General features: G+C 42.6%; 3 protein-coding genes across 3 annotated transcripts in view; 2 read left to right on the top strand and 1 right to left on the bottom strand.

The window, feature by feature from the left end:
• Nucleotides 1-9,091, top strand: part of vps35 (VPS35 retromer complex component) — a gene marked incomplete at its 3' end in the record, with an annotated part of 18,372 nt that extends 9,281 nt beyond the window's left edge. Inside the window, exons 8-17 of the mRNA XM_080530398.1 lie at nucleotides 1,791-1,900; nucleotides 2,011-2,107; nucleotides 2,315-2,463; nucleotides 3,696-3,903; nucleotides 5,255-5,410; nucleotides 5,869-5,991; nucleotides 6,510-6,689; nucleotides 7,997-8,236; nucleotides 8,414-8,557; nucleotides 8,912-9,091. Of these exons, the coding sequence (XP_080386524.1) occupies nucleotides 1,791-1,900; nucleotides 2,011-2,107; nucleotides 2,315-2,463; nucleotides 3,696-3,903; nucleotides 5,255-5,410; nucleotides 5,869-5,991; nucleotides 6,510-6,689; nucleotides 7,997-8,236; nucleotides 8,414-8,557; nucleotides 8,912-9,091 (1,587 nt within the window). The remainder of the gene's footprint in view (nucleotides 1-1,790; nucleotides 1,901-2,010; nucleotides 2,108-2,314; nucleotides 2,464-3,695; nucleotides 3,904-5,254; nucleotides 5,411-5,868; nucleotides 5,992-6,509; nucleotides 6,690-7,996; nucleotides 8,237-8,413; nucleotides 8,558-8,911) is intronic.
• Nucleotides 9,092-12,545: 3,454 nt separating this feature from the next.
• hrh3 (histamine receptor H3) lies at nucleotides 12,546-16,998 on the bottom strand (the record flags this gene model as incomplete). The annotated part of the gene is made up of 3 exons (XM_080527984.1): nucleotides 12,546-13,472; nucleotides 16,140-16,306; nucleotides 16,707-16,998. Coding segments are annotated over 3 exons (1,386 nt in total), but the record flags the coding sequence as incomplete, so codon positions are not given.
• A 4,826-nt stretch (nucleotides 16,999-21,824) lies between these two features.
• Nucleotides 21,825-38,105, top strand: shcbp1 (SHC SH2-domain binding protein 1; the record flags this gene model as incomplete). Its single annotated transcript, XM_080528126.1, has 13 exons — nucleotides 21,825-21,873; nucleotides 22,760-22,945; nucleotides 23,198-23,313; nucleotides 24,389-24,597; nucleotides 25,227-25,322; nucleotides 28,268-28,498; nucleotides 30,710-30,887; nucleotides 31,707-31,827; nucleotides 34,153-34,284; nucleotides 34,614-34,732; nucleotides 35,148-35,234; nucleotides 35,997-36,138; nucleotides 37,738-38,105. The coding sequence occupies 13 exons, from the start codon at nucleotides 21,825-21,827 to the stop codon at nucleotides 38,103-38,105; spliced, it is 2,034 nt and encodes a 677-aa protein (XP_080384252.1).
• Nucleotides 38,106-72,089: the final 33,984 nt, after the last annotated feature.

Raw genomic sequence — 72,089 nt, 5'->3', positions numbered from 1 at the left:
CCAAACAAAATAAGTGTCTGTCCTGATTATTATTTTATTTTTTCCCTTATCTTACCCCCCCCCCCCCCCCCCCCCCATGGCGATAACATCCCTTCCACCCCCACCCCCCATAGTTCTTCATTACACTATATTTGGAATATCATAAAATCATAATAATACAACAATTACAGACCCATTCTAATCCTAACCCCCTGTGTCTTGTGTCTTGACTGATTCTACAGGTAGAGGTGATAGACAGATCACATAATGCATGTTGTTTCTTCTGCCGAGTCATTCACTGGCCATGACCCAATTCTTCTAGATCCTTTTCTTCCTCCCTTTCCTCTACAACCACTAATGTAGCTAAAAGCTCTTAACAGGTGGACAGGATATACAAATACAGTGCAACAATAATAAATACATAAACAAATACAGTGCAACAATAATAAATACATAAACATATACAGTGCAACAATAAAAACACAATAAGAGCAATAACAATTCAACAAGGATCAAACAAAGCAGGTACAAACATATACAATACACAATGGTCCCTAGTCATTACCTTAAATTGACTAATAAATGGGAGAGAGTCTATCTTAAAAGTGCTTTGTAGCAGGTTCCAGGAGTGTGGAGCAGCAAATATTGCATGTTGGAGTGAAAACAGAACTTGTTCCTGTAATGGCTTTTACGTCAGAGTCAAAAGAAAACGCTGATGTGAAAATATTCACATATTATCGATTCTCATCTTAAATGGAGAGTTTACTGTCTAGTACGTCATCATTGTCACCTCTAGCATGTTATTTTACCTGCATATGTACATGTTTTTTTAAGCCATTGATCTAAATAAAGTACTACGATTTGTCAAAAGAAATGCACTTATAAAACCAAGTGACACAGCCGCACCAATGAACAAAGAAACTGTAAGGAGAGAAATTGGAACAGAATTTGACAAATGACTTGGCTGTTGGAGAAACAGGTGGGATTAATGTGTTGCCTTATATGGTCTGTTGGAGCTGTTTCTGTTGCACAGGCATAGAGATTTAGAACATGGTATTTATCAACCTTGATTTTCCCACCACTGCATACTGCAGTCCTACGCTATGTTTGATAAATCACACCGTTCTTTTGCGTACAGACATTCAAAATGTTGTTTTTTAGAATCATGATAAATAAGGACACAGGTCACTCTTGAAAAGGATGTTTTATCTCAATGAGACCAAGCTGGATAAATAATGGTTAAATGTACAAGTTCAACAGTAAAGATCTAGGTCTATCCTAACCCCGTTGAGACTAGGCTATTCTAGTTCAGAAAGCCAGGGGCAGTCTTTACAGAAAGTAGCCACAAAGGGATGGTAGCCATTTGAAATGAATGACCCCTCGTTAAACGTTAAGCATTAAACCAATCAGTTACCTTGCTTGGGCAGAGCTAAAAAAAAACTGACTTCAGTTTTTCCTTCAGGTTATCTTCCATTTTCTTCAAGGTTGCTAGCGTAGGCTAGCATAGGCATCAACTCTAAAAAAAGACTGCAGAATAGACCTACTTAGTTGGAAAAGACACTTGGAATGTAACGTCCAATGAAATTGCGAGCACATTCTCCCGTCGTGCCACATTTGCTAGACTTCCCAAGGAGGCGTGAGAACAACGTGATTTGGAGACAAGTTCTGTTCCAACCTTCCACTCATGAGTTGTTATGAAGGAAAGGAGCTAGGAAAAAGAAGCTGAGACAAGCTGTGGCATACTCTCTTGACCTCTCCTCCCCTCTCTCTGTCTGTCTGTTTGTTTGTTTCTTTCTTCTTCTGAATCCTAGGTTTTCCCTGATGAGTTTCACCTGCAGACACTGAACCCGTTCCTCCGCTCCTGTGCCGAGTTGCATCAGCATGTCAATGTCAAAAACATCATCATCGCTCTCATTGACAGGTGCGCTAGTACACCTTAATCACAACGGCCACATTTGATTCTAGCAGCACAATTTCGTACATTTTCTTTGCTATTGAAAGTATAACATCATTTGTTTTCACCCTTTTTAGACTGGCGTTGTTTGCTCACAGAGAAGATGGACCTGGAATCCCTGCAGAGATTAAACTATTTGATATATTCTCTCAACAAGTAGCCACGGTCATCCAGGTAAACAATGCACCATAGAGCTTCACAGCTCTCCTCGTCTTCGCTAACACACATCCTGCCTGTCCCTTTCTTCTCCTCTCCTCTCTCCTTTTATCTCATTGATAAAGAACAACATGTTTGATTAGGAAAATGGGATTCCAATCTTTTTTTAAAGGAAAGCAAAGTTACAATGTGCCCATCTTGTCATGTCTTCCCTTCCCTCTCCAGTCCCGCCAGGACATGCCCTCGGAAGATGTGGTCTCCCTACAGGTGTCCCTCATCAACCTGGCCATGAAGTGTTACCCTGACCGGGTGGACTACGTGGACAAGGTCCTGGAGAGCACGGTGGAGATCTTCAACAAGCTCAACCTGGAACAGTAAGTTCTGTCCTCTGTCCAGTGTTTCTGTCTTGTCCCCAGAGTCTGGTAAGCTAGGGGGTAGTGGTGGTCTAGTGGATAGTGAGTTGAACTGGTGATTGTGAGTTCAAATCCCGCCTGAAAACACCACCACTAGTGTGCATTTGAGTAAGGCACTTAGCCCTCAATTACTCCAGGGGGAATGCCCCTGTAATCTGTAATTGTAAATCGCTTTGGATTAAGCTGTGGTCGTTCCTCGAACGATTGTTCTCCATCCTTTAGGGCTCTGCACACAGCGTGCGATTTCTGTTGCGCGTCAACATTCCATTTTGAAGTTTGAATGGAAGTCTATGAGAACATCGCATCTCAACACACACGGCCCCGATTTTAATCGCACGGCGAACATTCGATTCCATTCATTTTGAATGGGACAAAGCACACGGCGTGCGAGTTTTGTCGCACTGTCAAATTGTGTGCTTTGTCCCATTCAAAATGAATGGAATCGAATGTTCGCCGTGCGATTAAAATCGGGGCCGTGTGTGTTGAGATGCGATGTTCTCATAGACTTCCATTCAAACTTCAAAATGGAATGTTGACGCGCAACAGAAATCGCACGCTGTGTGCAGAGCCCTTTTATCTCTTAACCGGGATGATAAAATATTCTTAAAGAAAGTGTGTATATGACTGCCTTTTTGTACAGTGCATTTGAACAAAGTGCCTACTGTATTTTTGTTTGAAACAGTCATGAATTTGGGTGTCTGAAAATTGAGTAGTTCATTGAGCCCATTTTCTCAGAAAGGAACATGCAACATGGGAAAAGAAGAATATATAAACCTCCAATCTCTAATAATTTCACATATTTTAGCCTCATTAGCAAGTGTCTTGTTAAAATGGTACAAAATGCTGCACAGGTTACATTGGTCAAGGCACTTTTACATTAGCTTTTTGCTAAATAAAAGATAATGGTTAAGATAAGTGTTTTTTCATTCATCATATGATGGCTGGAAATGATTAGATTTCAGTTTAATAATTACCTGAGCTTGGTAATAAAGGAAACACTCTTTTAGAAATGCAACAAATACATTGTTACTATAATTCTGAAGGTCCCTTATGCTCTTTGGTGTTTTCCAACCTATTGATGAAAGTTAGTGTGTACAAGAAATTACAAGAAATGTAATTGGCTATGTGGACTATCTGTACCCTTTTTCTGGACTTCATTTTCACTCGTTTCCTTTGTCTATTTCCTTCCTAAGCATTGCAACCAGTAGTGCCGTCTCAAAAGAGTTGACCAGACTTTTGAAGATCCCGGTGGACACCTACAACAACATCCTGACTGTCCTGCAGCTCAAGCATTTCCCCCCTCTCTTTGAATACTTTGATTACGAGTCACGCAAAACCATGAGCTGTTATGTGCTAACCAACACTCTGGAGTACAATACCACCATCATAGCCCAGGAGCAGGTCAGAACCAACACACACACACACACACACACACACACAAGCTTCTTATTCCTCTCTCGTTATTAACTACCACACAACCAATGTTGGCATTTTCCACACACATTATTTGCGTATACGCTTGGGACTGTGGTGATGCTGTGCTCTAACCCGTGGCATTCATTTATCAGGAGCAATTAAAAGATGATTACCTTCGCTCTACCTGTCAGTTCAGTTTAGCTTCAGTGCAAATGATCTATTTTTCTTCCCTCCACAACTCTCCCCTCAAAGTTGTTGACTGTGTTCAACATTCTTTCCAGCTTTTCAGCTTTTGAACTGAAGGTGAACCATGACTCTTAGAGCTTGTGGTATTTTCCAACAGAGCCTTTGCCAGAGGAGAACCCAGAAAATTTGTCTAGTAGTACTATTACAGCAATGGCCTTTTAAATGTCAGTCACCCCAAGACACTCTCTAAAGGTCTTCCTACAAAACATCCACTTATTGAGCTATCCCCATGTCTTTTTCAGCATGATATAACCTCAATTCTAGTATATCAAACTACAATACATTCAGAGCATAAGTAAAGCCATGCAATTACATTTGTCTCTCTCTAATATACCCTTGGAACATGGTCAGCTTAAGACTGGATTGGAGATACATTTGATCATAGATACAGATTTTGAGCTGTCATGTATTGGCGTACATGAATTTAATGCTATTTTTCCACATCAACTCATCAACTCTTGCAACATAATTTTGATCTTGTTAGTCATTATTACTTATCAACTAGCTGTATCACTATTGAAGCAACTCTCACACTCCCTGATATAAGATGATTTCCTGATGATGGGTGGTGGCCGAGATAGTTGATAGTGGTACCCAAAGTAATTAGAGATTTCTCACGGTAGACAATTAAGATACAAGTTTATTCACGACGTCGGGTGTGCTCAGTCACAGGCAGACAGAACGCACACAGTATGTTGTTCACAGTGGCTTCTTATAGGCGATAGTTGATGATCAAGCAAACACACAACTCATGACCCCTGACAAGGCTCCGTTGAGTCTACCTTGACTTGTTGACTCTGCCCCCATCCCATAAGGAGTTGGTTGTCATGGCAACAAAGTCACCCGAGTCTGGTCAGTCCCAAGTATACTCAATGACCTCTTGACCCATGCTCTATACTGGTCAAGGTAGATGGCAGATCATGAGACAGGGAGGGTGAACTCGTGTTTGGCTGAGTTGTCAACAGCTTAGATGTTACAACCTGATTATGATTACTGATGAGTTTATACAGAGTATTTAAAGTTTCCAAGTGTACAATGAAAAACGCATCCTATCACTCCCCCTCTCCCCCACCCTTCTCCTCCTCCCCAGGTGGATGCCATCCTGAGCCTGACGTCGACTCTGATCCAGGATCAGCCAGACCAGCCGGCTGAAGATCCCGACCCAGAGGACTTTGCTGAGGAGCAGAGCCTCGTAGGGCGTTTCATCCACCTGCTCCATTCCGACGACCCGGACCAACAGTATCTGGTACGCATGCAACCTTTCCTATACAGATCCGTTTTATTATCAACATTTTCTTCAAATAAAGTTCCTAAGTTAAATACAGTCATTTTAAAGTATTCTTACCTGTGAGTATTCTTACCTGTGAGATTCAGCCATTGTTGGAGGACGATATGAACTTGACATAATGGAATGAAAGTAGCTCCTTTATTGTTAATACAAATGGTGGGGGGTTTCTGGTTTATCCTTACCTATGCATTCATAGTATCCCCCTGGTCAGTTAAGCTCTGATACAACTGGTGAATCAATGTACAGTAAACACCAGACCACTGTGATTGTGTTAATGTTAATGTTAATGTTAATTTTATTTATAATGCGCCCCCCATCCAACTTTTACATCGGCCCGGGGCGCAGATGTGTAAGATGTGTTCATGTTGTTGAAGTGGTTCATGGATGAATATAGCTCTGCCCTTAATTCCTCTCAGATCCTGAACACGGCCAGGAAGCACTTTGGTGCGGGAGGGAACCAGAGGATCCGCTACACTCTACCACCCCTGGTGTTCGCTGCCTACCAGCTGGCCTTCCGCTACAAAGAGAACTCCTCCTCAGTATGTGTCACCTTCCACTGTAGCCAAGTCAACACTCACTTGCCTCCCCTCAAATAGGCAGTTTGGGAGTTAAATAGTGGGGAGCAAGATACTTTTTTTGTCTGTAGTTCGGTCTCCACACTCCCTCTACCCCAGAGTCTGTCAAACATAGCTTGTTCAATGGGAGGGGTGGTCAGACGTGGGTGGGCTGTTAATGTTCAAAAATGTAGTTACTGACAGGTCACACAACACTAATCATATATCAAGAGGATGCATATGCTGTATTGAAATTCGATGGCACCCCGTGAACCCGGCTTCATGAAGCTCATTAGAATTTGGTCCACAGTGTTTTGAATCGGATCCAACTACATTGGATTATTTATTTGGGGTTTAACTGCCGTCGTGTGTGGAGAATACAGAGGCTGTGAGAAGAAACTAAAGTGCCAGTGAATCCTGTGAAAGTCATGTACCTGGTGTCATTTCTGTACCTCTAAGAATATCTTATATTCCTTGTCTGTGTTGATGAAAACCTCCTACAGGATGACAAATGGGAGAAGAAGTGCCAGAAGATCTTCTCATTTGCCCACCAGACCATCAGTGCTCTGATCAAGGCAGAGCTGGCCGAATTGCCTCTCAGACTCTTCCTCCAGGGGGCGCTGGCGGCCGGGGAGATCGGCTTTGAGAACCATGAGACTGTGGCGTATGAGTTCATGTCGCAGGTAAAGAAAGGAGTTTTTAAGGAGTTGATGATGGGGTAAAAATATTTAGATATGTCACTGCTCCGCTTTGCTTCGTGTTGATTCATGCCCTCTGTTGGCAACAGACTTGGGGTCAAAATAGAATTGGATAGCAACTATTGGATAGCATTTTGTTCCAGCTGGCAGCATAAGAAAGTAAGTAGCCTGGAGAACGGAGGGTTCTCGAGCCTAATGGCCCATAGGAGCAGGAGCCTATCTCCTGTTTCAGTAGCGTGAGGCGACTTGATGGACAAGTACACCCCCTGGACATGGTGCTGGTATGTCGCAGGGTCTTACCCCCAATCCAACCCTTAATGCTGAGTGCCAAGCAGGAAGGCATCGGGTACCATGTTTTAATAGTCTTTGGTATGACTCGGCCGGGGATCAAACTCACAACCGCCCAATCCAGGGTTCCCACGGTCCTTGAAATCCTTGAAAATGTGTGAATTTGAGAAAAAGAAATCAACGTCTTAAAAGTTTTTGAAAATAGACATGGATCATTGAAAGTGCTTGAATTCCCCTCTCTCTCTCTCTCTCTAGACTGTTTTGTTTAGACAGGCTTTTGTATAGCCCCAAGGGCTTGTCTTTCTGTGTCTGGTTGAAGCTGTTGTACACCTGTTGTCTGTTACTTGTTTTTATTTTCACTTGTTTTGCCTGTTTTAACCTGCTGTGGCTTTCGCTCTTGTATTATGTGTTATTGTGTTTTTTCCTTGTTATGTAAAGCACTTTGTGACCCTTAGTCTGCGAAAGGTGCTCTATACATTTTACTTACTTACTTACTTTACGACTCTACAACCAGGCCCTGCAGGGTGGGGGAGACCTGGAGCTGAGAGGCCGTTAAGACTGCTACTTGGACTATACATGCACTTGAGCACTTTATCTTGCACTGTTTACTTATTGAGCCTGCACTGTTTTATTTATTTATTTATTGAATGTTTTCTGTCTGCCCTAACTAAGCTGTTTGACAACAACATTTCCCCATTGGGGACAATAAAGGTTTTCATTCATTCATTCATACTTACTTACTCTAAAATATATATATATTCAACAATGTTTTTTGTCAACTAGTTCAGTCTCAAACTATGCCGTGTTGGGTCCTTAAATTTGAGGGAATTAAGTCTTGAAAGTCCTTGAAAGGTGCTTGAAAGGTGCTTGAATTTGATGTTTCACAAGGTGTGGGAACCCTGCCAATCTCATGGCGGACACTCTAACCGCAATGCCGCTGAGCTAGCAGCATGGATCCCCTAATATCCTAACATTTGACTCCCCTATCCCCCCCCCACCCCTAGGCTTTCTCCCTGTACGAGGATGAGATCAGCGACTCCAAGGCCCAGCTAGCGGCCATCACGCTGATCATCGGCACATTCGAGAGGACCCGCTGCTTCAGCGAGGAGAACCACGAGCCCCTGAGGACGCAGTGTGCGCTCGCTGCCTCCAAGCTGCTCAAGAAACCCGACCAATGTCGCGCGGTCAGCATCTGCGCACATCTCTTCTGGTCCGGACGCAACACAGACAAGAACGGAGACGAGGTGTGTGTGTGTCCATGCATGCATGCATACTTCCGTGCATGCTTTCTTTAGGCATTAAGAGGAGTGTGTGGGTGGTGGGTGGTGAAATGTTATACTTCAACAAACGCTGGCTTTCTTAATTCAACAGTGGTGGACACTTTTCGTAATTGTGTATGTGGTACATTGTTCTGTTCTCAGATCCGCGATGGCAAGAGGGTGATGGAGTGCTTAAAGAAGGCTCTGAAGATCGCCAACCAGTGCATGGACCCCTCATTGCAAGTGCAACTCTTCATCGAGATCCTCAACCGATACGTCTGTTTTTACGAACGAGAGAATGATGCGGTACGAGTCCTCCGTCCTCCTGCCTTTGTTTCTTTGATTCTCTCCCTTTTTTTCCCCTCCCTCTCATTCTTACTATTCATTCTGTACCAGTTGTGCATTATAAAACAACGCTTTTTCCCCTCAACCAAGTCATTGGAGGTGTACAGACACATGGAGTTGTCAGAAGTGAAATCCACCATTCATATTGGAATTGAGTTTGAACTTGCAGAAAAGCAGGGGGAAGCATGGTTATTAGCGGCACAGCTGGAAAGATAGAGAGAAAGTGAACTGATCATACACACACACACACACACACACACACTATTGTGTTGCTTTTTTAGTACTAACAACTATACTTCTTCCTCCCCTCCCTAGGTAACAGTGCAGGTCCTGAACCAGCTGATCCAGAAGATCCGGGAAGACTTGCCCAACTTGGAGGCCAGCGAGGAGACGGAGCAGATCAACAAACACTTCCACAACACACTGGAGCACCTGCGCCTGCAGAGAGAGTCGCCAGAGGCCGAGGGCCCCGCGTACGAGGGCCTGGTGCTGTAGGGAGGCGGTGGCGGGGGTTTGGGGTGGGGGGGGGGGGGTTGATGGGGTCGCTACATTTATAAATACCTATATATATTATATTTACACCCACACACACACTTACAGATATACACACGTACACTCACACCAGGGTATTCCATCCAGTAAAAAAAGAAAAAGAAGAAGAAAAAAAAGAAAAGAAAAAAGCCAACCTCACTGAAATTGACAACACCTCCCTTTCAATCTGCCCTTCCTCTCTTTCTTTCTCTCCCTCCCTCTCCCCTTTTGTTCTCCATCACCCCTTTTCCATAACCTACCCCCCCCACCCCCAGGTGTTGCATTTAAGGTGTTGCTCCTGAGAATACATGGTGATGTGTAGGCTGCACTTACTTTTGCCTTGCACTTCCAGCGTGTCAGCATTCCTTCATATTTGACCAGTTAATGTCGTCAGAGTCGTCATCCTCAGAAGGCAGAGAGTAGCCGGCCAAAGCTCATGTTTTAAATTGTACCCCCCTCTACTACTCACACTCCCTCCTGTGCGTCCTCCTTGTGGTTTTTCTTGCAGAAGAGTGGAAGAATGCCTGCTTTGATATGAGCTGTATGTGGCGTTGCCTTTTAGGTCTTACTGAGGGATGTGTATCCCAACGACCCTACGCTGTGACCCTCCAACCCCCCATCCTCCTCCACAGACTCACACCCGGGCAGCCACTGTAGTTTTTTTTCTTTTTCTTTTTCTCTCTCTCTCTCTCTCGCTCTCTCTCTTTCTCGCTCTCTCTCTCTTACTGCTTCTCTTGTTTAGCTTTTTTAATTATTATTATTTCTGGTAACAGCTGTTCCTCCCGTGGCTGACACCAATTGTAGAGAGTTAAAGCGGAGTAATTCAGTGCATGCTTTTTACATAGACCTGGGTAGGAGGAGCTGATGATGTGTATGATATACCCCCCCCCCCCCTCCCCCTCTGTCACTGGAGCTACGTCACAGTGTCGGCTAACCCTTAATTTCTTAGATGTCCACATTGATTATGAAAAGACCTCTGTTTTGGGGGCGGGTTCTGTTCATCTCATTCTCTTCTGGATTTTGATTGAACCCTATGTATTGTATGTATAACCTACTTGTAAATCAGCAAAACAGAATAAATATCATCAATATCATGTCATTTGCACAAATAAACAAATTGATATTAACCCTTACATGTCTGTTGCTTAATTACTGTACATTTCATAAAAGTCTGGAAAAAAAAGTTTTAGAATAAAAGTCCGGAAAGAAAACGTTTCAGAATAAAAGTCAGAAAAAAAGTTTCAGAATAAAAGTCCCCCCCCAATAAAGTTTCAGAATAAAAATCCCCCCCAATAAAGTTTCAGAATAAAAGTCCCCCCCAATAAAGTTTCAGAATAAAGGTCCCCCCCCAATAAAGTTTCAGAATAAAAGTCCCCCCCAATAAAGTTTCAGAATAAAAAAAAAGTCTGGGAAAAACAAGTTTCAGAATAAAAGTCCCCCCCAAAAAAGTTTCAGAATGAAAGTCCGGGGAAAAAAGTTAAACTTTTATCCTGAAACTTTTTTTTTCCGAATGCTTTTAATCGTTAACTATCTGTATTGTTGTCTTTACTGACTGTGATTGATAGTTACACTTTTTATTTATCTATCTATTATTGTTCTGTCCATGAAGTGTATTGTCTTTGAGTGCAAAAGCATTCTACTAAATAAATTCATTATTATTTGTAGCTGCCCTCGATACTTTCGTTAATAAACATTATTTGGAGAGTCTCTGACGGGTGCTTTTATTGCTGCATCTTTCCACGTAGTAGCAATAGACTCATCGAACTCTAAAAACTACAAAGCAGTACAATAATACAATTAGGCTACTTCATAGCTTCACAAATATTATACATGGAAAGGCACACTTCAAGGTTACACCGTACATCAAAATACATGGAACACATACATCACATGAAACACATAAATACATTTACAACACTTAACATACCTCACTCCAGCTAACATATTCTACAATATTTACAAGATTTCCACAAATATAACATATCTTCTGTTTCAATAATCAATGTGACACTGACTCATCTCTAATTGTCGTTAGTAACTGTTGTTTAACTGTCATTTTAAAAAATTCCCTGAATTCCAATATCAAATACATTTGTTTACATTCAAAATGAAAGTAATAATACGGCATACAGGTCATTTACATTATTATTATTATTATTCACACCAATCTAACTTTAAAAGACGTCTAACTTTAGACTTGTATTAAACTTTTTCAAAGTCATTATACATTTTAAACTATACAATTTTAACATGAAGGTCTATGGAAATCAAAAGGCTACGGACATTTTCTTAAAACATCTCAAGCTACTCACAATCCAACTATAAAATGTACCAAGAGCTCCAAATTATCAACCCTGATAAAAGCTTGTCTGATATATATTAAACACTATTCAGCTTTTTGTATCTCCAACTCCAACTCTCACCCATTAACATGGTGGAATGTTTTAGACCATCTAAAGGCCATTTTATTTTTGAGAGCACCATGTTACTGCAACTAGCATGGAACTCTTGAATAAAAACAGCAGCAGACTGCAGAAAACATTCTTAGAATGATTACACAACAAAACTTAATGCAAGGTATTCAAATTCCTTGGGTACAGTTGTCAAATTTAAAACTGACATGGTAAAACACATTACAAACATCACAACATGTTCTTAACCTATCACATCTAAATATATTGTAGACAGCATTATTATGTGTTTAGCCAGGACGTGTTCAAAGGCAAGGACTGTGTGATCATCTAATTATGTGTAGTTATGTGTTTTTAGCATGTTGATGTTCTATCAGCATGTTGTGATGTGCTAAACATGCAGTTAGATGTTCATAGTGATATTATTTTCTCTTAGCTGCTAACTAGCTACCAACGCAATGGTAGCAAACACATTTGTTTTGATTCAGAGCGACTTTCTCCAGTATTTGGTTTAAGGGGTACCAACATTCAAATAAGCATATCTTCTTCAATTGTTTTTCAATGTATGACACATCATTTTGAAAGCTTACAATCTGCACTTTCATCAGTAAAAAATAAATAAAAATGACCTTGCCCTACTTGGGGACTTTTTCACCAGACCCTGTCACAAATGTCTCTGTAAAATAAAAACAACCGGGTTTGCCTGGATCCAAATGTTAATGAACTCCATTTTAGAGAAGGGCACCTATATTTAAGTGCAACACTCCGAGCCCATGTTGTGTCTTGTGATCAGATGGAGTCTCCTAGGCTGGTAACTCCCTATTAGCAGTTGTTTACTGCTCTGTTGTTGAGCTGTGCTTACTGTGAAGGACAAGCTTCAATCAAAACTTTGGTTCTGTTAGTTACAGTGCCCAGATAAGGGTGGATTGAAGTCTGTCCTTGTCCATAGACTCCTTTCAGGATAAGGAACAAAATATGCAATTTTGTAATTTGGGTGAACTATCCCTTTAATATTTTTGTGACATGTACTGTGGTTGAATTTTGATCTGGGTGGGACAGAGCAGTTTTGTAAAAGCCCTTTTGAAGCTGGTATGGCACAGGGGATAAAGCACAGGGTTGATGGAGGAATTTATCCACAGGAGCCAGAAGGAGATCTCATACAGGTAATGCTGGACACATTGGGCGTGGCACGCAGCGCGAATGATCATCAGCAGAGTGTAGGGCATCCAGCACAGACCGAAGACGCACACGATCACCGCCAGTGACTTGGCCACCTTCTTGTCCCGGGTGAGACGGAAACGGCTGGTGGCCATGTCAGAGCGGCTGCGCTGCTGCTGGGGACCGAACGAATGTTCCATGGGATGGAACTGCGTCTCCCTAGAATGCTGGACCACCATATCACCCATCTGTAGGCCCAAAGGTGGAAGGTCCAGCACTACCGCACTATGCTTATTCCTCACGTGATTGCTGCTATTACCCGCTGCTGAGACTTTGGCGGTGGGTAACATGAAAGGCTGTGCCATCGCGTGTGTGTGGTCTGGGCTCCTCCGTGCTTCAGCTTCCACTGGTCTGACGTAGAACACCTGCTGCACCCCGCCGGCTTTGAGCTCCTCCATCTCACATTTCCCAGAGCCTTCGGAAACGAGCTGCTCATCTCTCATGAGATTCCGCCTCCTTAAGTTGATATAGATGCTCATGTTGAAGTACATGACAGTGACGAACGGAGTAAAGAATTCAAAAGTGGAGGCCGTTATCAGAAAATACCAGTTGAAGTAGAACTCGGCGTGGCATTGATTGTCGGGCACTTCGCTCCTACCGGTGGCATACTCCCAGCTGATGATAGCCGGGCCATAAAGTAAGAAAGCAGACAGCCAGACGCTCATCATCTTCAGCACAGTGCCCTGAGTTACTCCTTTCTGACACCTGTAGCTCACCTGGCATGGGAAGAGAAGACATTTTGGGTGTCATTGAAAAAAATGGAAGAATTACCCTGAATGCCAAATCAATTCCTAACGTCTACCCTATTTAAGCACTTCTGTGGAAAGTTGTAAGCCTTAGCCTACCTATACCTACCTTCTCTCATATCGACACAGGATTGGATAGGTATGACAATAACTCCACCTGGTCTATCAGGGGACTATAGAGCATTACCACACCTATCCAATCATCTCTAGCTAGGTTGATAACAACACATCAATCTTCACATCAATGAAGGGTAATACACTTTTTATTTTATTAGGATCCCCATTAGTTTATGCAAAGCATCAGCTACTCTTCCTGGGTCCACACGAAACATATACAAGAAGTCATCACAAAAACATATAGCAAAGAATCAACATACATAACATCACAAAACATAACAAAAGAGCGGAACAAAGTATCAACATCCATAACAACAAATAACAACAAATAATAAAATAAATAAAAGTCAGCAATGCTCATGGCCTCAGATGTTGGTGAGCATCACAAAAACACATAACCAAGAAGGATCATCCACACACAACGATAGATAGAAATAGACAGAAATACAATTACAACTCAGTCAGTTAGGAGTACTGGTGGTAACTACACAAGTCTAGTGCATATGATGTGTTGCTTCACTTTTTTTTTTTTTTAACTGATTTTATTCTGGGTTTTTGAGATATGACCTGGCTGGTAGGGAGTTCCATTCAGCCATAGCTCTATAGCCTATAGCACGTTGTTTCAATGTTGTTTTAGTTTTTGGAATTGTGTAGTTACCACTGGTGGCATGTTTGCCACCAGTGGTAAGGGGTAACAAACCCAACGTATTTGGGTTTGTTACCCCTTTACTGGACACTCTCCCATCACTTTAGATGACATTGAAACGATGTATTGAGACATTAGAATTATAAGGTTCTATCTCCATTTTTGTCAAAATTGAGTTTTTTACATAATCTGATCCATTAGGTGTTTATTAATGCCTGTGTGGTGTTATTTTTAAAATGTTTACATTTTTGAGTTAGTAATTCATAAAATACAAAGGTTCCATCTCACAAAACATAATGGAATGTAAAAACTTTGAACTTTGTTTCATACGTCTCCCATCACAACGTATTACTGGACACTCTCCCATCACTCAATGATTTTAAGAACTTGGTTTTTCCCCTCTGTCACTTCTTGTAACTGAGTTTGTCTCAGAGATCCTGAAAAATGAAAATGTTGTTTGTCTGCTGGTGAGGGAACACAGCGCTGTCATGATTAAGATCCACTGGTGTTTCTGCAGTAGTGTGCAGCGTGTATGCATCATTCTCAATGTCATCTAATGTCATCTACTGTACTCTACTGTCATCTACTGTCATCTACTGTCATCTACTGTCATCTACTGTCTTTATTCAGACAGACAGACAGACAGACAGACAGACAGGTACCTGCCACGCAGCCAGAGACGATGGTGGCCATCAGGGGGGTCAGACAGACAGACAGGCAGACAGACAGACAGACAGACAGACAGACAGACAGACAGACAGACAGACAGGCAGGTACCTGCCACGCAGCCAGAGACGACGGTGGCCATCAGGGGGGTCTTGGTACACAAATACGTGGGGTATGTGTGTGCATCAGAGCTAAGTCGTGAGCTTAGAATGATAAGGTTCTATCTCCGTTTAGGGTAGTTCAGAGATATTGAGCGTCAAAGTTTTTACATTCCATTATGTTTTGTGAGATGGAACCTTTGTATTTTATGAATTACTAACTCAAAAATGTAAACATTTTAAAAATAACACCACACAGGCATTAATAAACACCTAATGGATCAGATTATGTAAAAAACTCAATTTTGACAAAAATGGAGATAGAACCTTATAATTCTAACGTCACGAAGTTTTTTTTTTCTTTTTTTTTCTTGGGGGTAGTGGTGGTCTAGTGGATAGTGAGTTGGATTTTATTTTTATTTTTTTACAAATGAAAGAAGTGATGCTTGTAACCTCTCATCAACTTTAAGCCATAACAGTCGGTCATACATTTGCTCATTGGCTGGACATCTCTCGCAGCCCGCCGAGATTATCACTGGTATCAATTCATATTTAAGGGGATTTCAGGCAAACTCCCCCCCTATATCACTTCCCTGTTGGACTGGAATGTTTCTTCCTATCAAACACGCTCCAGCGAGTGGTTGGTTTGTACGGTCCCTCAAATGTCTACTAAGCTGGGTAGGACAGCCTACTCTTATGATGCTGCTAATACTTGGAACTCTATTCAGAATTCTCTGAAACTGGACACTCTCCCATCACTCAATGATTTTAAGAACTTGGTTTTTCCCCTCTGTCACTTCTTGTAACTGTTTTTAAATGATGTTGTACATTTCTTAGTAATATTTTTTGTTTGTTTTATATTTTGTTTTAATTACTATTCTGTTTATGACTTGTATTGTTGGTTCTCTTTTATTCACTCGTTGCTACTGTAAATGAGGGCAACCTCAGTAACTTACGAGTTTAAATAAAGGTTTGAATGAAAAAACTGTGCACTGCAGGGGAGGCTGAGCTGCTCTGTCCTGAACCCGTTGTAGGTTCCCTAGATGTGTTTTTACAGTGCCTGACCAGACCATCGGTGTGCGTAATTTGCGTAAACGCTGTTAGTGTTACCGCTCTGGTGACGGACAGGAACCGATCGAAGCTGATCAGAACGATGTTGAACACTGACGCGGTGCACAGCGTGTAGTCCACCACCAGCCACAGCTTACACAGACCTCTGCCCAGTCTCCACTCGCCCGTCAGAACATACGGGATGTAGACCGGAATGCAAAAGCCTCCTGCAGATTGAACGCAAACATCACATTATTACTGGTACAGGTCTATAGGCACCCAAGCTGTTATTAAATGCATTTTACTAGCGATAGATTTGGAAGCTCTTTGCGTCTATCAATCACGACACAACGTGACGTTAGAATTCGGTGTCGAAGGTCCTATCTCTATTTTTGGCAAAATTGAGTTTTTTACATAAGCTGATCCATTAGGTGTTTATTAATGCCTGTGTGGTGTTATTTTTTAAATGTTGACATTTTTGAGTTAGTAATTAATAAAATACAAAGGTTCCATCTCACAAAACATAATAATGGAATGTAAAAACGAACGCTCAATATCTCTGAACTGCCCTGAACGGAGATAGAACCTTATAATTCTAAGCTCACGATACAATACATTCACACTCACCGACGAGAAAGTCCGCTATGGCCAAATTCAAAAAGAAAAAGTTGCCTGGCGTGCGCAAACTTTTCTCCACCACGAAAGCCAATATGACCAGGGCATTGCCCAGCACCGTGGCCACGACCAGGAGCGTCATGAGCACCGCCAGAAACACCGAGGCGGACGGAGAGAACTGGCCGTATTTCGCGCGCGGGTTCCCGCCGGGCATCTCCATCTCCATCAGTGATGTTGCGTTTTCTTGGGGAGCCAAAGAGTAATTGAGCATATCCTCAGATTTCCATTTCGAAGTCACGGACATTGAGGATCGAAAACCACGAAATAAAGATGGAAATTAGGACTGCATGCATGGTAGCCTATAGTTTCCAAATGGTCCAACCAAATCGAAATATCCTTCCTGACCATCCAACCCCGAGCAAAGTGTTGTGTAGTGAGGGTCGCCAGCTGTCGGAGAGATTCGGATGCTGATGAGACCAGAGGAGGACGATTCGCACTTTTTACATCACTCACACAATAGAGCCCCGTGTTTATTGGTTGTTCGTGACGTTAGAATTATATGGTTCTATCTCCATTTTTGGTCAAAATTGAGTTTTTTACATAATCTGATCCATTAGGTGTTTATTAATGCCTGTGCGGTGTTATTTTTTTAAAATGTTGACATTTTTGAGTTAGTAATTAATAAAATACAAAGGTCCATCTCACAGAACATAATGGAATGTAAAAACTTTGACGCTCAATATCTCTGAACTACCCTAAACGGAGATAGAACCTTATCATTCTAAGCTCACGTGTTTTGAAATACATGCTGAATACGTGAACGATCCACTGATGTGCCTTATTGTCTGTGTCCATTTGTCTACCTTTGGTAAATGTTTTGAATTTTAAAATACCTTGAATTCGAATGTGTGTGAGATAATTTTTAAAATAATTTTACAAATGTGTTTAGTTAGATGAGTTAGATGTCATTGCCAGTTAGGCTAGCTTTCCTGTAATCAAACAAACCTGGTCCTGTTGCATGAGTTCAGAAAGATCACTCTTAAAGCTGCAAGGAAATTGTATGTGATTGGGATCGCAAACAGAAAGACTAAAAATAAATAAATATTGTGTGATATTGTTTCAATTTCATCAGATTTCAAGGGTTTTATTTGGTCACAGCACCTGGTTTTGCAGAGCTGGGCTAATGCTTATTATGTTGATTTGTGATTTAAGCGTTCCTTGGGAACAGAATAGAGGCTTGACTACACATTTTTACCACCACAGAATATAATGCCATAACACTACTCTGCACCATGCTGTCATGAGGATGCTGAAATAACAGAATCTGATATATAGGAGCTGGGAAGGAAATAACAGTGAACACAGCTAGCAAGCTTGTGGTGGACCATGAACGGCCCATCAATCAGCAGTATGTTGAAATGTTCTGGAGGTCCTTGTTGTGACTGATAATCTGTCTCCTACTTTGCAGAAGGGATTGCAAAAAGGATTTAAAAAGGGATCCGGCTTGTTTCAAACAGGACATATGTTTTATCAGAAAATTAGGGATCATACTTAAAAAACCCTGTGATTGCGTCCGTTTGATGTGCTGAATGTAGCACTTCATGTATTTATAAGCTGTACTGAGTCATCCAACCTAATGAATAGGCTTGATTAGACATAAAGGCTTGGATCGGGTTGTTTAAATGGCACCACAGCAAATTACAGTGGGATGCAAAAATGTGGGCACCCCTAGTCAAAATGCCTTTTACAATTAATATCTAAGTGAAAAGAAGCTAACCTAACTTCTAAATGGTACAAAGTTAAACATGACACATTTCATCACATTTTAAAGCAAGCCTTTTTACAGTTTCTCAAGGTTTTCTTTTGCATACTTCAGACTCTTAATTTTGTGTTGAGGTCGTAGGAAAGGCTTCTTTCTGGCAATTCTGCCATGTAGGTCTTTGTTATTTAAGGTACGCTGTATTGTTGTCCTGTGAACAACTAGACCGGTGTCTGCTACTCTTTTGCAGCTCTTTTGCAGTGATGTGTGGGTTCTTCTGAGCATTTCTCATCAGATCTCGGGCCATTCTATCTGAAATTGCTCTTGGTCTTCCAGATCTTGCCTTGACTTCAATTGTTCCATTTCTTTTCCATTTTCTGAATATGTTTCTGACTGTGGAAATGGGTAGTTTGAAACGTTGCTAGTGTTTTTTGTAGCCTTCTCCTTGATGGGAGTGAACTATGGGAGTGATTCTGGAATCCATGGACAACTGTTTAGAGGAACCCAAGGTTTTTAACACCAGGGTTAACTCATTGAAGCTATAACAAGTAAATCACCTTGGTCTGGGCCTTAGTAATCATCTTCTCAAAAGGTAACAAAGAATAATCCAAAAGGGTTCCCAAACTTTTGCACAGGGCCCTTTTCCTTTTTTATCATTTAAAAATTCTGAAAAATGAAAATAAAAAGAAACCTTGCTTTACAATTTGCAGAAAGGTGTCATGTTTACCTATGTAACATTTAGTGTTCAGGTTTGCTTTCAATCACTTGGAGATTAATTGTAACAGACATTTAAACCAGGGGTGCCCACATGTTTGCGCCCCACTGTACATGCTCATGTCAAGGGCCGTTGCTTTTGTAGTTCCTCCACAGTGATGGAGAGTAAGAGAAAAAGATATTAGCCAACCATTATATGAATAATGTTCCCATACATTATGGAAACCAAACTGCAGTAATTCTATCATTAGATATGTATTGTAGGGCATTCAGTATTTTCTAAGGACATTGTTATGATGTGAATTTGCTGGACCACTGATTGTGCAACATGGAAGGATTAGAATAAGAACATAATGTGATTGCACCCCACAGAGCTCTATAATACTCCCCCCCCCCCCCACACACACACACCTTGATCAGACATTATTGCACTAGTACTATTGTCACTTTATTGTCACTTTTTATTACTTATTATATTGTATATTGATTATTGCTGACTGCTGTTGTTAAGCGTGGAGCAAGATCCCAACGCATGTCAATTATAACTGTATGCGATATACAGTACGTGACATAACATTTGATTTGAGATGTACACAAAGGCCTCTTCACAAGAGTACAACATACTATAACAACTTGAGTGCTTTAACCACCTGGGCATCTTTTGAGCTCTAGTATACAAGGTAAAACAAGCAAGTTATGAAAGGTACATTTTGACAGCTGACAGTCAGAGGAGCATGTTTGGGCATGCTTACAGAGCACCAGAGTGGGCACAGTGACAGTCCATCTGTCGACGCCCACTCAACATTTGTTCCTCACACACAACAGGTCTCAGAGCTCTCAGAGTTCTAATCAATTGGTGTAGTCTCACTAGTCTCAAGTCTGGGGTAATATCAGAGAACATTAGCTCTGATTCTCAGAGCAAGAAATCAATCTGCTCTTGTCTTTTAACTCAGTCTGCAACACTACCAATGTGGGAAATGGGGAAATATTTAGTTTACAACACATTTTCAATCATGTTTATTTCTCCCCATGTAAAACCAGAAGAAAATCAATAATTGGTGTCATTTTTTCAATAGGAATTAATATCGTAATTTGTCATTCATTCACATATTTCATACTTTAGATATTACAATAAATAAATAAATAACCACAGTATTCTCCTTAATAAAGAAGGCAATATGATCTGAAAATGACTAATATGAAAATGATCATGGGTTTCTCAAACAATAATATGCAGTTTGAAAATGTTAACAGACATGGATACTCACATTTGATGTGGCATCCTATAGATTGCTTTTATTTTTATATGACAGCTACATTTCAGATGTTATCATCTGTGATCAAAACACATCAACTGAAGACCCCTGCAACTGTCGATGATATCATCAAGCTCATTACATTAAGGCTGTGCCATCATTTATCACAGCTATCAATGTTGATCCAGTTCTCTGCCCTCCCTGTTGTGTTTACCTTACCAGAGTTTGTAGTTTTGGCTAGATACAAGTCCAAATGTTGATATGTTGGTCACATATTATGCTAGAAGACAGTCTCAATAACACTCATCGGTTTGTTGGGAATATTTAATTGGACATATCCTTCAACAAACTCAGCTCTAAAAGCTTATGCTGACATCTACTGGAAAATGAGATGAACAGCTGGCTATTACTGTCCCCCAAAGGAGAGGATAGAAAGCGATTGAGACTATTGAGATGCAATGTTTACTAAATCCGTCCTCCTCCTCCACGGTGTAATGGTTGCTGAACTGTCATGGGTTTAACGATAAAGACAGCATTGCATTCCTTCACATATTTATGCGATACAGTAGCAGCATGCTTAATCATGTTGGGTTAATCACCAAGACAACAATGGCAAGACTGCTACATTGTATCCTTTCATTGATGTGAATATGAGGGACAGTGATGTTATGGACAATTATGACTTCCTCTTGAAGACATCCTACTGTGTTATGTTTTATACTGTATATTTCTATGTATTTTGAATTTTTTGTAACTGTTTTTAAATGTGTTGTTGTACGGCGACCTTGAGTGCCATGAAAGGCGCCTTATAAAATAAATGCATTATTATTATTATTATTATTATTATTATTATTATTATTATCATCATAAACTAAAAATATCAATTTGCCCTACTTCCATGTGGAGATTCTACGGAATAGGAACCGCCCCATATATCTGCCAGGGTTGCCAGATGGGCTACTTTTGATCACACTGGGCCGGGGAAAAAAGCATTTGGGCGGTTGGGCTGGATAAATAGCATTTAGGCCGTATCAAAATGTCAGTGCCTGAAAGTTACAAAATACGTTAAGTTAAAACACACACACAATGTGCAGGTTTTTATTTTATTTTATTTTACAACATCATTGGCAACCGACTGGTCTTTGGTGGATTTAGCGGTTTTTAGACTGTGGTTAGGCTGGAATTTATCAATCCCATCTGGCAACCCTGGTCTCTGAGAGCTCATTGGCTGAGTTATAACCGGGGGATTTTGAAATTCGATTTGTGTTTTCCTGAAAGTGTTTGTCAATAATTTCCAACGCAAAGCAAGACAAGGCAGGGCTGGGTTGACAAGCTCCCGCATTATTGACTCAGTGTTTTTTTAATATCCTAGCTTCATATTAGGCTAAAAGTTGTATAATAATGGCTGAAGAAGTAGTTTGTTCATCTATGGAGCCACAGGAAGAAGGAGGTATGGAAGCCAACGCACTGATGTCGACAGTTGTTTCTACAAACAAAGAGAGAAGTGGACAAGACAAAGCAGACTTGGAATCAAACTTGGAGATCGGAGAGGAAGTCAGATTACATTTAGATCTGCAACAAGTGGTGGTCAGTGTCAAACAAGGTTGGTTGTCTCCTAAGTAATCCTTCCTGGGACTTCCTGGTCTGTCATTATGTATGTGAGCTACATTAGCTAACAGTTAGCTGCCTTAAACAAACATGTTTGCAATACTATACTAATAACTAATCATTTTTAAAGTTGTTTATTTTGTGCCAGGCATTAGTAGTAGTCAGTAAGTGCTACCCAACCGACGACCGAGCTAGTTTCCGAAGAAAATGCAATGTTTTTATTTTATATTTCTATTAATGTTTTGTTATTATTGGTTGCTATCTTTGCTGTCTCTCTCTCTCTGTCTCTCTCTCTGTCTCTCTCTGTCTCTCTCTCTCTCTCTGTCTCTGTCTCTCTCTCTCTCTCTCTCTCTCTCTCTCTGTCTCTCTCTCTCTCTCTCTCTCTCTCTCTCTCTCTCTCTCTGTCTCTCTCTCTCTGTCTCTGTCTCTCTCTCTCTCTGTCTCTCTCTCTCTCTCTCTCTCTGTCTCTCTCTCTCTCTCTGTCTCTCTCTCTCTCTCTGTCTCTCTCTCTCTGTCTCTGTCTCTCTCTCTCTGTCTCTCTCTGTCTCTCTCTCTCTGTCTCTCTGTCTCTCTCTCTCTCTGTCTCTCTCTCTCTGTCTCTCTCTCTCTCTGTCTCTCTCTGTCTCTCTCTGTCTCTGTCTCTGTCTCTCTCTCTCTCTCTCTCTCTCTCTCTCTCTCTCTCTCTCTCTCTCTCTCTCTCTCTCTCTCTCTCTCTGTCTCTCTTCTAGGACTTTTTCAAAACGAGGAGCCGGACGATGATGACAGTGGCACAGACTACTTCGACACTGACCCTGGTGGGACTCACCTGCAACGTGCTGAACGCACAGGGGGGGCTGCATCCCTGCCCGACACCTTTCAGACCAATCAACTGCTCTATTATGAGAGGTTCAAAGCCTATCAAGACTACATGCTTGGTGTGTTTAACATCACCAACATCTCACATCAGTTTCCTAGCAAAAACAGAGTTCTCCAAACAGTATCTGACTGATCTAGTGATGCTTGTAGGATTATGTGCGTGATGGCCTATTAGTCTGTTGAGAAGTCGATTCCCAGTGATCAGGGAATATTCCATCCACATTCCTGCTGAAAATTAAATGATTAGGCCTACATCAAACATTGACTTGTCCCTTGAATTGAATTGAGACTGTCTGTTATGTGTGAAACAGGTGATTGTAAAACATCAGAGGCGAAGGCCTTCACAGCTGACTACCTGGAGAAGATTCTGGAGCCCTGTGACTGGCAGGCACTGTGGTGCACGGATGTGTTTGATGTGTTGGTAGAGGTGAGTGTCTTTTATTTATTTATTTATTGCTTGAAAGCTCTCCAAACAAAATAGAGAGGTCCAAAAATAGCTGTGTTATGTACTCAGCATGTGTTGGAACCTTTGAACTGTGCATGTGCAGCAAGCTTATTCGGAATCTGAGCCTGGAGTGATTGTAAATGCACATTTACTGTCTTTTGCATGTTCTTTGCACAGTGGCATGTTGAATAGACACTGAAAATATATAATGTATGTTCTGTGTCATTTTACAAAGCTTAAGTTTGGAAAACCCACTCCTTTTTTCAAGCTGTTTCTTGAAGGTGTGGTATTGGCCCCTGTTTTGATGTCAGCAATTGAGATGGACTTCATTTGAATAGCCCGTAGTCCTAAGGCTGTAGCAATGGGGATGATTAATGCAGTAAAAGTAAATGTGCATCCTACATGATTCATCGTTTTGAAGTAGCCTCGTTAGCTAGCAAGCAAGCTGATTATCGAATCATAAATTGATTTCAAAGCAGACATCTGCAAGCTCGCAGATCTTTTTGAAAAAGCCATTTCAACCGTTCAGACACATGCAGGGCTTGCTCTGTTGCAGTGGTTTAGCATTTCCGTGGTCTTCCCATTCAGGTTCAGACTCGGTGGTTCATTCACTGCTCGAAATCTCTGGCTGGCTTTGCGCCTGTGGGGCTTGTTTTGGTTCTCTTGAAAGGCTGAGCCAGACGAACATGACTATTAATGACTTATGGAAACTCCCACAGCGCCAGACTGTATCTCCAAGAGAAAAAGAGGCTCTAGGAAATAAATAATTAAAAGTAGTTCTTCACATTTATTTTTTGAAATTAATGAGAACAAAAATCACACATTGGTGCTTATGAATGATACTAAATTGAAATATTTCTGCTATAATAAGGATAGTCATGATTGCCTTTTATAGTGTTCTTGTAAGTGGTCATGTTTTACATTACATAGGGGTTGGGGGGGACTTACCTTATCCACCAATGCATTGAACACGTTTCAGAGAAAGGCCTCCCATTAAATGGTTTTAGAATAGGCTGATTTCACCTTCAAACCTATCCGTGTGTCTATATGATTGCAGGTGGAGGATGTGGAGTACAAGGAGCTGAAAGCCAAAGTTAAGCTGGTTGTGCCACTGCAGTGTGAGACGAGAGGCTGCGAGTTGACAGAAGATGCCATGAAGGTGCTCCTCGAGGCCACACTGCACAAAGTGCCGCTGCTGGAGCTTCACACTGTGTTCGACGAGTCTGGAGACTTTGACCAGTCTGCTCTCGCCTTGGAGCACCTCAGGTATAAGAAACTAGGACGGAGATAAATATTTTAAGCCAAACGGCGGTGTCTTTCCTCCAAAGAAGCGCCAAAGAAAAGTCTGAAAAACTGGTTTGGATGCCCCCACTCCCCCATAAAACGAATCAAAACAGGCCGAATTGTAATGAGAATAGAAGCGGGCCTTACATAATTTGGGTGTGCCTGCCTGAGCCTATCATTGACTCGCTAACGCCTCATAGGGCCGGTTTCACTAAGCTTCAGCGGTTTCACTAAGCTTAGCCTAAGCTTAGTCCTGGACTAAAGCCCACTTTTTAAATGTAAAATCTCCATCGAAGATACTTTTTAGCCTGGGAATATGCTTAAGGCATGTCTGTGAAAACGGCCCTTAGTGTTTGCCCTTTTTTTATTTCATACATTTTTTAAAATACATTTTAGTTTTTGGGTTGAATTGAAATCAACTGGTTCTCATAGTATACAGAGATAGCCTAGTAAGAGATAAGAGGAAGGAGTATGTTCAAATGTCATGGTGTGACTCAGGGAGGTACCCTGAGGATGTAGGCTAGGCCGATATTCTGGTGCAACCGGTTCTTCTGCTACTCTGTACGTCTTTGTGGTCTGCTGATCTCTCTTTTCCCTCCCTTCATCTTTAGGTTTTTCTACAAGCACATCTGGAGAAAGTGGGACGAGGAGGATGAGGATGACGACTTTGACTACTTTGTCAGATGCGTCGAGCCTCGCCTTAGGCTGTACGTATGCAAGAGGGCGATAGTGGGTTTGGAAGGGAAGGGGCAGGAAGTGGGAGTAGGTGAGTGGGCTAGATTGGCATTTTCTCATCTTAGCTGGTATTCGTTGAGATCTGCCAATGACACGGGTAGGTTGAACCCCATTCTTTTAAGCTGCTATCAGGACATCCATATGGCATAGAAACCTGTGGAGCATTGCACATCAGTGCGGCTCAGGCACACAGGAGCGAGCTCCCTATCTAATGGCTGATGTGCTCAAGGCGGTTGTAGTTGAAGGGTACAGACTACTTCTTGGCCACTAGATGGCACTATGCACCAGAGGACTGAGTGTGCTGCTGTTCTCCCACTGTTGATCGGTGTACAGGTGCATCTCAAACAATTGGAATATCGCGGAAAAGTTCATTATTTTCCGTAATTTAATTCAAAAAGTGAAACTTTCATTCTGCATTCATTATACATAAAGTGAGATACTTCGAGCCTTTTTTGTTTTAATGTCGATGATTACGGCTTACAGCTCGTGAAAATCCAAAATCCAGTATCTCAAAATATTAGAATATCATGGAAAAGTTCAATATTTCAGTGAAGTCACACCGTCCTGAAAAGAGCTCTAAGCAGCTAATTAACTCAAAACACCTGCAAAGGTTTCCTGAGCCTTAAATCTCTCAGTCTGGTTCAGTACACACAATCACAATCATGGGGAAGACTGCTGACTAGACAGTTGTCCAAAAGACACTCATTGACACCCTCCATAAGGAGGGTAAGCCACAGAAGGTCATTGCTGAAAGGTCTGGCTGTTCGCAGAGTGCTGTATCAAAGCATATCCACGGACAGTTGACTGGAAGGGAAAAGTGTGGTAGGAAAAGGTGCACAAGCAACAGGGATGACCGCAGCCTTGAGAGGGTTGACAAGCAAGGCCGATTCAAGAACTTGGGGGAGCTTCACAGGGAGTGGACTGAGGCTGGAGTCAGCGTATAAAGAGCCACCACGCACAGACGTACCCAGGAACTGGGCTACAAGTGTCGCATTCCTAGTGTCAAGCCACTCCTGAACCAGAGACAACGTCAGAAGCGTCTTACCTGGGAGAAAAGGAACTGGACCGTTGGTCAGTGGTCCAAAGTCCTTTCTTCAGATGAAAGTAAATGTTGCATTTTGTTTGGAAATCAAGATCCCAGAGTCTGGAGGAAGAGTGGAGAGGCACAGACTCCAAGTTGCTTGAAGTCGAGTGTGAAGTTTCCACAGTCAGTGATGATTTGGGGCGTCATCTGCTGGTGTTGGTTCACTGTGTTTTATCAAGCCCAGAGTCAACGCAGCCGTCTACCAGGAGATTTTAGAGCACTTCATGCTTCTGTCTGCTGACGAGCTTTATGGAGATGCTGATTTTATTTTCCAGCAGGACTTGGCACCTGCCCACAGTGCCAAAACAACTAGTAACTGGTTTAATTACCATGGCATTACTGTGCTTGATTGGCCATCCAACTCACCTGACCTGAACCCCAATAGAGAATCTATGGGGTATTGTCAAGAGGAAGATGAGACCAAAAAATGCAGACGAGCTCAAGGCTGCTAATCAAAGCAACCTGGGCTTCCATAACACATCAGCAGTGCCACAGGCTGATTGCCTCCATGCCACGCCACATTGATGCAGTAATTTGTGCAAAAGGAGCCACGACCAAGTATTGAGTGCATAAATTAACATACTTTTCAGAAGGTTGACATTTCTGTTTTATAAATCCCTTTTTTGATTGGTCTTATGTAATATCCTAATATTTTGAGATACTGGATTTTTGATTTTCATGAGCTGTAAGCTGTAATCTTCAACATTTAAAACAAAAAAGGCTTGAAATATTTCACTTTGTGTAATGAATCTAGAATATATGAAAAGTTCACTTTTGGAATTAAATTACAGAAAATAATGAACTTTTCCACAATATTCTATGGAGATATTATACACAACTTTGAATGGGTGTCAAATGTGGATAAGGCAAAACCAGACACAGGAGAGTTATATTATGTTTGCAAGCAGAAAGCGCCCTCCTTTAATCCCTGCTAAAGTCCAATCAGATGCTAGTTTCTACCATAAATGTGTTCATTACGGTTTCTACATGCATGTCCGTGCACAACAGATGTAGTATAATCCTTAATTTTTAAGTAATAATCAAGCCGTTCTGGACGTTATTGTTTATTCTTATGCAGGGATGCAAACTTGTCACCTTTCTGCTAAATTAGCCGTTTTTACTTTAAAATAGGTCATCCACGTGAATCGTGTAGATCAGCAAAAAAAATATTTGGGGAGGGGGTACGTTTCATCGAAGTCACATGATGACTATTCTTCCTGTCTGCTATACGCCGCTGCTGTTGAAATAACTTTTTGTTTCATGCAGCTAGCTACAATTCTAGACAGTGTGGAGGACACAGTCACACAGTAAGCAACCTGTTTTCAACATAATTATGCGGGTGTAAAGGTTAGGGCCACTAGCTAGTGCTAGCGATATCCATCTACCACCGCTAGTGCTAGCGATACCCCCCCACCCATCAACAAAAATGTTATCCGCTCATTGATGTTTTAGTGCAACAAAAAAAAGCCACCTTTTTGGGCCATCACCAGTTTGCACCCCTGTTATGAACCACTTAAGACTCATTCATCAGGGTAAAGCACTGCAATATGAAGAGGTCGGCATATCCTCTGCTTGGCAGGTGGCCTTGCTTGAGAATAACTTGTATGATTCATACATGTAGTAACGGTAATGAAAATGTTCAAGAGACAGATTGAGCTCTTCACTCATTGTAAATAACACAACCCATTCCAACCTAATCCCACAATGTTGCTGAACCCTTTTTTGGAAGAAAAAAAACCTTTCCTCAGGATCATTTTATGATAAGTTTCTTTCTTTGCTAGGGAATGCACATTTATTCCCCTCTGTGTGTCTCGTCTCTGGCCTATCTCGCAGGTTTTATGATATCCTGGAGGACCGGGTGCCCGTCGGCCTAGTGGCGGAGTACCACGTCCTGTTGGCGCGCTGCTCCGAAAAGTTCCAGGAGTTCTCCAGCCTGAGGAACGGCATCAGCAGCGACTCAGAGTCAGAGCTGGACAACGTGTCCATGGTGGAAGGCCTTCGGATGTACGAGCAGATGGAGACCCTCAAGCGCAAGCTCAGGATCATCGAGAACCCGCTGCTCAGGTAGCTAGCTGGGGGGGGGGGGGGGGGTGTCGTGGAAGACAGAGAGGAGGTGGGTGTGTGTGTGGGTGTGTGTGTGTGGGTGGGTGGGTTGGTAGTTTCTTGACATTTAAGTTTTTGTTTGTTTTTAAGAGGGCTCTTTTTAAAGCAGAATTTTACCCTGTAATTAAATATTGTTGTTTTTCCTGCCCGTTTTCTGTTCGATCAACTGATAATTGGTGACGTGGGTATCGGCACCTAAATATCGGACCTGCCGTTTCCTACGCTTGTATCGCGGACTAGAGCACAAGGGCATACTTCATAGTAATTGTAGTTGAATTCTCCCATCTTAACTGGCAGAAAAAGGAGCAGTAGGCCTATTTGACTAGATATAGATTGACATTGAATGTTGATTTGCTAAATGTAATCTGTTAACAAATGCTGTGTCGGTGGGATTTTGACTAACTGACTGGAATGTGAGTATCAGTCGAGGAGAGGAAGGCAGCGGGCCAGCTGCAGAGAAAACTGTTAAAGTAGCCTAAGCGCCTTTACCTAAAGTTATACTACATTGATGTTGCATTAGCCCAGCAGATTGTTGTAGTCCATAATCGTCAAGGCTAAACTTTTGCAACGGTGTCCTCAATTATCATTACTCAAGTAACAGTTTTCATTGAAATAGTGGAGACGTGTCTGTACAGACAACTTGGCATACTAGTGATCCTGATCCCCGCCACTAGTTTCTTACTTCTCAAAGGGGTATGTGGCCTTGTTCATTCACTCCGCCTCTTTTGTCCTCTCACACACAAACGTCTCTCACACACACACACACACACACACACACACACACACACACACACACACACACACACACACACACTTCCACAAGTAATAATGATGGTAATAATTAATTAAATCGACGAATGTATAATGCTTCTAGTATGGATATGAGCTTTTATAAGTGGCTAAAATGCAAGGCACTTCAGCTGTGATTCACTCTGTTGATCAATAGCTCTCTGTGGGTCAAAGTGCAGAGTCTCATGGTATCCATCCTGGATTGACTAGAAATACACATGAACATGTAGGCTATTCTGGGTAAAACTCAGAGGGAAAGCAAGAAAGACTCTGAGCAAAGGCCATTGATTGGATTTTCTCCGGTCTCCTGTAGTTAGGATGCTTGACTTGCACCGCCCCAAAGTTGAGAGCAAAAAGGACTGACTGATGAACAACCCTGTTGAATACTTTATGTAGTAGAAAAGAAAAGACTGCAATCAAATGTATAGGTAGTGAGTGCATGTTCTATCCCACCTGGAGAGGGGAAACAGCTACGCGAGACTGCTCTTTGTGGACTTCATAGTGAACATTTCAAACCTGCAAACTGCGACACTTTAAATGAATGTGCAATAACACTATGTGCAATATGACAACCCTCTGGTACATAAGGTTCAGAGATAGGAAATGTTAGAATAGGTATAGCATAGCATAGAGTACAGCACAGTGTTTTATTTGTATAGGATAGTGTACATAGCCTTTATTTATGTAAACCAGCTCTTTTCCCTTCTTGTTTTTAGTTTTTTTTTTCCCTAGCACCAGGGGAGCCCCCCCCCCCTCCCAAATTTCGTTGTTTGGTACCTGTACTATATCAATGACAATAAAGACCATTCATTCATTCATGTTCGACTTCAGAAGTGGCTAGTAGGACTATCCTATGTGGAAGTGTGAGATTTTCCTCTGTCCTATAGATTAGATTAGATTCAACTTTATTGTCATTGGAGAGTACAAGTACTAGACAATGAAATGCAGTTTAGCATCTAACCAGAAGTGCAAATAATGATATCAGAACATGATATAAAAACATGACAATGATAGTGATGGGTACAGTAAGGTGTATACTCTACTAACTATACTAACAGTATAGTAAGGCTATACTGTTCCATGGTATTCTAATCTATAGAACACCAGCTTTTTTTTGCTCTTCCTGGACGAACTGTTGCTTTTAACTGTAAAAAGCACTTTTAACATATACTGTATATAAAAAAAGAATTCCTTCTATCATGGAGACTGCCAATGGCCCTGGGCCTGAGCTAGATTACTCTTCCTGCTATGACTGGTGGATTGATGATTCACTTGCTTAGTCAAATTCGCTTTGGAATAAGGTGTCTGCTAAATGCCAAAAATGTCAATGTACAGTAAATAACTGTACAACTAACTACACTCCGACCGCTCTTCGTTCTGCAGGTATGTGCTGGGCTACAAGGTGAACTCAGGGCAGCAGTCGTGCCGGGCCAAAGGGCTCCGAGCCTCGGGCGGCCGCGTGGTCCACGTGGTGTCTGTCTCCACCACAGTCGGCCAGCTCCAGAGCCTCATGACCGACAAGCTGTATCCGGAATTTTCCGGGGAGGACTTTGAAGTGCAGGTACGCCCAAGAGGTTTTGCCACAGATTTTCGCTTATCTCTCCTTTTTGGGGTGGTGCGCGGAGAAGTTCTAGAAGTTCTTCCTAGCTGAACATAAGTGAACCGCATGCCCCCATGCTGAGCTCAGGCTTGCTGAAACTGAAAGTGATTTGTTTGATGTTATAAGTACTTTGAAGTGAAGTCCTACAAGTATTGCAGCTCTACCCATTTTGAAGATATACAGCAACACCATTTTGAAGAGGGCCATCAATAACTTGAACCTGCATTGTTTTTCTTGTTACACCATAGTACCGGTAATCAGTGAAAAAATATAATACTATAGGAAACATTCTATACCAATACCTCATCGAGGGCACATTTTGACAAGGCATAGTAAAAAGACAATCTTTTTAGATTAAAAGATGAGCACTTCTTCTCATTACATTTGCATGAGATTCCTTTTGAAATGGGTTGTTTAATGAGTAATGGCCCGATATGAAAAACCCCATTGGTTATTATGTTCTCTCTAACCATGTAGCCTTACCAACCATGTACTGGCCTAACAGTAACATCCAGCGATTTGTGGAGCTTTTTCGAGGCGCCTTTTTCTCTCTTTCTTGGTTTGATCTCTCTTGTTCCTGTACGAAGCTCTATTCCTCCAGGATTTGTCGAGGCTGTGTGTACTACTTTATGTTTGCTCGAGCGCCGCTGCTCTTGTATTTTTGTATTCCTCTGAGACCTGTGAGGCAGGGAACATGCAACGTACGTGTGTACAGTGTCTATCTGTTTTGTTGCAAGAGAAGATATTGTGTACTGGAACTCTCTTTTGTGTCTGATCTAGTTTCACAGTGACCCAGTGCTGGCTGTGAATGCCTGCTTCGAGGGAGATGTGGTCATCATTGTACCAGGCCACTATATTGTCACAAGCTCCGTCAGCATACCTGACTCCATAGCAGTGGAAGGTAATTCTACACCTATATATCACCTATTTAGCCTTCCTCATCTATGTATGACTATCACCTCTTTATAGTTGATGGTAGTTTGTACTATAGTTGTTACCATTAGCTGCTGTATATAGGCATGTGCCAGTATTAAAATGTAATGGTGTAATAACCTTGCCTAAAAATATGGTATTATATTGGTGTTCATTAGAATATGCTGAACATCTTCAATTTGATGCTAAAACATGATGCTAAAAAAGACCACCACATGATTTTGCATTGAAAAAACATTTGTTATTGTATCACAACAATTGACATATTTTAACATCATTTGTTAATGCACATTGCTGAACATTCCAATGTTGCATTTAATGATGTTTACTCTGTAGCGATCAGGCAAGGAGGTCGCTTGAAAATAATATTTCATTTACGAACGCTGTTTTTATCCCCCAATAGCTCTTTTTAAAATGAAGTGTCCAACCTGATACTTGGTTTGTATACAAACATGTTGTTACTGGCCAGGGGTCTTCTAGGGACTCAGCGATTTTCACCTTCCTCTGGTGGATGCCTCTTCGAATCGTGCTCACATGCAGAAACAGAACAGCTAATTGCGTTGTAATTGCAAATCAATATCTGGGGTTTATATATTCAAGAGGATGTTGTTGTTTGAAACTTCAAACTAAATGTAGCCACAGTGGCCAGAGGTTGGTCTGACAAACGTACACCCTGCTCCTTCAAACAAAGCTAGCAAACTGTCTTCTTTCAAGTCTTTCCTAAAATCTCATCTCTATACACTTGCATTTAATTGTTAATTTATCTAGAAGTTTTCTTTTGGATATATATTAATATATATACTGTATAGTGTATATATATGTATACATTTTTTTTTTTTTTCATATTTAAGCTCAATTAAATGTTTCCATAGATTTGCTTACTTGACTTTGAAGGTCTGTTTCTCCCGCCCTGGTTGGCCCATCAGAACGAATGAGGTGTCAATATGAGCACAAGACCTGCCCCTTCAACCTCACATTGTCGTCGTCGTCCCCCCCCCCGACACACATACACACACACACACACCCTGTTCGTCTTCAGGTCCCGTGGCAAATCTCTCGGTGTGAATCTCTCCAGAAAGCGTGTGGAGACGGTGGTCACAATGTCTAATATATATAGTGAAACCAGTTACTGTCTTCTCATCCCTTCCTGTATATTAGTCTCACTAATGCATCGAACACACATTCAGCTAAATCCATGGTTTAATTTTGTATGAATGTATACAGAATGCAGGCGTGTGAGTTCTATGCGAAGAGTCAGGGTCATAGTTGAGGCGCCGTGTCAGTCTCCTTATGCAAATGGTAGACCTGCCGGCTTCGATAGAGAGGGCAGAGGGTTGAGATTGTGAAAGCTTTTAAAAAGTGTGTCTATCTATGTGTGCCCCCCACCCCCCGTGGTGCCCGAAACCCCTGAAAGCCCAGATAAAGAGGCCAGAAAAAATAAGATGCGAGCTTTGGCACCGCACAACGACACGAGAAGAGTAACTCAATTAGACCGACCAGCAGAATTACCATAATAGAACTCTCCCCAAAGAAACCAAAGAGTCTTTGATATTTAGAGGAGCACGGCACATCTCTTCTTTGGATATAGGCTCTAGCTACTGTATATCAAAGATGAGAACATGTACTGTATATGATCTTCCTGTCATGAATGCAGTGTGAATCTCTCAAAGAGACATGTACATTTATTAGCAGAAAGGCTGTTATTGAACAGCGGTTAAGAACAGATAGGATTTGTCATCTGCACTCTGTTTTATTTCTCGCATCTGCAAGCAGCACATTGTCCGTCGTTACAGTGCCCTGGGGGCAGTCTGAGAAGGGTATTTCTGTACTAGAGGTGTGTAAGCAGGCTGGCTATGACCTCAGAAATCGATATTCTGCCTCTGGCATTTTCAATGGCATGTGAAACTCACCCAGAGCTGCTGAACTGTACAAAGTCTCGGGGTTGCATTGCTAGAGTTACCTCTGGAACACCTGTCTCAAGACCACCTGTCAAGGAACAGGGAATAATGAACACCATCCCGTCAAAACACTGTCCATCACATTCTGTTGCCCATGGTGTGGTAGTCTGGCTAGCGTAACCGGTACACGGGAATAGCCGGTTCATCCCTACTTGGCCTGTTCCCAGTATACCCCCCCACTGCAAGGTTGGATAAAGGGTTTGAACTCAACAAGGTTTGGATACGTAGACCATTTGAGGGACTGTTTAAATGTTAGCTATAGGGGCCACCAGTCTGATGTAACATTTTTTGACTGCACTCGTCAGACTTATGAAAACACTCTTCTGTCTCTAAAGGCTTTGGCCTACCCGACGAGGTGGTGATTGAGAAGAAGAGCAAGGGCGACTCTTTCGTCGAGACCACCGGAGCTGACGTGAAGATATCCAACATCAAGTTCATCCAGCACGACGCCATCGAAGGCATCCTCTGTAAGTATATTAGGCATCTCGGGAATGGTGCCTCTTTCAATGGGATGCCTCTCTATCAACCCTGCCCCCCCCACTGCCAGCTCATTCAATGGCTATCATTAATAATTCACCCTAAGCTGCTGGCACCGTTAAACAGCTGAGAACAGCCATATATCAATTACTGTGAGGTTGAAACGGCTGAGCATTGCCATTGTAAATGCTCGGGTCTTGCATTGGCCTTCTAGCCTGGGCCTCATACATCTTGTATGGCTTGCTTATGTGACTCCCTCCTCTATCTCTCTCTCTTTCTTTCTTTCCTCTCCTTTCTATCTCTGTCCTCTCCTCTCCAGGTGTGCGTCAGGGAAAGCTGGAGATGGAGAACTGTGTCCTTCAGTGTGAGACGACTGGTGTCATTGTGCGAACGTCGGCCCAGCTAACGATGAACATGTGTGACCTCTACGGGTCAAAGGTGAGAGGTGGTGAAGGGTCACGCTCTCATCATGACCCTGCTGTCTGAAGTGTGCAACCACCCCCCCCCCCTCCCACCCCCCATGCATTTAAAAGCACTGGATTGGTTAAATCATGGACTATAGTGAGTTGGTTTACACCAGTCCTTTTCATTAAATCCACGAGGGGGAGGGTACAAGTGTACACTTCGAAGGGTAGGGAAACAGTCGGCAGATCCTCCAAGATCTAGCTTTTGCAAGACGACATCATGATGATAAACATTGAGTTGATTTTCCTATTTACAGACATCAACAATAACAGAATTCAAATCTGCCAAGACAAGCAAGGCTGTGTCTGTCTGCCTGCTGGTGCACGCCAAGTCTGTGCAGTGTGTGTGTCTCTACATGCTGATGTTATATTGATGTTATGTGATGTAGGGAGCGGGTGTGGAGATTTACCCAGGCAGTGTTTGCAGTCTGGTGGGGAATGGAATTCATCACTGCAAAGAGGGGATCTTGATCAAGGTGAGAGACTGGGAAATTACTCTACTAGCTAACTTTGTTTTATACTAGCTTGCTCCAACTGCACCCAGCACTAGCATCTCTCGTGATTTGTGTCATCTTACCTTGCTGAAAGCTAGATATCGGCTTTTAGACATTATTTAAAATGAATTTCAGGATATGTAGGCATTCACATTGAAGCTTAATCCACAACAGTATCATATTCCATAGTTTAATGGAGCTTTCAACTGTATTACAGAGATGAACATTCCACTGCTGCCTCAGTAGCGTTACTATAATCATAACCTTCTTGAGATCAGGTTTTCCTAGTTCAATCGGTTCCGAAAGCCTGAGTAAATCCTTTACAGATAATAGCTACAAAGGGGTGGAAACCCGTTTGAAATACATGATGGTGTGAGATGTTAAACCAATCAAATACTTTTCTTGGGAAGAGCTTTAAAAAAAAGAAGCTAGCATAGGCAACAACTCTGCAAAATAGTCCTAGCTGGTCGGAAAAGACGACGTACATGACAACAAGAAACCATTCTACAGGCATGTGGGGGAGGGGGAGGATCCCCCCTCAACCTAAACTGATTTATTACAGAAATACACACACAAGATGGGACTTTTTTCCCTAATTACCTCTAGATGAGTTCTTTGTGTGTGCATGCATGCTATGTTTTCAATTACCTGTGTGTATGAATTAAGCAGGAGAGAGATGTGACTTTATTGGTGTTTCTGCCTACTTCTTGTTCTCAAACTCCCCCATCCCTTTCTTCCCCACAGGACTTTGCAGATGAGCTGGACATTATTCCCAAGATCACCATGGTGAACAATGTGATCCACAATAACGAAGGCTACGGTGTGATCCTGGTCAAACCCAGAGACGGAGCCGCTCCGAGTGAGGCTGTCCCGGACAATGCTACAGGTACAGGCTTTGTTAGCTGGACTACAACTGGTACAGGTCAAGGAACTATGGAATGGGCCCGTATAAACAATACCAAGCATATTGAATATAGCTTTGCTGCAATTGTTTGTGTCACTTCTTCACATGTAAGTTCTCGTGGCACCCTTGAATATAGGGCTGTGACGGTTACATGGTGACCTTCTGTTACACGGTTGTACGCTGGACGGCTGGAAAAAAATAAAATGTCGGTCATAACCATTTCAATAAATGATTTAGTAATTACTATAATCTGCTAAATAATTACTATAATCAATTGTTTTCCTACCCTAATCCATCTATCAATCAAACTGTCCAAACTTCCAAAGGGAGTGAGCAATGCGCTAATTTCATTTTCACATTTATTAGTTAGTTTATTTTTTGACAGATCTTCTTGCTTTCTGTTGAATAACTACTTAGATCTTCTATTTAGAAACGTTGGATGTGCTGGCCTATATTCTTACATTATTTATTTAATCATACGCTGGTAAAGTGGAAAGTCACTGGAGACTGCAAACAAACGTGCTGTGCTGCAACACTGACATGAACATGATAGTAATTGGGTGCTAAATGTGTTCCCACCATGGTGTTCCAGTCATGTTTCGTCTATGTATTTTTCTTATTACATTAGCAATGTTACTGTGTACTGTGTGTTGCTGATGTTCCTTCAAAGTTACGGTTATAATGATTTTTCTGTGCGTCACAGCCCTACCTGAATAATATTTTTCTGTTTCCCCAATTCAAGCTTACACATTTAATTTGATCTGCACTAGTATGTATTATCAACGAAAACTGAAGTCACAAGTTATCCTGAAATACCGTCTTACCTCTCAGTGATTCGTACTTTGTATGGATGTACTATGATTACTATTGTACTACTCCATAAATTTGATTATTACAGAGGAAAGTGTATGACTCGGAAATGTGCTCAACCTCAGACCGCAGCTTCAAATGAAAAGCTCTAAATTAGGCTCAGCAGAGGATGTTAACGGGAAATAATCTAATGTGGAACGTTCATTTGAAAGGCAACCAGGCAGAGACACATACCGCTAGGCTACCAGTTGACCAATCATTGTGATCAGTTGCATTGTTAGTATAAATATGTCTATTATATTGTGTTGTTGTCCCTTGCAGAGTTTAGGGAAGAAAAGATTCATAAAGAGTGTTTTGTGCCCCATTATGGGTTGAAAACAAGGGGCAAAGACGCTTTTAGAGTTGTGGTACAGTAGTTGTGGTGTACAGTACTGCAAAATGTCCAACCCATCAACCAAACAGCATTGCATATTGAATGTTTCACAAGAAGCTATGGTGTTTTCATACAAATATGACCGCTCTCACAATGTTATTGAAAATAAGGAAGTAGTAGTGGTATTATCAAGGGACTGCAATGTTTTTAAATGAAATAACTGATTTCTCTGTATTGGAGTTATAAAGCGTTTTTTCCGCCATGTCCTCTGCGCTTCACATATAGGGGTTAAAACACCTTATCCACTACCAAGCTGAATTGTGAATGATTAATACCATAGTTGCATCTGAATGGGACGAAGTCTGTCTTCCAATAACTAATATCACTTTATTTTCAAGGTGAGCCGGTTGATGAGATGGAGGAGGGTCAAGACGAGATGGTGGGAGAGTTGGCGGAGGTGAAAACGCCACAGGTGGACTCGGACATTCCCCTCGGTGTCGCAGTGGACAAATGCCCTGTCAAAGAACCCGTCTCCTCATCAGACTATTACGCCTTGTCTGAAGAGTTTACAGAGGGCAACAACGCCATCAAGAGGGAGCTGGTGGCCACGTCGGCCAAGAAGCACCATCGTCAGAAGACCAGGATGAAGGAGCTGGGAGTCACGCAGGCAGACAAGAATCTGCTGTCACAGGAGATGTTCGTCTCCATCCTGGACAATCAATTTAGGAGAAACGGCAAGGGCAGTTTTGGCACCTTCTTGTACTGACCTCTTTATATGACCATCATGCACAAACATACTTTTACCTTATTTATTCCTCAAGGCTCTCTAAATGTCGCTGCACTGACTAGCGAGTGGCTATGAACGGAATGTGTATTTTTTAAATGATTTTTTACATGGCTTTTTAATACACTTCTCTTTTTAATATACCGATATTGTCGAGACTTGAGTCTAATAAACCTAATCATGCTTGGGATTGGTGTCCATTTTCACAGTAACACTGGCAACGTTGACCTTCACTGAAAGTTCTTTCCCGTCCATGTTCTTGAACATTGTAATGATCTATTGCTTGAAATTGTCTACTGTTTTTTGTGATATATTTTAAATGCACATTGTCTAATTTTTTGTTAGTCTTTCACCCTCATCGATCTGGTTATTCCTTTCACCCATTTGCAGAAAGCGATCAATTAAAAAAAACAAGAGCAAATCAAATCTGCATTTATGTATACTTCATCTCCTATTCTTGGTTATCTTTTTTTTTTGCGCACTTGTCATAGGACTGATCTAGGGGGGGAGAGGTTGGAATAGTTATTGTTTTTCTGGGCTTTAAGGCTTCACCTTTTATAAGACACTCGATTGTTTAATTCCAGTTGATTAATTCCCAAGGGATTAAAAGGCTGGCAAAACCTCATTACACCACAGGCAGTTTGATTAATTACATAATCCAGCATGTCCCTCTGCTATACGACATGTTTTACTGCCTCTTATGAGGTGGCTCATTTTGACCTGACTAGCCCAATTTATTCCACTAAACCCAAAACTGAATTAAATGGTGCAGGTAGTAATTATTTCAATGAAGGCCATCTGTTCAATAGTGAAAAACCAACAGGAATTTGAATGCAGGAATGGGTAGTCTAGCTAGGTTGGCATTTGACGGGGATGCGATGACAGGACTGATATTTTATATGCAATATAAACACAGATTCACTTCGATTTAAACTCTGAGTCCAGAATCTCAATGGTGTGATGACTCTCCTCTTTGTCAGTAGAATCTGTGGCACTGGTAAAGTTCACTGGGTGCTGTCAGACTCTATTTAAATTACTTTGATTTAGAGAGACTAACTTTTAATGTTAAGTGCATCTTTAATGTGTAAAGGTTTTCTTTTGGAGTGTGGTAGTCCCAGTAGGATGTGGTAGTCCCAGTAGGATGTTTCAGTTTTGATCAGAGAGAGTAGACAAAGGCAGGAAAGTAAGGAGGAGAGGACATGTCAGCAGGCCATGGGCTGGGTTCAAACCCGAGCACTGTAGGCCGTGGTGCTAAACCACTGGACCACCCCAGGCCACTTGAATCTACAGTTTGACATCCCTCCTAAAGGGACATTTGTTTATCTCTTGTATTGAGTTTTGCATAGAGAAATGCACTTGAAGTGAATGTCATTTGTTGACAACATGTGATTACAACATATGTTCACAGAATACCAGTCAGAAAGATCAACTGATACAAATGGTAAATGGACTGCACTTACATAGCGCCTTTATGGCGGCAAGCTACCATGCAAGGCGCCGGCCCGCTCACTGGGAGCAATTTGGGGTTCAGTGTCTTGCCCAAGGACACCTCGACATGTGGCCAGCTGGGGCTCAAACTGCTGATCCGCCAACCTTGCGATCATTAGACAGCAGCTCTACCTCCTGTGCCACAGCCGCCCCTATGATACTTGTCCCCTACAGCCAGAATAAGAAAGATATTAATATGCTGTGCCCATTTGGCACTCCAAGTCTTATTTCTAGATTTACTGAATTAATTTGAAAAAGAATCCTTTGAACACATGCCGAAAATGTATCACACTGTCAATCACTAGGCCCATTGCTTGCACTGGGCCTGGATGTTGTCAGGAAATGACCCATTACAGGTCAATGACTTCCTGTCTGTTAGTGTCAAAACTGAAACAACCAGTCATTGCTGGGGTCACTGTAGAAAATGAAGCGTACAGTATTTCTTTGAGAAACTATACAGGGGGTTATTATTATTGATTTTTCCTTGACGCCTCAGCACCATACTATATACAGTATGTCAAATGGAGGAAGAGGAAGGAGAGAGAGTTGGCAGCTCCTTTTCGTGACAGTCGTTTTATCTTCAATAAGCGTGTCAGGATCTGGGAGGACCAAAGCACCAGCTCTGGGCGACAGGACAGTAGGGAGAGATCCGTTTGAAGTGGTGTCCCTCAGAGCTTCGAGTGTCCACCACCAGAATAGGCAACCATCATTCTGAGAGCAGGGCTTGTCCTCAAAGCAACCACATTTACTGGTTCTATGCCTAGCATGACATGAGGGGTAGATACAGCATGGCTTTAGGCTTCACATTATTCATCCCAAACGTTTGTCAGTGTACACAGCCATCATCCTCAGTTCCCCTCTCTTTTTTTCCCCCTTTGCCTCTATGCAAACACGATGCATGGAATTGATGCCAGAGATTCACTTTACAAAAACAACAACGATGTGTCATACAACGTTTGTTACATGAGGTTATTTGGAATAATGCTGGTTTATAATTGGGGGATTGAATTTCGAGACATTCCTTTCACTTTCTGTAAAATAAGAAAAAGTTGAACAAATTAATTCGAATTCAGTTAATTAAGAATTACTTCCAGTTGGCTGTTAATTAGCTGTGTCAGGGTACTTTCACCTGACTCCACATGACTCTGTCACGCCTACACTTCTCCTGTTGTGCGCCTCATTTCCCTTTCCACTGAATTATTGTGTGTGTGCGTGTGTGTGCTTGCATGTGTGTGTGTGTGTGTGTGTGTGTGTGTGTGTGTGTGCTTGCGTGTGTGTGTGTGTGTGTGTGTGTGTGTGTGTGTGTGTGCGTGTGCGTGTGTGTGTGTGTGTATGTGCGTGTGTCTGTAAGAGAGGCTCAAATGGATGTGTAATAAAAATGGGAAATCTTTACTCACAACCCACGGCACCTAGCTAGGTACAGCCCAGTGATGGAAGCTGGCCAGGCGTATTGAAGGAGAGGGACAGTTATCTCAGGGAAGGCAAAAGGCAGAAGCTGTGCAGATAAAACAAAGGAAGAAGGAAAAAAGGAAAAGAAAGAAAGAAATACACCTTTGTTCTGTCCTCTCTGTTGCCTCTTGTCCTTGCATGACCTCCCTTGTAGATAACAGGTCAACATTTTTTTTGAGCTGGGTGGCAGAATGCATGAAATAAGTCTGACTCCCTGATGTGTGTGTGTGTGTGTGTGTATGTGTGTGCATGTGCGTGTGTGTGCACCATTTTCATCATTGTGGCACACGATGTATGTGTATGTTTTCTTGGTTATATGCCTCTTCCTCCTTGGGGAAATTGGTGGGTCCCACAATAAATACTTCTGGGCTACTAATTGCATCTGTATGAGTGAACATCGTAGTAGGAAAATGCCATACATCAGCACAATGGATATGGGTCAAGGACCAAGGTCCTTAAGAAGTAAATAAAAGGGGGTGAAGAAGTGTAGGAGGACTATTTTTGGTCCTCCATTTCCATTACTTTTCTCATGTGTCAGCAGACCATATCCAGATTATTTACAATCAATACATACTGACACTGGAAGTCAAAGACACATTCAGAGAGATTGTATGATGAGATTGAGGTACTAGTATTGACAGTTACAGTTTGTTCTTATGTGAGCATTTGGACTTACAAAATGAAGAGACATTTTCTGTATAAAGACATGGTATAGTAGTATTAGTTTATCTCTCTTTGATCCATTTAGTTTGTGACAAGCACAAGTCTAGAGCCTATAGCTATAGCCACGATCTAAAAACAAGGACAAAACATGTTTTTTGCTGTCTGGCAGTCAAGCTCCTGGCATAAAGTACCGGTAACCATTATGTGCTGAAACACACAATCAATGGCCAAACTAGGTCCAGAAACTTTGTTTCACCGCACAAAGTTAGTCCTCAATTGATCCACCACCACCATCTGCAGAGTAACTGGCTTCAACTGAACTCAAACATAATTTGGCAGTGCACAATGCTAACATGAAATAGAGCCAGTGACTTTGACGCGGACGTAGATTTAAATGGGAAAAATGCACTATAAGCTATTCATATGCCATTACTACACAGGCCCCCCTTCTCTACCTGATCAGTAAAAAGGGAAAGCAGAACGCAGTAAAAGACAGCTCTGTATGAGAAGAGTATGTTAGATGTGTCACAGATGGCGGCCAATTATCCTAAGGCCAAAATGGACGGCTCAAGCCCTTTCAAAGTTCCTCTTGAAAGCTTCATTTGAAATCCCTTACAAGCAGAATGGCTGGAATGGGGGCTGTTAATGTCACCCTCCACAAGAGACCATCCTAAAATCTGCCATCAGACCTCTGCAGCTCATCCAGAAAGCTGCTGCCCGTCTGGTGTTCAACCTCCCCAAATATTCTCATATCACCCCCCTCCTTCGCACCATGCACTGGCTCCCGATAGCAGCTCGCATCAGATTCAAGACCCTGGTGCTTGCCTGCCAGGCAGCAAAAAGGGACAGCCCCTGCCTACCTGCAGGCAATGATCACCCCCCAAACTTCAGCCCGTTCACTCCCCTCCTCCACCTCCTGCCGGCCGTCTGGCCCCACCACCTCTACGCCAACACAGCAGTCACGTCACGTCTCTTCACTACACTGGCTCCCCGCTGGTGGAATGAGCTTCCCGCGGCTGTCAGAACTGCAGAGTCACTCCCAATCTTCTGTCGGAGACTGAAGACTCATCTCTTCAAGTTACACCTTAACTGCTCCCCCTGAGACATCTACTACCTCCCAGCACTGAGAGACCTGCTTCCCCCTATACTGTGTGTATACACAGTGTCTCCTAAAATGTCTACTTCCCCCTTGTACTGTTTCTCCAGTGTCAAAAAAACCATCTTTCTTTCTTTCTTCTTCTATCACGACGACTGCCAATGGCCCCTGGCCTGAGCTAGATTACTCTTCCTGCTACGACTGGTGAATTGGTGATTTACTTGCTTAGTCTAATCTTTAGTCGCTTTGGAATAAGGCGTCTGCTAAATGCCCAAAATTTTAATGTAATATAAAAGTAAAATTCTACCCAAACTGTAACATCATAGCTCCTTTAAAGTTAATAAATTGTAAAAAAAAAAATAAAATAAAAATATATATATATATATATAAAATAATAATTGTACGTGGATAGGATCCCATTCATTGCTGTGTCCTGCTGATGTGTCAGATATTACAAGGTACACACAGCAATTCTAAGCAGAATCTAAGATGAACTAATATTTCCATCATAAAGTTTCAGCTCACTACATTCCTATGTTAACTCTCTCAGTTGGCCATTTTATTCTACTGTATTTTTTTTTCTCAGTCAGGAGCAGCTAGAATTAGCATGTACACACGTGTTGAAGCGGAGCAATGGACTTTGTATAGTCTTGGTGGGTCATTCGCAGCAGTTTGTCTGCTTTAATGATGGCAATATCTTATACCATCTGTCATACTCAACCTGCTCAGGTTGGGGGTCCCACTCAACTGTGCTGGATTAACCATGGTAATTTTCAGCTCTGGCCATGGTGCCCCTTGCCAGTCTCCTTCTAATGCCACCGATATATAATAGAACAGGCGTCATCTGTCTCTTCTCACACCACTGACCTGAAGCTAATATCAAGGGACTTGTTTCAGAGGACAAGTAATTTAAAATCTGTTTTGGTCTATGGGAGAAAGTAAGCCGTGATAAGTAGTCCAACTTCACAATTTGAGCCAAATAACCCCAACAATAACTTCCAACCAAGTCAGACAGTTAATTTGAGTTTAGTTGGCCATGCAATTTTGAGTATATTGTGTATGCAATCCACTCGTTTTTGTTAGTGGTGGCTAAAGTTAGCTGAAGTTAGCTGAAGTTTGGCAATTCAAACAAATATGAACCTTGGATTACAGTTTCTCCTGGCCCATAGACTGCTTTCAGGTAAAGGAACCATCTGACTATAAGGTGTAAAATAGTGATGCCTTTAAACACAGTGGGAATCACATTGTTCACTCAGACAATAGTGAGTAGTGTGCATTTCATCAGGAGTATTTCATTATCTAATTGTAAGGATAGCCATGCAGAGAAACAGTGAGGAAAGGTTCCTCTGAATAAACGAGAGAGAGAGCATGTGTTGTGTGAATGTACAAGTCTGCTGTTATCCATTTACTGAAAGCAGGTGGGGGAAACGAGTGGATATCAAGAGTAATGATTCCCTCACTGCTACCGAGATCAATGTTTGCACACGGGAGAAGACTGCTATGAGAAGCAGCTCATACAGTGCCATGCCTGGCTGAATTACACATATTGTCTATAAGTTCGGAATGTCTAATTTGAAGTGCTGTATAGTGTAATATTATTTTTTTATTGAGTGAGTGTCACAAGCGTCTTGCAATATGGAATTGCACATCGATAGTGCCGTACTCCACATATGACATAGTAAAACTATGTTCTCCACCTAAGGCTCGCTAATATGTTTGTTTTTTAGCAGAGGGGAGTATGGACAACTACTAATAACATGTTTTTTTATAGGATATATTTCAACAGACATAACAAATAATATTATTTGTTTATAATTATAATATAATATATAATTATATTATATTATAACCTGCATTACAGAGGGGATTGAAATTCCGGTATTTAAAAAGAAAAATCTTAATTGTGACATCATACATTCGTTGCCTTATATGGTCGTCATGCTGATGGAATGAGTGGTTGCTAAAACAATATTTCATAATAACACAAGCTGCATCTTTTAAGTTTTTGAAAACACACTTCAATGATGTCATAATCAAAATCTATGATTCTTTTTCTGGATTTCCCAGGAAACAGAACCAAACAGAACACTCCAACTGTGTTCTTTTCAGGAAAGACAGACAAAGCTACATTCAAACCACAAACCTTGCTGGTGAAATGCAGTCGTGCAATACTATGAATTCCAACGCCTTCCAGTTCTACAGGTCTCAGACTGCTCTTTCAGGCCTCTACTCCACTGTTGCCAGTGGCGAGGAGCCCCAAAGTGACTCTGATGACGCCGACTTGTCAGGTAAGGGCAAAACTTTATTTTCTCCCTTATCCACTAATCTTTGTTATTTGGTTTTGTTTGTGTAAGCAAATTATTCATACACTTTGAGCATCTACATGCCTGTCCTGTTTGGTCTGCAGCTTGGGGCTTCTCTCCTGCTGGGCCAAGAGTAGGGAGCCCTGCTAGCAGCCAGAGAGACCATTTGCTTTTGGAGATCACCCTTCTTCTATCCTGGCTCTCTGAACTTTCTCTCTCAGATCGACCTAGAGCAGACCCTCTGCCTGGCCCCAGCAACCCTCAGCCTGGCCCCAGCAGTGCTCGGCCCAACCAACACAAGAGAGGCAGGGACTGGGTAGACAGACCAGTGGTCCAACCAAACCGCAAGAGAGCCAGGCCTCACCCCAGCAACCCTCTGCCTGGCCCCAGCAGTGCTCGGCCCAACCACAACAAGAGAGGCAGGGACGGTGGAGACGGACCAGTGGTCCACCCAACCTGCTAGCGACCCAGGATATGAGACCATGTCTCAAGAACTCAATTAGGACGTGGGGACTTAAAGCATCCCATTTATCTTTCAATGTATCATTCAATTTAATTTAAAAATTTATTATATTTGAAATATTTTAATTGCAATATTATTGACTTTGTATTGGCTCTTTTAGAAACATAGGTAAGTATTTTGTGTAGTATTTTAAAGTAGTGTTATAAATAATATATGAATTCTAAATAAACATTTTAAATGATCACTGACTATGCTGTTTTTGTTACATAAAGTACTGTGTCCATGACTTGTTGTATTATTGAGCAGAGCGTCAAAGAGTGGCCAATAATGCAGCCTCTTGTAATGTGGATATCGTCTGTAAATGGTAAATGGTAAATGGACTGGACTTATATAGCGCCTTTTTTGCTGCTCCAAAGCTGCTCCAAAGCGCTTTACAACGGCCTCTCATTCACCCATTCACACACCCATTCACACACCAATGGCGGCAAGTTGCCATGCAAGGCACTGGCCCGCTCACTGGGAGCAATTTGGGGTTCAGTGTCTTGTCCAAGGACACTTGGACATGTTTTAACTATGCTAAACTACATACCGCTGGTATCCTTCGGTATTTGCCCGTTGCACAATTTTTAAATGTTGTCACCTCAGAGCCTAAAATGTAAATACATTAAATGAGTTGTTTTTCCAACTGATCTAAAGCCTACTGGACGCTTTCAAAGTTAAGTCATTTAAAAAATAAAAAAAAGTCAATCATTTATTGAAAATGAAAAACAGTAGACTTATGCCCCTTGTAGTGGTTTTCCTAAAATCAGCTCAAATACTAACATATCTGTCTTTATAGGGTCCCTGATTTGAATATGAATGAATGACACACTGTTGATTAGGCTGTCACTACCAACTCAGGACATTTTCTCTTGATCCTGACAAACTCTCCAGTTCCTGCCATAACATGATGCACTATTCCACTATTCTTCACATGGGACATGGTGTGAAAACAGTGATGCGTGTGCTGGATTTGCACTAAAAGTAAGGCTTTGTAGTCAAACCAAAGAAACCCATTCCCAGTCACTTTTGCTGCTGTATCACTTGACTCAATTGGCGCAAACACAGTTATGGATTTCAAATAGATTTTTTTAGAGTCACTGGAATGATGTTGTCCCATCGACTGTGCTTTTCCCTCTCAGCCTTTTAACTTTTTTTATTAAGTCTATCAGGCCTCAGGAAAGCATTCCTGAGCAGTTTTGTTCCTCTCCAATCGCTTGGTTTGTAGTGACAACCTGATCAACAGAGTGTGTCATTGATTCCTATTCAAATGAGGGACCCTGCAAAGACAAGGTTATAGATTCAAAGTTTAAACCCAATTGACTGAATTTTTCACTTGAATGACTCAATTCAATGTATTGAGTAAATTGTTGAAGAAATGTTTGCATTCAATTTCAAGCTCTGAGGTAACAACATTTGAAAATTGTGCAGGGAGGGTGAATCCTTTTTCACTGCACTGTATTTCAAAGAAGAGATGCACTGTTCTACCATACAGAGGAAAGAAATTGGTTAGTCCAGTACGTCTACAAAGAAAAAATATATATTACACACATATGAAAGCAGACTGACAGATGTGGGATACATTGTCAGCTAGGGAAAGAGGAGAAAGGTAATAGAAAAGAGAATACTGCGTACACTTGCATAGACACAGACTGAATTTTCACCCAGAGGGAGATTTAGGGATGGTTTCTGTTAACACTCCAGTTAACGCTGTCTTTATGTGGACTTCAGGAAGACTAGTGGTCGCTTACGTGGCTAATTGGGATCCTAATGAAGAATAAAGAATAAAGCCTGACTGTGCTGCCTCCTGCCTGGTTCTCACTTGACCAAATCAGTTATTCAACACAGGCTGATGTTCTTTTGAGCTGACTTGGGGCTGGTTTAACTTTCTCTCACTCCGTCTACCCCCCCTCTCTCTTTCTCTCTCTCCCTCTCTATTTCCCCCTCTCTCTCTCTCTCACTCCCCAAGTCAACTTACCTTGCTTTGGAAAAGCAAAGAGTCCTCCCTCTCATATGCAGGTATATGTACATGATCCTTGAGGATACATTATCTATTATTGTATTCCAATCATGTTTTTCAACGAGTGGCGTTTCGTCATTCAGGGCTGGTGGGGCCCTGCGAATTAAACATCACCCGTGTCATATAATCGTATCTTCATATACTACCATTGAATACATTTAGTTCTTTTTATTTAAATCTTTGGTTAATGAAACTACCATGCAAGGCGCCGGCCCCGCTCACTGGGAGCAATTTGGGGTTCAGTGTCTTGTCCAAGGACGCCTCGACATGTGGCCAGCTGGAGTTCAAACCGCCGATCTGCTGACCTTGCGATCATTAGACGCCGGCTCTACCTCCTGCGCCACAGCCGCCCCTCGGCAAGGCAAGCTCAAAGGGGCCGAGTTCCACCGGCCCCACAATCCCTACTGGTTCAAAAAGGTGCTGCAGCCAGAGAAAGACACTGTTGCCTGAGGCGGCCTGTTTCCCACAGGGTCGTCTGCGTGCAAATTGGACCGGCAAAAGTAGTCATAGCATGAATACAGAGAGAAGCAAGGGAGGGAGAGAATAGGTTGAAAGAGGGAGAGAGAGAGAGGCAGAGGGTAAGATCGAAGGAGCCAGCAACCGAACCATTTGACCATGCAAAACTATTCTCTCAGTCACCCCACATCCCATCTTACCCCTCGACGCCTTGAAGAGTAGAAAAGACAGAAAGACAAAACCTCCCACAGCAACAAAAGACCCCCACTTAGACGAGCCTCGATGGACCTCTCATCCCCAACCCCTCTCATCTCCCCCGGCCCCCCGGAGCTGTCTCTGTCCTCATCAGACATGCAGCCAACACCTGACTTTCCAACACACACCATTAGTGGGTCAACAGGTATCTGCGGGACAACGCTTCCACTCAGCACCCCCATTGCTTCTTCCATCTACGTAATAATGGCTCCAAAAAGAGCAATTGCCAAACGTGACCCAGATATCATTGTCTCTGACCCCACCCCACTGTGCAATTAAGGCAATTTCCACAAGCAAACGCAGTCGGAGAGAGTAAGAATAACACACAAGCGATCGTTCATCCCTAATAGCGATGCATAGCCTCAACAACAGAACCAAGGAATTCATGAATGCCTTAGTTATCAAGACACAGTACCTTCCCCTCCACGTATCTGAACTGCTCCGTTTTGTTGACACAGATTAGACAGTTTATGAGCATGAGAAGATTTTCATCTATCCAGCCTGTCCTTTTTACTCAACTTCAGAGACAGATTAACACTTGCGACATCTTACATCTGCGAGTAGGCATAAAATGTCATGATCTGCGGTACCTTATATATGTACTGTATATATTGTTAAATATCTATTTTGTGCCATCATTTAGGCCTAATCATTTTAGTTAATCTGTTTCCAAAGATCGTTCCGCCTCGATATGAACTTGCAGCGAGAGATTGGTCAGTCTGTAGTTTTCCTTTCCCAACTTCGATGTAGCAATTAATTTATTGGCAGATAATAGTTGCTTTGATGTAGGCCTATGGCTTTCCCTTCAGCAGGCAAAAACTACCGAAGAATTGTTTCGCAATATAGAGTTGAACTCGAAATGACAACAGAATGAATGGTAAGGTTTTGAATATCAAACGTGTTGCTTTATGTTTTTATAAACAGGTGGTAAGGTTATAGCTTGCATGTTTGAATGTTCAATGTATTAATATGTCTATCGATGTAGCGTTGCCCATTGCTATCGATTTGGTCATTTGGTCGTTTGTTTCCTTTGTTCTACTCTTACAAATAGGCAATACAAGAAAACTGGGTTAGCTAGCTAAGTACTGTTAGCTGTGTCATTCGGCCAGTATCTATCTCATCTCAAGTTGTGCAAAGAAAGAGGCGTTACTCCGGCCTCTCTTCTTGAGCACTACAGGACGTTAGTTAACTGACCTCTGGAGTGGGGTATGGGGAGATGAAGCGCATTTGGATTTAAAGCGAGACACAAAAACAGCCTGTCGAGAAAAGGAGAGGGGTATAGAGCGCATGCTAGAATGCCTTTAGATTAAAATCTGAGTGGTATTTTCTGCAAAAAACTTCAATGACATGGTTTGGGGACCCCAGAGACCGAGAGAAAAATAGCATAATATGACTCACAGAAATATGTTTGCCAATTTGTAATTTACAACATCCCAGTGTCAGCATGGTGGATAGTGGCTTGATGAATAATGTATTTAGGGAAGAAAAAAAACGTATTCCTATGAATTCTGGGTCCTGTTAATTTCTCAGGTGTAGCCCTGTGGTCGAGGCTGAGGACATTTTGTAGGGCAACACATGCGTCTCGCCCCCCCACATGCGTCTCGCCCCCCCCCGCCCCCCCACATGCGTCTCGCCCCTCCCCCCCCCCCCCCCCCACATGCGTCCCCCCCCCCCCGGTGAGCAACACGATCTTTCGCATCGTCGGCAGAGCTCGTTGGGGGAGGTGTCTAAAATGTTGTGAGGGAGTGTTGCATTAACTGAGAGAGAGCAGCGTAATGCAAGAGGAAGGTGAACACCTTGCATTTTGGCTTGTACCGATTCCGACAATGACAGAAGATGTTGTTGTCTCCGTCTCCTTTTTTTCCCCAGTACCTAGCAAAAATGTTGCCTATCCAGGGACGTAGAAAGTATATTTCACTGTTATTTCACTATGAGTTAGTATTCTGCAAATAACTCATCTCGACAATCCTTTTCCACATGTGAGGTGTTCAAGCGTAGGTGTCCATCATGCTGACGATGCCTCCTGGTGATTGTTTTGATGAGGTGAATGGCCTGAGACCCCCCCGACATGGCCTGAGACCCCCCCCGACATCGTCACTCCGGCTCTAAATTTCTTGCCAAATGCATTTGGAAGTAGTTTGGTTACAGTTTTGCCTCCAGCCTCACAACTGCTACAGCAGATACAAATCTTGAATCAATTTCCCTAATAAGGTCTCCACGGAGTAGGTCTCCACAGTTCCTTCCAATTTAATGGTCAGTACTCCACTTACATTCTGTATGATATCATTTCCATGGGATAGAATTTAATCTATACTTACAGTTATTTCGGCAAGTCTTGGAGCATCAAAGGCCCTAAAATTCCTTATGCTAACTGACTGTCAGGAATCTCTCAACTTTCCTATTGTAGACCAAAGAGAGAGGGATTTAGTCAAAGAGTGCATGATTTTAAAAATGGCCTCAGTGGATTCTTTCCTTTTCGAGAGTTGTTATTAATTGTGGATCCTCTTCACAAGGGGGTTGTAATAAACCTGACTGCACACAGCCTGAAAACTCCACTCCCACATTCACCCCTGTGATCCCATAATGCTGGTTACAACTTCAACACAACATCACTCTTTTAGAAGACATTACCCATACTGTACTTATATGTCTTATGTGCTGCAATATAAAAGGTTTATAACTGTCTCTTGTGTGACACTCCATTATCTACTTGATAGGCTCTACCCAAATTAATGACTACCCTTGAAATGGCCCATTGATTCACTCTGAAGTTTGCTTCACTGTAGCTTCACATTCAACCCAGGTCTCCTTTTTTCTTTTTCTTTTTAAATTAAATGTTTTTAGGTAATTTCTGCTTTATTGGGATAGAGATTGACAGGAAGGATAGGTGAGAGAGGAGGAGGGGTGACATGCAGGATAGGTCGATGGCCGGAATAGAACCAGGGACACTGCGATTATGTGGCATGTGCCTTGAGCTACGCCACCCAGGTCTCCTTTCTATTTGTGTCACGTTCTAATGCTTTTGTCCGCATATCGGGTAGAGGTATAGAGGGGGGCTGGGTGGGGGGTAGACGTATAGGTGAGAGGCTAGGGGGCAAGGCTACCGCTGGGATTTTGAGTTCAGCAGCTTAACAACTGCAGCGAAGAAGCTGTTTGTGAGCCTGCTGCTAATTCAGTTTTGGTTTACTGTAATTCCATCAGATCCAGGGCCCTTTTTTGTTGATCCATTCCATTTCCACTTTTGGTGTTTTGATCTAGTCTGCTATCTTTCGGGCCTATGGGCAGCAGATGATGCACTGTCATGCATATTAAGGTATTCACAACAAAATATGAAGAATGATGGTTAAACGGACAAAAAACATAATAGTGAACTTTCTGTGCCTATTAGCGAAACACTAGTAATTGTCAGTTGTAAAACTAAAGTTAATAAAGTAAAGTGACAGGGCATGGCGCTCCCAGTATCACTAGCAGTGCCATCTGTGTATTTATATCCACAAACAGTTCTGTGAAAACACTCTTCTCTTCCTCAACTATTATTTTTAAGAACTTAAAAGATCCACTAAGATGTAGAGTCCTTATCTAAAAGCCTTGTTGTGTTCTCTGAAAACAGTACAAAAACAGGATCCCTTTTTTTGGCACATCACCAACTTTTTGCTGGAACACTTCCAGCTTTCGCCACCCATCAGTGGGGACCACTCATGTGGCAGCCTGATTCATATGTAGAACTCTCAGAGATGAAAACGTTATGGCAAGGGGACTTCGTCTGTGACAACAAGCCAAGCCAGCTGTTTTAGGGCATCTGGTGGAGTGTACCGGGTTCGCCGTGTCCCCCAGATGGTGGCTTGTTTATGCTTCTTCACCATAAGGATGAGAAGACTTTTTAGGTGGACGTGTTTGAACAGTTCAGTGCTCCGTAGTTCCCACAAATTCTGTAAAAAAAAGAGTTTCAGGCTATGTAACTGTACAAACTGGTGACATTAAACACAGCATGTTTTTATTTTTTTATGGTGTTGAAATGTACTTCCTTGGGGAGACGTTTGCTCTTTTCAGGTCGGGTTTCGCAATACATCTGCAACCACCATCCATCTGTAATTTGTGAGGTGGCACCTCTCGCAACCGAAGGGAAGAAAGCACTGTAATTGTTATGAATGGGTGGAACCAGCAGAGAAAACAAAGAGTGTTTGGAGAAAACAAACCCAATATGCTACATGACAAGTGGAATTAATCTGAGGCCCCTTAAAAAGCCAACAGCTCCACTGTCAGCCAGAGTCGCTTAGGGCTTGATTGACTGGCTAACCTGCCGTACTGCATATTCATCAGAGCTGGGCCGCCCCAGATCCCGGACAAGCCCCATTCAAATGGAAGAAACATGACTAACAGGTGTCGAACATTGTTTGGTCTTCCTATAGGAATCATGGCGTCACAAATGGAAGTGTCTCACTACAGGGAGTGTGTCTGCCTCCGTACCGGCGCTGCGAAGGGAGCCGTGTTGTGTTTCAGACGGCTGGATAAGCAGGAGTGTGCCGAGCCTCCCATGTCCCAAGCGTGTTCCCCGCGGAGAACGAGTGGAAGAACAGATGGAGGCAAAACACAGATGCCATCCTTCACTCTGAAAGTAGTGGCTTAGTGAGCGGACGAGCTGGGAGGGTTCTGCGGGGAGGGAATGGGCACCCATATGCCTGGTTCTAAATAACTTCCCTGCTATTATGTGGAACAGAACAACTAGGTCCAATGTCTGGTTGTTTTTGTTGGGGGTTAGGCTGGGTTAACTCTCAGTATAGTGAGTATGAGACTTGAAAATACTGTAGATAGATAAATAGGATATGTAGTTTTTCTCAATTGCTTCCACACGTTTTCTGAAAGCATGGCACATTTTCTCAAAACTCTAAACACAAATCCCAAAACTCACACACAAAACCCTAAATTCCCACAAATCTCTTGCAAAAGCAAACACTGCATTCAAAATAATGTTACTGTATGTCTTCTAAAAATGTTTTGTCACACACACACACACACACACACACACACACACACACACACACACACACACACACACACACCATCAAATGAATAGACACTTCTAAGAACCAATTGAACACTGATGTGCTCAATGGAAAACACTATGATGAGCGGAAAACACTTCTATGATAAGATTATCAGTAGGCCTTTTGCATTTTCAGTGTTATGCTACATACTGTACATACAGTAGCCTGTTGTAAACTGTTTTCATACTATAAAACACACAAATACAAGAATATAATGGTTTTTTAATTCTGAAATACTGTATACATCTCAGCAAACACACTTGGGTTTGTAAAATGTTCTTACAGAACAAACAATAGAAAAAAGCTAATAAGCCTTCTGTATTGTAAAGAAAAAGAAAATTAGGCTGCATCCTGCCTTTCGTCTCTGACTGGCCACTGGACCTCATCGACATCACAGGCAACGTTCTCCCTGGCCAAGCAGCGGGGAAAGTATCGCCTGGCATGACAAATCCAGCTCTGATATGGTCCAGCAGCTATATCACCACTCCTCAATACGGTTGAGAAATAAAGATTATGGTGGCAAATGAAGAACGGAAAAACGTGGGTGGTTGATTAACCAGTTGTGGACCAGAGCCAGCATGTTGAAACTTGCATTGTCCCAGATGACAACGTACCTAGGCTGCTCTGGGCCATCCATCTGCTTGGCTGGGGTGAGGGTATTGTGTAGTGTGTCCAGGAAAGTAATGAGATGGGCACTATTGTAGGGGCCATGAGTTGAATGGTGATTGAGGATGCCTTGGTGATTTATAACTACGTACATGGTGATGTTCCCCCCTCGCTGGCCAGGAACCTCAACAATGTCCCGCTGGCCGATGATGTTCCATTCCCATTGCCGCCTTTTTGCGAGGTTGAAACCCACTCCATCAACGTGGTCAACCAAAGTGGCTCCAATCTCATCAGAGGCAATTGCTCTCCTAGATCGTAGTCTTGCTCGTCCTCCTCGTTCTCCTCCTCCTCTGACTCTCACCTCTCGCTCTACGCGTCTCTGCAATCTATTGTTCTCCCACAAAAGAGAGCTCACCTTTGGCCTTTTTATTGCTAAAGCTATGATTGCTAATTGAAAAGCAATAGGTGTTTGCCCATATGAGGAGTGTGATTGTGTGATTGGTGGTTTGAGTTTAGCATTCTGAATGATAGTGTTTTCCATGTGAACACATGAGATTTTATTAATGAAGATTGTGCCAAATGTCGAGAATTCTGCAGAGTGTTTTTTGCAAAAAGTGTGGTTTAGAACGGCAAAGTGTGAGATAAGGTACATGAGTTTCAGGTTTTGGTCATTGTGTCTCAAGTTCCAGTGTTAGTTTGAAAGCAATTGAGAAAAACTGTATTATAACTTTGCATTATAGTTAGACTGAAATTGACATTACTAAATGACCAACAGGATCTCACAATACATGTGTATTAATTAATAAAGAAAAACAGATGACTAGATGGGCTTTCAGTCAACCACCATGTTACAGTGTTACATAACTATCAACCAGTTAAGCATTGTATCACTGCTTCATCAACTCTAAATGAAGTGATGCAATTAAGGAATTAATTTGACCAATTCCTCAGAGCTTGCTTTGTGAAACTATACAAAATTATATATTATAATACAATATTATTGTCAGCCCTTTCCAGCACCCCCTTATCCTCCTATGAGACTGGGATTTACACTTACACTTAAAAGACTTGTGGGACATATTGCTTGAGGATCCCATCTGTGTGTGTGTGTGTGTGTGTGTGTGTGTGTGTGTGTGTGTGTGTGTGTGCGTGTGTGTGCGTGTGTGTGTGTGTGTGTGTGTGTGTGTGTGTGCAGGCATGCGTGAGTGAGTGTGTGTGTGCACGTGATGTGTGTGTACGTGTGTGTGTGTGTGTGTGTGTGTATACCCGTTAGTAGTAATGTTTGTTTTCTCATCCCTCCAGAAGATAACATCATTCCCTGGCTTAGATAATTACTCTTCAGTGTGTGAGGGGGATAAAGATGTTTAATCTTCTAAGACTCATTACTCACAGCGATGTTAATGGGAATTACAGGGGATAAAAAAAGGAGACTGAGATTTAAAAAAGAAGCCTCACCAGGCTGTGTTTAACTCTGTGTTTAAAGCTGTGTTCTGAATTGCAGGTTCTCTGATGAAGTGGACGTGGGGTATTTTGTGGCCTGCTGTGGTCAACTTTTTATACACACACCGACAGTGTTTCCTGTCGTAACTCATCACAGCTACAATCCAATGCGAGTATGGAGGAATCTCAGTATGATGCAAAGATAGTAACTGTATTTGCCATATGCAAAATCCTTGATCATTTTAGCCAATGAGGGTAAAGGTAATATCATACCTGAGGTTCCATTGTCCAAAAAAGCCATGTTAATATTTATAGAAATCAAAAGTCTGTGTCTTCCTGCATGAATATAAATAAAATGAAATGTTAACATTGTGAATCTCTAGACCGAACTCAACAATATATTGTCCCTCTTACAATGGACAGGTAAGTAATGGAATATCTTTCAGAGTCAGCAGGATGAGAGCTTCCCGCACATTCACAGACCATTGACGGCTTCAATGACCCAAGTGAGACAAATAGCCATTGTGAAGAGACAGTTACATGTGCTTGGTTTGCACTGCTTTAAAGTTGCTATTCATCCACCACCAGTCTATTTTCAGCAAAGTCACTTATTCAAGCTCAATAGTGTGTGTGTGTGTGTGTGTGTGTGTGTGTGTGTGTGTGTGTGTGTGTGTGTGAGGGGGGGGGGGGGGGATTAATTGTTTGAGCCACAATCATTTTTGGGCCACAGGGGATCTTTTTTATAAAAGAAAACCCAAATGATGATAACGTTAACAATAAATAGTCCTTTGTTAATGAAATGCCGTGTTCAGTGAGAGCTGGACATTTTTATTACTTTCAATATACGCTTTCATTTGTCACTTGTTTCCCACCTTTTCCTGAGGGCAAATCCGTTTCAATAATGTTTTGATAGAAAGCCACTGCCATTTTAGATTTGGTTGTGATTAAATAGCCTACCAACTGAAGTTCAATTCAATGTGACTTTGCCCTGTGCTATCATCACGAACCCTTAGCCTAAGTTAGACATTTCTCTTTGGAAACAGAGGGTTAGCTTTAGGGTGGAAGTGGAAGTCTATTTGACCCCTAAGGCGGCTCTACTAGTAGGTAAAATAGGCACGGCTGTTGTAGTACATGGCATGGCATATGTACCATACATCCCTCTATCTCTTTCATACATCCCTCTATCTCTTTCATATCCTCACTGTTCCAACTACAGCCTCTGTTTTGTGTCCCCACAGTCTCTCCTAATCTCTTTTTTTTTAATCTTTATATAGTATATTCTATATCTCTATACGTTTTGTCTCTGTCCCTATATCTCCTGCATTGTTCCTTAACATCTCGATATTTTCTTGGTCTCTTCCCCCTGTTTATCATTTTCTAGCAGCTATGTAGGAGTTCTCCAACAACATGATTATAAAGTCTGGTCGTGATGTTCCTCCAGTCACCACAAAAACATCCAGGAAAGGGAGAGAGACATATCAAACAGAGCTACAGGCCAGATGAGTGGATGGCAAGAGGGTGGAGGGATCTGCTGCGGCAGCATTCAATCCTCACTCCCCCGCCACCCCCGTCCTACATCCCCCTCCTCGTCATACACACATGCAGATACAGGGACCTATTCAAAGCAAGCCTGTTTACAGTATATTATGAAATCACTGGAGAACATGATTTGCTCCATTGTTATTCTCAGTGTTGTGAGCTGTTTGAGCCTTGTCTGGGTTTTATTTTCATTATTGATATGAGAGAGAGAGAGATGATTCAGTACCTCGAATATTTTTCCCATGGCTGTTGACATGGTGATGCTGAGTTAGAGGATGAGGCTTACGTGTTTGATTTCTCAAAGCAGACTGAGAATGGGCAGAGAGAGAGAGACACAACCTCATTGACAGAAATAGATTCAATTGGCCAGGATCTGTTTTGTCTGCTAAGCACAGATTGTGCAGAGGTCATTTCGGGGGCATTTTGGAGGCGTACAGGCATGAGGATGAGCAAGAGGGGGGTCAGGGGAAAGTCTGTATCAGTGTGGACCTGGGTGGTCCGAGGGTAATGAATGTAGGAGTACAGACACAGACAAATACACAGGTGCACACAATCACATGCGCACACACTGCCACTCATCCACCCACCCACTCACACTCACACACACACACTCACACACTCACACACACACACACACACACGCACACATACACACACACACACACACACACACACACACACACACACACACACACTGAGTCCGAGGAGACAATCTTCACCAATCCTTTAATAAGCTAATAAGGCACCACGTGCACAGCTTAACTGGCGGCCAAAAGACAGACAGGAAGGCCATTGTGCATTGACCCCAATGATCTTTAGAGCCAGCATGATTTAGCTAAAAGGCAGATGGAGACCAGTAGTTGATTTATCGCCTCTTGTTATGATTTGTAGACACTAAGAATAAGAATTACTAAGAATATTTACACATGAAATAGTCTACAGTCTCCTAATTAAATGTTAGCTGGTAACTACCATCATCTGCAGACACACTACCATCATCTGCAGACACACGTATCCCATAATATCGGCTCGAAATAGTATAGAGTACGCCAACACCCTGCCAATATTTAAACAGGCCCTCAAAACCCACCTCTTCAAGCTTGTCTTCACCAGTTAACCCTCTCCCCCTTCCCATGTGTCCCCAGCACTACCATAATTAGGTCCCTATACTTTCTTTTATTTCTTTTTATTATTACTACTCGATCTTTTCAGTTTGTAAAGCGTCTTTGAGTGTCTAGAAAAGCGCTATATAAGTCTAATGTATTATTATTATTATTATTAATAATAATAATATTATTATTGAATGGCAAGTTGCTCTGCACCTTGACTGGACTCCTGCCATGTCCCAGATGATCAAGATGGACATCAGAACACCAGACGTTTTGCCCTGAGCCTGCGATAAAGCTCCTCGCCTTCCTTCCATGCTGCGTTTATCCTAAAGCCCATCCTCGACAGTAATCAGACTCAGAGGGAGGACACACGCACAGTCACTCAAATCTACTCGGCAAGACAAAACAATGTCAGCACACTCGCACAAGCAATTAGCTACAAAACACTCCTCGACACTATTTTGTCAGATGATCCATCTAAAGACATTAATTGCCTAGCGGATTTACATACTGAAGGATAATAAGTACAAAAAGTCTAATCATGTGACAATGAGCGACCTGACACAGGGCTGAACAGTGATGAATATCATCAACACTTTCAGGAGGAGAAACATTTGTATTCAGCCCCGTGGCGTGTTTACATGTGTTACAGTCAGTGGTGGTATGATGGTGAGAGAGACTGGAGCTCTTTTGTAGTAAAACCACTGCCCTCTAGTCCCTATTATGGCAACAATGTTAGTAGTGTGATACTGATATTTTAAATAACAACTATTGATATTGAATGTAGCAGAATGCTTATTTTGATTCTGATTAAGGCTGGGCAGAGTTGAATGTAATGTCAGCTCCACGATGATGAGGGTTTTTAGGACCTTTGGGGGGAGACTAGGTCTTGAGGCTAGGTCTCGACAAAGCCAGATGGGGTTTGTAGTCTTCACAGTGTTATAGTGTTGCTGGGTTGATTAATAGAGGGAGGCAACAGTGGGAAAAGTTGCCCATGTCGGGCAGGGGGAGAGAGAGAGAGAGAGAGAGAGAGAGAGAGAGAGAGAGAGAGAGAGAGAGAGAGAGAGAGAGAGAGAGAGAGAGAGAGAGAGAAATGCCTCATGAGCTTTGCTCAACTGTCTTTCCCCATCAGAACCTGACAAACATTGCATAGATTTTTTTTTCAGTCTGTATCCATAGCTCTGTCGGTAAATCAACTGTTAAGCAAAAAAAAACGTTGATACTGTTAGAATCCCAGATCGCCCCTTTTTCTGACTAATTTTCCACACTGTAAAACAATTGTATTGTTTTCCCCTAGTAGGGTCAGTGTTCAAGTTGTGAGGTTTTTAAGCTAGCTGTAACCTAACTCTTACCTGCACATAACAATAACACATTAAAAGCTGAAAAATGAAGGGCATGAATGCAAAAGAAGTAATACATATTTGATGTTTGTTCATCACTACTCTATCACAAAGAGACCAGGTAGCTTAACGAAACGACGCCGAGCATTAAGGATGGCTGATTCAGTGATCAGACAGTGGAGAGCCTAACCCTCCGAATTAAAACAAAACCTAGCCCCACTTTGCTGCAGAGAGTCAATAGTTCCACTTATCAACGGCCAGTCTCCACTACTAGCCTAACATAGGCGGTGAAGGGGTGTTAAGAGTGGGGGTGGTGGTGGTGGTGTGTGGTGGTGGTGTCTGTGTGTGTGTGTGTGTGGGTGTATAAAACAGTGTCTATGTTTGCACCAAAAAGGGAGACAGCCCTCATTAAAGGTGACTTGTTGTGGTGTCCTGCAGCAGCATCTCCCAAACACACACTCTGCTCTGTGTCTGGAGATTGGCCCTGCATACTAATGGGGCAACTTTCCCAAAGCAGAAACCCCGATCAATGAGGACAGGATCAGACTCCACCGCCACACTATTTCACTCACAGTGGAGACGGATCCCAAATATCTTTTCGACTGCATTGAAGGTGGTGTCCTTAATAGAGAGCCCCTGCCGAATGAGGTAACCCCCCCCCCACACACACACACTTCAATCTTTAAGACAATCAGAATTGTTTTTTATAGGGCTGTCCCTCTAGTTCTTGCAGTTGCTTCAATGGGTGAACGGTATCAGTCAGAGCTTGAACTTGTTACTTTTTCCCCTGCATGATAAGCAGGGATGTAGTGGTGGGTAAATGCATGTTGATCCAGTTTACACAACTTTTATAGCAATTGGGTGTTAAGATTTATGTTCGTCATTTTTTCTGGTGTCCAGCATTGACCCACATTTTGTTTTCTACCACTCCATCCCTCCGGGTTATGTATACAGTATACCAACAAACAATAAATGAGGTCCATCGGCTCTTACTGACAACAATGTCTGTCTATTCTATTCTATTATTTTCCTATGTCCCAGATTCCCTCCTGTGTCGTTTTCTCTCTTTAGAAGAACGTTGTATGTAGGGAGAACAAACATGGTCTATCCACAAGGTTGTGGTAGTGTCCTGTGTTGTGCCACTATGATCCTCTGGTCCACAGGCTCTGCAGCTCAGTGAGACCATTTACATAATGTCACAGTGTCCCATGATGTCAATACAACCTCTACCAGGTGAGGGGGACTGCCCTCCACCTCTTCATATTCCCCCTTCTCATCTCCTCCACCCCATTCTCCTCCTCTTCACCTCTTCTCCCTTCTTTTCTCTTCCTCTTCTCCTTCCTTCCTCCTCCTCCTCCTCCTCTCTTCCCTCCTCATCATCACCATCCTGACCCTCATCCTCTCACTCCAAGTCCTCTCACTCCTCTTCCACCTCCCTCTTCCTCTCAGAAGCAGAACACCTTTCCTCTTCTACCCGCCACACTGATTACACACTCTCCCTTATGTCCTCTGTCTGTTTCTGCTGTAGCTTTTAACCCCCCTGCCATCTCCACAGAGCAAATCACCCCAAAATTGAATCAACTTTATTGAGACGCTGTTTTGACAGTGTTATCTTCAGTAGGGTGTGACGTCCGTGTAGCGGCTCAAGGACAAGGTGTGTTAGCAGGAGAGGGTATCACTCCCCACATGTTTATATGCCACTGGGAGCGACAGGACTGTCTGTGAAACAAGCCACACAGTGGGACAAGTGGAAGTACACCTATAGCTCAGTTTGCCTCTCCAGCTCTCTCTCTCCACACAAAGGCGTTTTTGATTTCACATGCTACTGATCCTACATCTCTGTGTATGTCTATCTCACAAACACACAGCAAGCGTAGGTCTTCCATAAGCTGTATTGTCAGGCACTGCCTCATTCATGCTCACACACACACACACACACACACACACACACACAACACACACAACACACACACACACACACACACACACACACACACACACACACACACACACACTGAAGTTCAACGGATATTGCTTGGAAGCCATGAACAAATGAATAATTCTTTACCAAACACACTTTGGGCCCGAGGCCTGCAGACTGCAGTCTGTCTCCTCCACCTACCTCCTCTTCAGTTGCCTCGATGTTTCCCTATAGGCAGACGCGTTAGCTCAGCCTGGCTGCGGTGGTGTTCCTACCACACTCATGGTTAATTCATGAGCCGGGCTGCTTCCTGCTAGGATTGTCCACCACGTACCCAGCCACGCTAAACAATGGGAAGATGCTTCCATGTTTATTTATCACTATGACAGAGTGCCGTGTGTCAGATCATTTATTTCCCGCATCTGCATGGGTCCTGTCCGCTCTAATGGGGCTCGCCAAAGCCCCATCCCTCTGGGAGTAGGGGACACATAGCCACCGCGCCACGTTTGGCCCCCCTGCTGAAAAGCACCTTGGCCCAGCCTTATAAGCACTCCGACCGTTTCCAACCATTGCTTTCTAATCGGTGTGTTCAGCTGGATCACAATCTCCTGACTGATGTGCATTGCTCAGGCCAGGAGGCAGGCAGGCAGGCAGGCAGGCAGGCGGGCAGGCAGGTGATGCAGACGGTGGAGATGACCTGGTGACCCCGCCGGTGTCCACTGTGTACCAGCACACAGACAGGTATGTACAAGAGAGAGGGAGCTGTGATCCTCTCCTCACCTTAATTAGACATGGAGGTGTCTAGGCCTGCATGTAAAGGCCAGGAGGAGGGCTACCGTGCGTCTCCCTGCCTACTCGTGTGTGATACAACGTGTGAGTTGTGATACACTTGCAATACGCCTGTGTTTTAATCCTTGTGTGTCACTTGTTGTAATGTGCGCTGTGCTTAAGTCGTTTATATTCTGTATGTGTGCGACCACATTTTAAATGTATGAGGGGAAGTGACTGCACACTCCTGGGTGAAGGGGAGATAATTGAATGAAACAGACCCTGGTTTAGTGATCATCCAGTGATCATCCTTATGTCAACTTTAAGGAGCAATTGGCTTGTATTGTTATATAGACTGGTTGCTATATTTTAGACGTGCTAGGGACAAGATGTAACCCCAACCCCGGAATTTAATCGAAGCAGCATTAGCAATGCTTAGTGATTGCTAAACCCTAATCATTAATTCACCAGTGAGGGTGATGTCTACCTGATGTAGTAGGTTTTTAAAGTACCCAAAACCTTGTATTTGAAAAGAGCTAATGCAGATTAGATCGTATTGAGGCCCTGAATGCAATGACAAAGAGAGAGATGTGTGGGAGCTGAGTATGGGCAGCCGTTTGTGATTTCTCTTCTAGAGAGTGACTGTTTTCGACACTGGGGAGTTGATTTAATTTTCTCTCCAAAACTTGAGAATTGTCACTCCTTAGGGAATAGCTTACATATTTTTTTTAATGCAGAAAGATATGAAAAATGTCTCTCAGTCATGTGGAGTTTTCATTTTTTATTGAATTCATTGACTCAGCACCATCTGTTAATATTTTTCTTTTTTCTCGGTATATGTATAATAAATTGCTCACTGCTGAAGAACTGGAGGATGCAAACTTCCAATCCCATGATTGAGCTTGCATTCAACATCACAGAGTCGGAGACAGACACGCACGCACGCACACACGCACGCACGCACGCACGCACGCACACACGCACACACACACACACACACACACACACACACACACACACACACACACACACACACACACACACACTTTATGACTAGCATTATCAAAATTATGTTTTACTTCACTTTAAAACATCTTACCAAACAATATTTGTGCTTCCAGTGTGCTTCCAGTGTGCTTCCAAACAGCTGATTGACATTCCCCATCTCTGACATGGCTTCAGGACAGTGTAAGAGAACCCCCCACCCTGGGAGAGATACAAGATTAAGCCCATCTGACCTGATAAAGCAGTGGACCTATTTTAGTGTGAGGGAAACTGATAACCGTGCACACTGGTCAAAAGTTGAATCTATCTCACATTCACCACCATGTGTGTGAACAGCTATATCTGTTTGTTGGTGGCTAACTCCTGCTTTTTCAGGAAGAAGGCCTTGGCAATAATGCAATATTGTACAGCAGACACACTCTCTCCGCCAATATGACTAAATGCTCCAAAGAAGATTGTATTTCTGTTCCAGAGGAGTAATTTAGAGTCAGTGACACAGGGCTTACTGTGCCGTCCCTTCTGCATCACTGTGTGGCTGGCACATTACACACTCTATTACTTAATAAAGTGTGGCCACAATTTCTCTCTCGCCTTATCCCCTCCTCCTCCTCCTAGCACCATGGCCACGGACAATCATTATCTACAGGAAAAGCCTGTATTAGAGACATTGATCTGTGGGGCAAAGTGAGATTTGAATCATTAGTTATGTTTACATATGGGACAGATTGACTAAGTGTTTTGGTGCAAAGGCAGCACCTGTTATTTTCCATTGAGATTAAAACATAAAAGGTTGTCTATAAAGGTGGATTAAAGATTAGGAGGGTGGACGAGATTGTATAAAGTAAAATATAATATAGAGAGTTTTTGAACATCTTGAAGCCCTGTATTGCTTGTTACAATAGTTTGTTTTATCTATTCTTTTCTTCTAACACAAACACTAGAAATCCACAACAACTGAATGTATCTCAACCTCACAAACAAACAAACAAACATACAAATATCATCCTAATATCTGTCCATTGTATCGGCAAAGACATGTCATTAACCTTGGAGAAGCTAGCAAAACAGACACTGCCATTTCAAACAGGTCTACTGCCTCTTAAAAACATACGTGGCTAATAATATTGCCACTAGGCGGCAATGTTGTTACTACAGTACCTTTCACTGTTTGTGCAAAACAACAAAAACAAAGTGCTCATAATTGTGTGTGTGTGTGTGTGTGTGTGTGTGTGTGTGTGTGTGTGTGTGTCCCTGCGCATGCGTGCATGTGTGTGTGTGTGTGATATGTGTGAGTGATTTCCCCTACATTGTGGGTCTCACAGATAAGGGTTCTTCCTCTGATTGGAATATACTGCCACATGCAAAACAAGCAGTACTTTCAGCCTCTTAATATGCTGAATGATGCTCAGAGCCCCTGTCTAAAATAGATCAAATAATGAATGTTGAGACTGTGGGGAAACCGTGTGGCATGTTTTGCATAACTGCTGTCGTCTTTTATAATATGAGAACTCTCATTGCATATGACAAGGCTTTAAATCTGTCTCCTCGAAAATAAACAATATAACCATGTGTGTAGTTTACATTTCGATGTCTTGAGGTACTTTATATCTAACACAAACCACAAGATAATGTATGGCAACAGTGCTGGCAGCTATGGCCACTCCATGATCATTTTGATAGAGATCCATCCAATTTCACCTCAAACCAAGGTAATGGAATTCCATCTTACACCACCAACCATTTTGAGCCACGGTAGTTAAGCCTACCTACCATAACATCAGTGATCAGTCGGGGCCAATGCAGCAGCTATACTTTCCTGCCCTGTATTGCGAATGACAAGATGACAGAATAGGACATATAGGGACACAATGTATAGAATAGAACTAATGCCTGTATTCTAACCATTCTCTATAGGGCTCTCTGAAGAAGCCCCCGTCTCTTAACAACGATGTCCTTCATCACAGTCCAAACCCTGGGCCCCTCTTTCGTCTCTGTATAGCAGAACTCAACCATACGGTCGCCTTGTTAGGAGGAGAATCTATCTCTCTCTCTCTCTCTCTCTCTCTCAACGTCACTCCCAACGTCACTGTTTACCGCGCGGGTTTCAGATGTGACTGACGCCGGGGTTACGGAGGGTTTAATGACATACATCACACACTCTGTCACTTCGCTTTCTCTCTCTCCGCTCCTCCCCAAACGAGGAGCCCTCCTGTGCATTATGTCTGAGGTTAAAACAAAAAGCAAAATAAACAGGAAGCATTTGCATTTAAAATGTGTTATTTTCCATTTTCTCCTATCCTCCATCTCTCTTTTAAAGAGGGGGTAACACATGGTGACAACGCTACGGGAAATCATCATCACCGTCGTCACCCTATAGTCGTGATGGTACATTACTTTACATTACTTTTCCCACCTTCAGCGGGGCTCTGGCGGATATAGTCCTGTTGTCGGGAAAGCTCATTCAATTTACTCCTGCACTGCCGGATGGGGCCCTGGTGAGAGATACAGAGGATGTAATTTTCAAGTGTTGATCGACCCATCCTCGCTGTCACTCATTTTGATGTGCTCAGTGTCCTATACTCTGGAGTTGCGGTTTCCACACATTTTGCTCTTCTCTCACCTTTTTCCTTTCTCTTTTTTTCCCTTTTTGCCTCCACTGAGACTCAAAATGTGAGTAATGATTCATGTGGATATATACTGTGGATTTAGGGTTTGGTCAATATACCAGAGGTGTTTTCATAAGGATGGTCCTGGCACCAAGACTGAATCCTTAATTTATTTTACAGACACACACACACACACACACACACACACACACACACACACACACACACACACACACACACACACACACACACACACACACACACAAACACACTCACACTCACACTCTCACACACACTGGCGGACTCAAGGGGGGGGGGGGCAGGTGGGGCGACTGCCCCTCCTGGTGCCCCCACGGTTGAAAAACGTCTCTCTTAAATGCCCTTTTGAGTGGCGAAAATTAGAGGATGTGCCCAATTGGTGCCCCTCCAATGGTCTAAACTTGACCATGTGCCCTCAGTTTAAAAAGGTCATGCTAAAGTGCCATTTTGAGTGGCAAAATTAGAGGATGTGCCTATTGGCTGCCCTTCCAATGGCCCTTCCAATGGTCCAATGTGCACTGATGGGGTCCCATGCTGTGCAGTAGGTGCCCTTTTTTTCTTTTCGCTGAGTCCGCCACTGCACACACACACTCACACACACACACACACACACACACACACACACACACACACACACACACACACTCACACACACACACACACACACACACACACACACACACACACACACACACACACACACACACACACCAATGGGAACAATGATCTACTTATTAACTCACTACTTTGAGCCATAATTGAGTGGAAGTTTGGATTTGGCTGTACATCAAGCCTTGAATTTATATATCGGTATGTCTGGGACAGAGGATTTTGATGGGTAGTACAAAGATTTAATAATTGGCCATTTGGCTTCATCCAAATTACTCTAATGACACTATCATTTGAACAGACACATGAAGGACAGTAGAAGTCATTCCTCTGAGAACTGTGATAGTGATGTAAATATGGACACACGGCATGGTTTCCTGTGTTCGTGTGCCAAATGATAGAAAAACACAACAAAAACAGAAAAACACTCCTGTATACAGTCTCAAGAGCAGACACTGATGAACACCAGGAGAGACCCACGAGAGACCTGACACTGCAAACACAAAGAGGGCAGCAGTGCACTGATTGGCATGCTCCAGATTCACTATATTACAAGGGGGTAGGGGAGAGGGCTGTGCATGTTACGGTTGGGGGGGTGGGGGGGGGGGGGGGGGTCATCTTTTAAAAAGATGTGTTGCAGAGACCATGCCCTATCTTGACCTCTGTGTGTGGCGTCCATGGCTGCTCCAGCCCATAAATCAGTGTGACAGACAGCCTCAACATGCCCGGTGGATCGGGTGGCGGTGCCCCCGTGGGTGCGTTCTGTGTTTCTCCACTGCCGCCGCCAATGAATCATATTAGGGGGATAATGAACCATTTAATGACCTGTGTGTTGATTTATCAGACACTTTCGAGAGGCCAATTTAAAAATATAACGCCATAAGTCACCAGGCGGCTGCCATTGCTCGTCTCCTACCACTGTCCCTGGCCCCACTGCTTGCCCCCGCCACTGCACCGTTAATCAGGACGTCATTAGGGAACAGCAGCTTTCGCTTTCATCCTGGAGTGGTCAGCCATTTCGCCTCTCCATCCCCTGAACTGTGTGAGCCAGGACAAATGAGCCTTCTTGGGGGAGAGAGGCTGCATAATAGCAGCATGGAGCAGTTACCGTATTGAGTTCAATAATAAAATAATGACAATTTAATTAGTTTCCCTGGTACCGGTATTAACATTATTCTTATGCATCGCTCATTATGATCTCACGACATCTCCCAGGGAACAGAATACACTTCATCTGATTATTTCAATATCAGTTTTAATGTTTCTATTACCTTCTGAATAGTCTGGATGGAAAAACAATTAGGGTTGAGGTTGGCCAGACGCCTAAATGAAAACCCAGACTGATTACACAGCGCAAATCGTTTCGTGTTTATTTTTGTAATGTTGTTTTCGGTGCTGTGTGTATAATCAGGATGCTCCATGTCATTAAGTTCCTCTGAGTACTTCATACTCAGTTACAGGGGCACATCATAAAAGAGCTGGTAGTAAGTAGGATCTCACAGCGGTTCATGACCCCAAAAATATACCCATAGGATTGCACTTGACATACAGTAGGCTTATGTGAGACGTTCTTAGTCTTTTGGTCCGCATATCGGCAACCGATCAAAATGTTCAGACTTTTCTTTTGAAACAAGGAACTACGTTTCAACACAAACTCGCTAGTCAAGCCAAAATATGATTTGGTGAGTAATCCCCACTGCTACCTAGTTAACTATAACACTACTTCACATTGTTAGCAGGCTCACAAAACAAGCTGTGTTAGTTGACTAGCGATGTGTCATTGATTTTCAACAACGCAGAAATGTAATTACATTTTTCGAAAGAAAAGTCAGATCATTACCTCAGATCCCAGCTCTTCCTACCCCTAACCACACAAAGTCAATGCCCTACCCTAACCCTAGCCCCACTCCAAGATAATGCCTAATACTGCCTAACCGCTACGTAAGTCGTTATTGGTATTCGTCGTATTTTGATGAAATAGGACATTACCTAGACTATTAGGACATTTTGCAATGATACTGCCTTGCAGTATATCCCAGAGTGGCCTATCATGTGTTTATATGACAAGACTGCTAGTAGTTAGATAGTTTTCTGCAGATCAGCAGAGTGTGTGTAATCCAACAGGAGTGAATGATTTATCTCTGGCTTTAGGATGATGAGACATGCCACTTAGTGGGGGAAAAAACATATCATAAAGTAAATCAATAATATTGAGTGGTTGAGTGGCGCAGAGAAGCTACTGAAGTTTGTTCCCATATTTTGCTGCGGTTGTATAGTATGGATTAAAATACTTAAGCTTACTATAGTTTAAAATGTTTAGAAACAAGCCCTACCCCCCTACTCCCTTGAAATTATTGTATACTTATTGTAGGTAATAGGCAACATAACCATCTTGCATGTGTAGGCCTACCTAGTCCTGTCAGATCTACACAAATGTCTGGGGCAAAGGAGGCTGGCTGGGTTGTTTCTGGACAGGGCCTCTATGGCATTTTGGGCTGTGGGGGAGCAGTTCATCCAGCTGTCCTCTGTGCGACCTGTTCTCACACCACCACCCCCGCCCCCCCCCTTCCTCCTCGATCTGCAGGGACATGCTGCGAAGCCCACTCACCCTGAATCAATGTCCTGAAACATCACCTGAAAATCGATGAGCTCTCGCCAAGTGTTCTCGTCCATGCAAAGTGCCCCAGGGGTCACTGGCCTGGAGGTGGTGCACGGTGACAGGGTGACAATGACGGGCTTGTCACACCAGCACAGAAAAACCCACAGCGACGACTTTCCAATCACCCTCACAGTCTACAGTATAATAACTTGTAACACGATAACTTGTGATCAACAGGTAAGAGATCGAGTGTAAATATCGTAGTCATTGCCCTAATCATCAAGCTATTTCATGTAGTGGAGCTACTCCACTTCTGAGATCTGTGCCCACCAATTGTGATGATTGAGAGTCACAATGACTCATCTGGGATACTCAGAACAAGTGACACTTGGAACAGTGCCCAATGGGCATTTTATGTTATGCAAATGTGGAAATTGCAAGTTGTGCAAATGGGGTTCTGTAGCTTTTGAAAATGTTGAATTGACACAGTTATGTGATGGTTGTTGGTCAGTTGTGCTGTTGGTTGGTCTTGAATTTCACTGCCAGTCTCTCCTCCATCACCCCCCGAAAACTAGATAGACTTTATCGCATTATATCCAAAAGACTAAGAGAAAATAAACCAGTAATTTATGTTATCGGATGAAAGAACTCGCGGTTTGAAAGTGTACTAGTACCAGATACGATGTTGTATGCACATAACTTCTTACGAAATCACTGTTGCCTGAAAGAGAGGTAGCTATAAGCCAAGCTTGTATAGCCGGAAGGTGACATTTAGAGGTGACCCACGTCTACCGGGTTGTAATCGGAATGGTAAATAGGTAGTGGTAGTAGGACAAATAGGTGGCAGTAGGACAAATGTTATAACAATGTTAGTTCACTTATGGGTTTCTGCGAGCATAGCCGACATCAGGTTAAACGGGTAACCTTAACAACAATGCCATAGGTATGCTAAAGGGCCTCCAACAACATAATTAGTCAAGATAATCGCTTCTACTTAGAATTTCGTCACCTAGCAGCTTGGTAAATCACAGAACAAACATGCAGCCTATGCTCACATTGAGCAGCAGCAGCGTTTGGATGCACGCCAACTAATCTTCCTTTATAATGCAACTTTTTAATAACATTTTGCTTTGCTGTGACACCAACGTGCTAAAGTGTGGATGTTGGTTACAGCATCAAACACTTGACAATTACTAAACACAGCTGCTCAAACAGTCACAGCTCCCGACTGTCAGGTTGTCCAAGCTTATATACTCCAGGTGGCTGTGCTGGTGCATGGGATGGAACGTCCTGCTCCAATGGAGGATCACCATTTACATCCACCAGGAAGTGGGCGTGGCCTCCGAGCCTTGGAGCACATTGAGGCTGCTTGACAAGGTAACACAGAGACACACAGACACTTAATACAATGGACACTTAATAAAATGATGTCAGGCATGGAATATGTGTGCCTGCGAAATTGCATATCATCAGCTCGATATAGCGATATAATGTTTCTCAGTTGATTCTGTGCCTTTCATCATAGTTGGCTACAAATGAAGTACTTTGATATAGTAGATGTCATAAAATTGCTGTAGCCTTGGACAGTTGTTGATATGTGTGACATTCATGCTTTATAGGCTAGACATTCAGGTCCTGTGTGTGTGTGTGTGTGTGTGTGTGTGTGTGTGTGTGCATGCTTGAGCTACACCCCATGTATGGGTGTTGGCATATGCTCCTGCTAGATTGTAGTGCAGGTTTGGATGAGTTGGGATTGATATACTGACAAATACAGTATATGCAATGCTCTCATGATCAGAGCTGTTTATCGGGTCCGGATGGGTGCACTCAGGTGAATGCTTGAGTTCAGCTTACACCAAGCTAAAATCATTTCCGATTAACAAACAAAAGCGTTATTCATTATTATTATTATTATTATTATTATTATTATTATTATTATTACCTTGTGTGAATGAGAGAAGGCTGCCCTTGCTGAAAATGTGAACGTTCGCACCCTATTATGACAGTTTTAATGATAACAACTGCAGGCTACTTTTCTATCCATCTGAATCCCACTGAGACCCAACATTCTTACATCCTGTCTCACATGAACATTCCCAACTTCAATCTCTAATCAACACCTTACATACATTACTGAAGCTGACTCGCGCTTATTCATGTCAGACTGCACTAAACACTCAAAACATTTCCCTCCGTTTCTCTGGACTGTGAGAGAATGTGTGATGATGGTATGAGTCGTATGACAGTAGATAGGAGTTGGTCCCATTGCTTGGTGCTCATTAAAAACAATATTTCAAACATTTCCTCTCCATCTCTGCAATTCATGAGCTGCTATAATAAACTTGTTTTGTCAATCTCTCTGATAAAGGCAAGCTGATAAAGCAAACCATTCTCTCTTTCAAACATCCTCCTGATGTACAGTATACCCACTGTGACGTCCGTGTGCTCATATTAAACACTGGCCCCACTGTATATGACATTCACCTGTCACTCAACGATTGAGGGTCACATCGCCAAATACTGTTTAGTCATCATTCTGTCATTACACAAAAAAAAGAGTCACGGGTTATGAAGTTGATGGAGGTGATTTATGGGGCGGCCTGACCATGCGTCATCGAGGTTTGTGACGACAGTTTTACACATGCAGTACACAGCATTGACCCTGGCCACACCCAACACCAGACATGCAGGTGAAAGGGGTGGTGTGGGTGGTACTCCATAATAAACTTACCATTCAGAATTGCGGTGTTGTCTAGGGGGACTAACGGGATATCCATGTAACAAGGCTTGTAAATCCCTCACCAATGGGTGGGATAATGGGTGGTGAATTGCAGGAAAGATGTCAGTGAAATAGTCAGAAATAGTGTTAGTTAGTACAAGCACCTTAGAGTCTGGCCTTAGGGAGGATTAAAAGTATCAGAAAACTGGAAACCGTAGCTCTCAGGTCATAACATACAGTAGATCTATGTGTTTATTTCCGCTCTCTTGGGAGAGAATTATTCATGGCACACACACACAGAGAGAGAGAGAGAGAGAGAGAGAGAGAGAGAGAGAGAGAGAGAGAGAGAGAGAGAGAGAGAGAGAGAGAGAGAGAGAGAGAGAGAGAGA

This window comes from Nansenia antarctica, assembly GCF_963989245.1.
Source record: "Nansenia antarctica genome assembly, chromosome: 4".
Taxonomy (NCBI): Eukaryota; Metazoa; Chordata; class Actinopteri; order Argentiniformes; family Microstomatidae; genus Nansenia; species Nansenia antarctica.
This window is presented reverse-complemented; position numbering and strand designations above follow the sequence as displayed.